Source organism: Miscanthus floridulus, chromosome 2, assembly GCF_019320115.1.
Source record: "Miscanthus floridulus cultivar M001 chromosome 2, ASM1932011v1, whole genome shotgun sequence".
Lineage (NCBI taxonomy): Eukaryota > Viridiplantae > Streptophyta > Magnoliopsida > Poales > Poaceae > Miscanthus > Miscanthus floridulus.
Window position 1 is genome coordinate 144,353,013 of NC_089581.1, and position 72,089 is coordinate 144,425,101.

At 44.2% G+C, this 72,089-nt stretch overlaps 2 protein-coding genes across 4 annotated transcripts; one reads left to right on the forward strand and one right to left on the reverse strand.

Moving 5' to 3' along the window:
• Positions 1-37,489: 37,489 nt before the first annotated feature.
• On the reverse strand, positions 37,490-38,909 carry LOC136531838 (CST complex subunit STN1-like). The gene is made up of 2 exons (XM_066524469.1): positions 38,540-38,909; positions 37,490-38,097 (listed from the first exon to the last, which is right to left on the reverse strand). Exon 2 carries the CDS (start codon positions 38,094-38,096, stop codon positions 37,602-37,604), a length of 495 nt encoding a protein of 164 aa, XP_066380566.1. The 5' UTR covers position 38,097; positions 38,540-38,909; the 3' UTR covers positions 37,490-37,601.
• A 137-nt stretch (positions 38,910-39,046) lies between these two features.
• Positions 39,047-51,919, forward strand: LOC136531814 (peptidyl-prolyl cis-trans isomerase PASTICCINO1-like). 3 transcript variants are annotated; one of them, XM_066524458.1, is made up of 20 exons: positions 39,047-39,348; positions 39,502-39,586; positions 40,114-40,183; positions 40,630-40,727; positions 40,866-40,988; positions 41,611-41,643; positions 42,050-42,108; positions 43,680-43,761; positions 44,549-44,602; positions 45,684-45,741; positions 47,109-47,257; positions 47,352-47,449; positions 47,522-47,591; positions 48,049-48,108; positions 48,540-48,596; positions 50,304-50,372; positions 50,510-50,587; positions 50,935-51,036; positions 51,119-51,190; positions 51,266-51,919. In XM_066524458.1, the coding sequence occupies exons 1-20, from the start codon at positions 39,263-39,265 to the stop codon at positions 51,548-51,550; spliced, it is 1,788 nt and encodes a 595-aa protein (XP_066380555.1). In that variant the 5' UTR covers positions 39,047-39,262; the 3' UTR covers positions 51,551-51,919. The 3 variants fall into 3 exon arrangements, with proteins under 3 accessions (XP_066380555.1, XP_066380548.1, XP_066380558.1); XM_066524451.1 differs by having other exon boundaries at positions 39,048-39,348; positions 44,444-44,602; positions 51,266-51,917; XM_066524461.1 differs by lacking the exons at positions 39,047-39,348; positions 39,502-39,586 and having other exon boundaries at positions 40,126-40,218; positions 44,444-44,602; positions 51,266-51,918.
• The last annotated feature ends 20,170 nt before the right edge of the window (positions 51,920-72,089 follow it).

The following is a 72,089-nucleotide window of genomic DNA, read 5'->3' on the forward strand; positions in this document are numbered from 1 at the left end:
ATGCAGTCTTGGCCGAATATTGCCCATCTGATGAAATTGCCAAATATGTCTATCTCCAACATCCAGTTGCAAAAAGAAATCAGATAGGACATCCCATAGGTGGAGATAATCAATAATTACACCTACTGTGGTGGCCCCTTTCATGTCAGAAATCCAAGACTAGTTGGTGAGGGCATCCTAGACAATTCGTTGTTTGATCCTCCTTTTAGGAATGATGGTGGAAAGATGGGGTGCAAGATCTACGATACATTGTCCATGGAGCCAACGGTGTGTCCAAAATAGGGTTTTTGTGCCATCTACTTCGGAATAAACAACCACTCCGAAGAAGGCTCTGACTTGCTCTGGGACATGGATTGGAAGATTAGCCCATGGGCGACGCGGCTCTGTTTTTTTAACCAGACCCATCTCATTCGTAGTGCCCAGCCTAGAGATTTAAGATCTAAAATTCCTAAACCTCCAAGTTCTTTAGGGAGACATACCTTTGTAAGAAAAATGGACCCTATGCCCATTTACTTTGGATTTTAGTGTTTGATGACCAACACAACCAAATTGGACTAATGAATTTGTAAGTAATTATTTTGTAGTGCAATAGGATGCAAGACGTGACTTAGACGAAGGCGACATGATGATTCGATGGTCAACACCTTAAGCAAGACCCTAGAAGCACAAGAGAGGATTCAAGATATCAAGCAAAGTCCAAGCACGAAGATAGGAACCAAGCCGAACGCAAGATCACGAAGAAATGAGCTCCACGGAGGTGACCGGACGCGACCCTTATAAGGACCGGATGCGTCCAGTCGCATTTACGCCGCTCTAGAACCTCTTTGGACATGATTGGACGCTGCACTTTGTGTGTCCTGTCATCCGGTGCTGCTGCGTCCGGTCATGCTGAAAACATTACCATGATGAAGAACAGTGTCATTTGTGCATCTGGTCACTGCTTCGCTCAGCGTCCGGTCACAACTACTAACGCCTGTTGTTGCCGAGCAACTGATCGGACGCGTCCGGTCTTTATAAGGGCCACGTTCGGTTACCTCTATGGAGCTCGTTTCTTCACGATCTTGCGTTCGGCTTGGTTCCTATCTTCGTGCTTGGACTTTGCTTGATATCTTGGATCCTCTCTTGTGCTTCTAGGGTCTTGCTTAAGGTGTTGATCATCGGATCATCATGTCGCCTTCGTCCAAGTCACATCTTACACCCTATTGAACTACAAAACAATTACTTGCAAATTCATTAGTCCAATTTGGTTGTGTTGGTCATCAAATACCAAAATTCAAAGTAAATGGGCCTAGGGTCCATTTTTCTTACAATCTCCCCTTTTTGGTGATTGATGACAACACGACCAAAGCAAGCAAATAATAAAATTTTTGGAATTAAAAAAGTATTTACTTGTTAGGATGCAATGCAAAGGACAAGGTTATATGATGCTAAAAGATACCACATGTAAACATCTTTGAAAACTTATCTTGCCCTTGCAAATGTCCCCATGTGGCATTATGGATTTAAGCCCTCCCCCTAACTCCATAATCCAGTATCCTCTTTTTCTCAGAACCATTACCACTTGTAAATTATTATGATCGGTTTTTCTTTTGGTCCTACAAATTCTCCCCCTTTGGAATCAAACACCAAAAAGGAAGACATTAGTAGCACAAGAGATGGTCAAACTTTGTGATCCTTTATATATGGAGTGAAATATGTCACAAAATTTGACTCTCATATTACATAGACTAAGCTCCCCCTAAATATGTGTATACATATGATGGAGAATGTAGTTTATGCATAATTAGCAAATTAATGCTCAAAGGAGTTTAATCTATATAATGCATGGAGAAATCATATAAATACCAAAGTAAAATCAACATGATGATATCGGTTTAGAAATACCACATGTGGAAACCAATTTGATTTATACCACTTGCAATAGGTGGTGGATATTTGAAGTATGATGCTTAACTCCGGGGACTCCATTTTCCTTGCAATGAGACTACTACACACATGATAAGCTTGAAAAGGTGTTAGTCTCAAAGCATCCAACTTGTAGAGTAACATCCCCCTAAATTTGTGCACACAAGTATGGAATACTTGTAGGAGACATGCACATTGATTTTAGAATAAAAAATACCACTTGAAAGATGACATCACATGAATGTGAGAATCATTTTTGAAAGTGATATTCGGGAGAAATTATCTACAATTTGGACTTTGACACATATTAGATGAACAATTGTAAAACAAGCTATGTACCGTGCTCCTAAATAATTTAAACCATGTAGGTTTGCTCTAAGGGTTAAGAGTGAAACTGAGCAAGCCTACCATAAGATATACCTAGTGTATGCAAGACAAAAGATTAAACATGCAAATGCAAACTTAGGCATGAAAAGGAACTAGATGCTAATTGAAAATGTAAGAAATTAAATCTAGTTACATAACATGGGAAGGTGAATTTAGGTCCATAGTATTCACTAACCCACTTGGCAATTATCTTGTCCATAATGATCCACCCCATGAAATGCATCCATACTTTGCTAAGTCTCCAAATTCCCCGAAGTCCATTGGACTTCTCACTTTCCTTTCGGGATCCAAACCTTCTTGGTGCTCTTCATATTTTAAATGATCTCCTTTGGCACCCAAATGCGTTTGGCCCCATTGTTGGCTTGGTTGTTCACCTTGATGGACACCACCTTGTCGTTTTTCTTCTTCTTCAAGAGATAAGGTGTGGAGGCCTTTTTGTCCACCTTGTTAGTGTAGGTGTTGGTGAGTTTGCTTGTTTCCTTTTTGTTTTCTCTTTCTTCTTAGCTCCTCCCCCATTCTTCACCTTGCACTCATATGACTTGTGACCTTCCTTGTGGCATACGTAGCAAACCATGATTTGTCCTTCATCAAGCTTCTTCACTCCCTTGACGGTGTTATCTTGATGAAGTTGGGCTTGCTCCGTCTTGCCTTTCACTTGAGTCAAGTACTTGGTGAGGCGAGCCACTTCTTGCTTGAGTTGCTTGTTCTCCATTGCGACCTCTTATGTGCATGTTCCTACAACAACTTTCTCAACACAAACTTGGTTGCACAAGGGTGAGTCTAAACATAAATCATTATAAGAAGTAGAGGCATCCTTTTTAGGCATGTCAAAAATTGAACCTTTCTTTTTAGGTGCTTCGGTGGTGGTTGTACCGACGGCTTTAAGATTTGCAACTTTATTAGTTAGCTCATCACAATGTTTGCACATGGTTTCCATTTTAGCGAGCAAACTTTTATAAGCATCTTGTGAGCTAGCTAACTTTTCCTTTAATTTTTCATTTTTCTTTACAAGTTGCTCATCATTGATTGTGCTGTGTTGAGTCGATGATGACCAGACTCGGCAGTGCGTCCGATCTCTACGCGCGCGCTAAACGGTTGGGATGACCGAACGCATCTGGTCAAGACGACAGTAGCGTCCGGTCAGTAGCAGAAAGCTAGGTTTCACCCCCAACGGCTACTCTCTCTAAGGGGCTTATAAATAGACCCCTCAACCGACCATTTGAGAAGTGGAGTGCTGAGGAAATATACCAAGGGTGTTGATACACCATTTTAGTGATCTCCACTTGCATAGTGCTTAGTGATACATTTGGTGATTAGCATAGGTGCTTTGCGAAGTGCTTAGGTTAGTTAGACCACCGCTTATGCGCTTGCTCTAGGTTTAGGCCTAGTGTTTAGTGAGGTTTGCATACATTTTACCACTCGGTACTTGCGTGCACCATTGTTGTATATCGGAGGGGCTTGTAGTCTTGCGAGATCACACCAACCGCGTTTGTGGTGTGACCACCACTGTATATCGAAGGGAACAAGGCCCACGGCGGTTCGGTCGAAAGCTTGATAGTGAAGATGGCGGAGAGCAGTCCGGGAGAGGTTTGCCGAAAGGCACACTGGAGACCCACTTGCACGTGGGGAAGGCCTAGGGCTATCCACAGAGTTACCCGACCAGGAGCTTGGCCCTTGTGAGGGATTCCTTGCAAGGGGCTCCAACGAGGACTAGGGGGAAGCTTGAGCGCTTCTCGATACCTCGGTAAAAATACTGGAGTCGTCGATGGGAGTTTGCATATCTCTACCTTACTCTTTAGCTTCTATATTTACATTTGCAATCTTGGTTTGTGCTTTACTTTTCTAGCTTAGTGATATGCTAGTTGATAGGTTTGGAACCTAGGTTGCATAACTCCTTTTTGCGGTAGAGATAGCAACACACTAGCTAAATCATAGTTGCACATTTAGATAGTTTATCTTTTGCATAGGTTTTTGCTAAGGATATAAAAAGAGGCCATAGTTTAGAGTTAGAGTTTTAAGTTACCTAATTCACCCCCCTCTTAGGCATCATGGTCCCTTACAACCTTAACCCAAGCAATGAGACAGTGCCCTCCTTTTGCAACTTTGCGGCCTCTCCAAAGGAACCCATGCCAAATTTTATCCACTTCTCTAATAGCCCAAGGTGGGAAATCAAAAGCCATAACTAGATAGATGAGCATAATAGTGAGCACAAACTGAACTTGAACCTTTCTTCTGACCTTGGTCATCAAATCTGCTTTCCAGCTAGGAAGCTAATCAGCAATGAGGTCAATAATGGGCTGAATTTGTTCCTTGGTGAGCTTCTTCAGACAGAGAGGCAATCCCAAATATTTGCATGGGAAGTCTGTGAGTGCACAAGGCAGCTGGTTTTGCACTGTTGCAAGCTCTGTATCACCACATCTGATGGGCAACACATTGCTCTTTTGTAAGTTTGTCTTGAGCCCCATTGCTTCTCCAAACAAATTGAGGATACCCAAAGTTACATCAATGTCCCCACCTTCTGGACAGAGGAACATAACCACATCATCCGCATAAATAGATATTCTATGTTGTAAGCTGCACCTAGACAGTGGCTGCAACCAGCCATCATTCTCGGCCTTCGAAATCATGTGGCCCAATACATCCATAACCAAGATAAACAGCATCGGGGAGCGGGCGTCACCTTGCCGTAGTCCTCGTCGATGAGCAGTATGATCACCCGGGATCCCATTGGGCAAGACTTGAGTTGACGAAGAGGATAGCAACCCACTGATTATATCTCGCCAAATCTGTCCAAAACTAAACTGCTGCAAGATCTCAAGTAGGAAGGGCCAGGACACAGAATCAAATGCCTTCGAAATGTCCAACTTGAGTAGAATTTGGGGCTACTTTTGTTGATGTAGGAACCTCACTATCTACTGAACCAACATGAAATTATCTTGTATAAAACGCCCTTTTATGAAGGTGCTTTGGTTAGGAGAGAATCTGTGGCAGCCTAGGTGCAAGGCGATTAGCAAGCAACTTTGTGATTAGTTTGGCGAAACTATGGACCAAGCTCCAAGCTTATGGGCCTGAAGTCCTTGGGCTGTTCCACACCTTCTTTTATGGGGAGGAGGGTGATATAGGCTGAATTGAGAGTACCAAAATTCACCATCTTCCTGCTCCATACCGCTGAAGTTGCCACCATAATGTCTTCTTTTATAATAGCCTAGCAGGGTTTATAGAAACGACCTGTGTACCCATCTGGCCTAGGGGCGTTATCTGAAGGTAGCTGCTGGATTGTCCTCCACACATCATCTTCAGTGAAGGGAAGTTCAAGCTCCGACATATCTTGTGTATTAATTCCCAAATCAGCCAAGTTGATCGTGTGTTCCCTTATTGTATAGGTTCCCAGCAGATTTTCATAAAACTCATCAATGACTACAGCCTTGTCCTCATGGCTAGTGCAAACCCATTCTCCTGCAATAAGCTTCCCAATAAAATTCTTCCTTTTTCGGTGTCGGGCGTGCATATGGAAGAGTCTTGTATTAGCATCACCATCTTTGAGCCAACTGATCCTTGAGCGTAAGCGAGCCATTGTATGTTTGAGGGATGCTAGGGCTAAGCTGTGCTTCTTCAAATTGTTCTTGAGCCATAATTCTCTAGGAGAAAGCTGTCAGTTGTCTTGAGTGATCTCGAACTGATGCAAAATTTCTCTTGCCAAGGCAAGCTGAAAGCTAACTTGGCCCACCGCCTTATCACTCCAACTCTGCAGGCCCCTGGTAACAGCTTTAAACTTCTTGTTTAGAGTTATAAAAGGGCACGGGCCAGCAGGGGTTAAAGCCCACGCTAAAGTGATAGCCTCCTAGAACCCATCGAATTTGGTCCAAAAGGACTCAAAGTGAAATCTGGGTCGTCCTGGTCTATTATCTTGGAGGTCTAGTAGAAGAGGGCAATGATCAGAATCATCTGAAGCCATACTCTGAAGCAAGCAGTTGGGAAATTTCTCCTCCCAAACGACTGAGCATAGCACTCGATAGAATTTCACCAAGGTTGGAGAGTTTTGCTGGTTTGACCACGTGTACTTGCGACCATGTAGGGGTATCTCTTTGAGAGCTAAATCATTGATGAACCTTCTGAAACTACCCATCGTTGCCCTATTATAATTAGTATTATTCTTGTCCTCATCTCTGTAGATTAGATTAAAATCCCCAGCCACCATCCATGGTCCTGGACATGCTGCACAAATATCCCTTAACTCCTGTAGAAACTGAATTTTGTTGTCATTGTCATGGGGGCCACACACACTGGTCAACCACCATGACGGCCCATTTTCTATAGAGAACTGAACTATTATGCTGTGGTTGTCAACCCACCGAGCTATAGAAACTCCAATATGCCATCTCCAAGCGATCAAGATTCCTCCACTGGCTCCAACAGAAGGAGCAGCAATGAAGTCAGAGAAATCCGAACCTAGACTAGAGAGAATAATTCTGCGAGACATATCTATGACTTTGGTTTCCTGAATACACACAATGTCCGACCGAGAGGAATCCACAATAGAACATATGGAGTATTGCCTGGAGGTAGAATTTAGACCCCTAACATTCCAAATCAAAATTTTTGCAGGATCCATAAAAACACATTTGAAGCCGACCATCCATAAACCAGAAACCTATCCCAACATTTCACTCTCAACCCCTTGGCCAAAGTCCTCAGGCAAGGACCACTTGAACAGAGCAAACAACGCTAGGAGGTGTGAATCAGACAGAGGATGTCTAAACAACTTGAAGTAATCATCCTAAACTTGTTGGTCAATACCTTCATTTTCACCAAAGATGTCCAGCGATCGTATTGCCTTCTTCTTTGTCCTTCTGCTCAGATCATCCAGCAGAAACTCTACTGCAGCCCCAGCAAGAATACGACTGTGACGCGATGTGGCTCCGGACAACTAGGACTTGTGCCTTCGCTTGTTGATGACTGGCATTGGTAACAGACCATTTGTACGCCAAGCGAGGCCATTGAGAAAGGTAGCTCGGGCCTCTGAAGGTGGGGTATTCCTAGACGGGGGCGGAGTCACCAAGGGGACTACAACACCTAGGCCCAGGGAGTGTTGTGCAAGTTCCACCAGAGCTGAGCCCTCCCTGGTATGGGAGCTGGAGGGGACCGAGCGTACTTCTGAAGGGAGCACAACTGCTAGAACCACATCGCTGAAGGAGACCAAGGATGGAGCTGCCATTGTCGCTACCACATCCCCGGCTGGCAAAGCATCCACCACTAAAGTAACCAGGCACGGGGTAAGTAGGCCCTGCGACGACAGGGAGAGCGCTGGTGTTGTCGTGGATGGCGCTTGGGGTAAATCTGGAGTGGCTTTGTTGTAGTCTTGGATTGGGGATTGATTTTAGGTATGGATGGTGGCGGGGGTGTTCATGGAGAGGCTAGTAAGACCGTTGCCTCATCCGGGAGGAACAGGGGTGAGCGTGGTGAAGCCCATCTCTCCGTTGCTTCACTAAGGCCCAGCGCATCTTACAATTCCCTTGCCCCCTCAAGGCCTAGCCCATCCAAGCTTTTGGGAGTCATCTACAAGTTTGACGCAGGTTCTGGCCCACTGCACAGCAAGGACCTAGCAGGATCCGACCCATTACACAGCAACAACCTAGCATGATCTAGGGACTCAGCCAAAGTGAAATTAACCGCAAGATCTATAATTGATTTTTGCCCAGCCGAAGGAGCCGGCACATCTGAACTGCAATTAAGGCCTTTCAAACTGTTGGCCACTGCCGTCTCCTCATTTCCAATGATAAGAGCAGTCATAGTCAGGGCTTCATTACTTTGGCGAGTGCCACTTAGGGACTCTCACACATCTTCAATGGGCACATGGGACACAGTGACCGATTCTGAGATGACAACCAGTGCAGTGACCACCTCGTGTGAAACACTCAATGCAGATGGGCCCGTGGGTTCCTGGGCAGGTGTGCATCATGAGCCACCATCACCGATCGCACTACCACCCACCGGACCAGAGCCAGAGGGTGGCGACAAAGGAGTAGACAAGCGGTGCCACTGTCGCGAAGTACCATCCTTCCCACTACCATCATCGCTGCTATCTCCATGGGGAGGTGGAGGGGGAGGGAAACCTTGTGTGGGGTCTTCAAGAAGATGAACGACCAAGGCCTGGACATCAATGGGATATGCCAGTAATCTCTTCACTAGAGGGTCTTCCACAACAATGGATGGAGGCTCAGCAATCCATAGTTCCTTAGAATGTGGAATTGTGCTCGAATTCGCACACCATACCGAGCATCGAAAGGTGGACAAATCAGTCAACTCCAGGGTATCAGAATGCATGTGATCAATCCAGGCATGAGGGCTCAAGAATTGTTCCACTATTGAAGTTTCCCATACATGAGCAGTGATGCCACGGAGCTCGACATCGAGCAGACACGGCAAAGTCCGCCCAATCGCACCAGCCAATCTTCTCCATTGTTTGCACAAAAGGCTGAACCTCGACCACTAATTCGGCATCCAAGAGAAATAGGAGGTAACTAGATGAGGAGGCGTGATGCAGGACCAACGAAGTCACCTTGACATCCATCCTGGTTGCAATCGCCGCCGTAACAGCATTTGCCAGCATGAACGGGGCAGAACCGATGACTGTCATGACCACCGCCCATGCAAGGTCTTCCTCTGCATGAGCCATCTGATCACTCCAACTAATGATGCAAGGAGGAGGCATCTTAGGGACTAGGGCTTGCATGATCGTCTAAGCTAGGGCAGTATCTAACATAGGGACAGCCGCTGGAGATGAGCCTAGGTGCCCAGGGTTCTCATGTCGATGGTAACGCGGATGTCGGCGACGATGCTACCGACCAGTTCTGCCATCCGCACCTCCTACAGGGCAAGGCACCACTGATGACAAACCTTCCACCATGTCACCCAGACCAGTCGCCGAAGCCGCTGCACCACACATCGAGCCCGCCGGGAAAGACCATTGCAGGGGGATAGTGACAGCAGGCTCCTAGCTCGTGGAGATGCACCGCCACATAGACTTGCGGTCTGACTGGGAGGTACGATCACCTCGCACCATCTCAGGACACACGTAGGACCAGTGCCACGGCAGCAAAAGCACCTCACCTACAGGCGGCACTAAGCAGCAGTGTGTGTGGCAGAGAAACAATTGAAGCACTTGCCAACAAGATCAGCATGTTAGAAGTTTAGGATCCATCTAGGTGCAGATCAGAGGGTGTGTTCATTTCTGATTAAATCAATTAGACCTAGAGCATGCTTTGGTAGAGAGAGACAGAGAGGGAAGGGTGAGAGGTGAGACGTCATCGGGCATCAAAGGGTTTGGCGGTGGAGCTAGAGCCGTCCATGGCGATGTCAGTGATGCTATGAGGGCGGTAAAGTTTGACGTAGCAGTGGCGATGTAGAGGCGACGGTGAAGTCGGTGGCGGCTTCCTATCACTGGCAGCACATTCTCTTTAGATTGGGTTAAGGTTTCTCTGCAGGTGGGTTACGGTGGCTCAGGTCAACCTCATAGATAGAGGCCTGGCCCCCATCTCCCTTTATGGTGCTATGCGATGGGGGCCCACCAGCCATGGAGTGGTTGGGCACCCCTAATCAGGGCATTGATCCAAGGGCCCAATTGGCCGTTGGGCCAATTGGTGGAGATCAAACTAACATTCTCCCCCTTGATCTCACCTTATTTCTTAAACTTAACTTACTTACTTTATCTTGTTTCCATTCCATCCCAGATCAGTGCATAGAGCGTGCCTCATCATCATGGTCTGTTGCCATTAGATTAAACAGCTACAACGCACCTCTCTATTTTAAAATAGATACTCAACTAGGCCCTTAGTATCCAGAAATCATAGGCTTTTCCATAAACCCATGTCGACTGTGTGTTCTCTGAATGCACTAGGTGGTTAGCCTTTGGTAAGCGGATCCACAAGTACTCACTCGGTACTTATGTGTTCAATGCTTTCAACATGATTCTGGATTTTCTCCTTTACAACATATACCTTAGTGTCAATGCGTTTGGCAGCACACTTGACTTGTTGTCTTAGGAGTTAACTTACTTTAAATGGTTATTGTTGTTGTCTACCATTATTAAATCTGGGTACAAATTCCCTTAACCTCCTTTTGCCCGTTCCTTAAGCCTCATGACAAGCTATACTATGGTATGCATCACTGATGATACCACAACTGTTTCTTTGGAGCTTTTCCACAATAATACTCTAACTATGAGTGTTAGAAACTGCTATGGATTTCACCACACATCTCACCAAGACTTAACTTTTTATACCCTCAACTATTTGTGAGTACTTATTCTTTCTAACTCAGCATGAGGCCTATTATACTTTGCAAAATTGCAAGACATTCTCAACTCAATTCCAGTGATCTATATCTGAACTGGACTTCTGCCAAAATATCCCGGATACATAAACTACGTCAAGGTAAGTTCTTACTTATACTTGTACACACATCAAGCTTTCAATAGCTGAAGCATATGGAACCAGATTCTTTTGATCGATCTCATATCGGTTCCTGGAACACTTAAAGTTCCTAAATTTATTACCCTTGACTATAGGAGCAAGCGTAGGTTTACTCACATGCATACTTTATTTCTCTAGAATCTTTTCTATGTATGCCTTTGCAATAGTCCTAATACCCCATTTGCTTCTATCTCGATGAATTTTGATTCCTAGAACCAAAGACACTTCACCAAGATCATTCACATTGAAACTTGGGGACAAAATTTCTTCTCCAATGACAGATTAACATCACTACTAGTGAGTAGAATGTTATCTATTAACAGGATGTGGAAAATAAATTTTCCATTCTTGAACTTCGTATGAATGCTATTGTCCTTCTCATTTTCTTTAAAACCCAAACGTTCTTATCATTGTTTCATCAACTTCAAATATTACTGTATAGAGACTTACTTTTGACCCATAAATGGATTTCTATAGGGGGCATCCCATATGTTCTTTTCTTCCATGACAAAAACCTTTTGGGTTATGCCATGTATACGTTTTCATATAAATTCCAGTTTAGGAATGTCGTTTTTACATCCATCTGATGTATTTCTAAATCGTAATGTGCCATGAACACCATTAAGATTCTAAAAGAGTCCTTGCATGAGACTAGAGAGAAAATTCTCATTGTAATCTTTTCATTCTCTTTGCGTAAAGCATATTGCTACAAGTCATGCTTTATATCTTTCTACATTCCCTTTGTAGTCACAATTTGTCTTGTAGACCCATTAGCAACCTACTATTTTGACTCCATTAGGAATTACTTCTAAGTCCCAAACATCATTGGTATTCATCGAATTCATTTCAGCTTCCATAGCTTCTTAGCTTCCATAGCTTCTTGCCATTTAAATGAGTAAACGCTTCTCATGACTTCTTCAAATGAGGTGGGATCACCCTCCATTTGAATTTCTTTACTAACATAAACTTCATAGTCATTAGAAAACGGGTTTACTAATTCTTTGAGATCTTCTGGGGCCTCAGCTACTGGCACTTTCATATGGGGCTGTTGTTGCTTTTCATTGCCAAGAGACAATTGATTCTACAGGCTCCTGTATAATAAGATCCTTATTTACATTATTTATCTTCTTTGAAGAGCTAACAACAGGTGTTGTATTGGTCATATAACATCAACAGGTATTGAGAAACTTGTTGCTCCTGAGTCACTGGAGTGGGCACACAGTCCCTCTTCTCTTCAAGTCTTAGGTCTCTATATACCTCTACATACCATGCTCCCCCAGATCTTCCCATCTTTTCTAAAGATAGTGTATCTTCAAATATCTTATTTTGGGTTTAATTTGTTAAAATCTCATATGGCGCTTTAAGCACCACCTTAACATCTTTGAGTCTAACTACGCAATTTTCCTATCGGAACTTTTAAAAGTCCAGAAATTTAGCTATTTCTCTGCTTAGGAGTATCATTGTTGTAACCATTGTACTCCTCCAATGGTCACATTTATCTTAATTAATCTTTATCTCACTCTTAATGAAGAGTATCTTTCTTAATTGATCTTTATATTTTTCTCTCCCTCGAAATATGGTATGAACTTTACTACCATAATTTCGATAACTATTCAGAAATCCTATAAACGAGAAGACACTTATAACTTACTTCATTCACATGTTTGTGTCATGTAAACAAAGTTATTTCTTGATCTGTTTAGGAATACACTTTCCTTAATTCACTTTAAGAACTCAATGAGGTCTTTCATTAGCGATACTTTTGCAAGTCACACTTGCATCTTTTCTTATCTTTTGGTTAGTATTGACCATGACTATGCATTTCTATTGTGCCAAGGTCAATACTAGGATAACATAAGAGCTACCCAAACTTCTCTCGCTATGCAGGATAGAAAACATGTGAATCATCACAAAACTTCTCCCGCCATGCTAGATGGACTAGCATAATGACTATGCCAAAACTTCTCCCCATGCAGGATACATCTATACGAAAACTTAGTCATGATGACTAAAATATTCACTTATACTTTATTTTTCAATTAGATCTTCCCATTGGTTCTAATTTAATCAGAAAGTTAGTAAACTAATAAAAATTATCCTGAACTGGCTTGACTTAAGCCTTTTCATTGATATACCCTAGCATTGCAGCCCGTTGGCATGCAGTCGAGTGATATCGTCGAATTAAAACATACAAGGTGCTTCTGCATCAATTCTACATCATCGTTGGATAGAAAATAAAAATTAATGCATAGAACTCATAAATCAACTTGAAATACATATAACTACTCTTCAAAATTAAATTCTTCTGCTGGTTCAAATTTAATTAGAAGATAATCAACTTTATTGCAGCGAAAACTAAATGAAATACATTCTTTTAGTTCAGGAGCATTTTTTGGTCTTTATCTACCCTCTAAAAAATTCATCACATTGGTGTAAAATTTACTAGAGATTTAAACTTCAAACTTAAATTCGTTATAATATTGTCATCATCAACGTTGGTCAGAAAATGACAATACCATAATCTTACATAAACAAAAACAAACTACTCCTCTAATTAAATTTTCCCATTGGTTCCAATTTAATTAGAGGATTAACATAATCATAATTTTCTAAATATAACTGCTCGTCAAATTAAATTCTCTCGTTGGTTCAAATTTAATTGGAAGATAATAAACATTAAACTTTGCAGCAGAAACATGAGAAATTCTTCATCTACTTTTCAGAAGCATTTTACTTTACTCATCTACTTTCTGAAAAAATTATCCCGTTGGTTCAAATTTTGTCAGAGATTTAAAACTTGACAAAATTCATCGAAATTAGCTTCTGAAAATTGTCAAAACTGCTTCTAAAAATAAATAAAAACTTAAAACATTAGCTACTGTTCATTTGGCCCGGCCTATGGAAAAATAGCACGCGACCCAGCTTGATAGCGCAGCAACGCGTGGCCCAGTCCAGCGAAATCGGCCCATGCCGAACGTGCGCGCCGCCCTCCCACGCGCCCAGGCCACAACCTGGGCCTGGACCGGGAATTCGGCCCACAGCGCACACCCCGCACCGGTCCGCCTGGGCTAGCTGCCGGCCCAGTGAGCGCTGGCGTTGATCTCGAATCCGAGACGGGGCGTTTATCTCGGTGGAACAAAACCTCACCACGCCATTCCCTGGAAAACCCTAACGCATTTCTCTACTCCCCTTTCTCCTCTTTGTCGCACGGCTTAGCCAGCGTAGCCGAGCTCAAGGCAGATGCGATGCAGGGGATGGCGGCTCCGCCGTGGCACCCCTCGCTGGCGCACGCGTGCGGCTGGAGCTGCGCGCGGCACCGTCGAGCGGCACCACGGTGGTACCCTTTGGCCCGAGCCCGAGGCGGAGACCATGCCGCGGCGCTTCTCTCGGCTGGGGTTGATTTCCTGTGCAGCGTCCATGCGACGGCCAGCGTGGAGACAGAGTGGGCGGACCCTAGGTTGGATCTCCCTCCCCTTGTCTGATTCGCTCTCTTCCTCTTCCTTGTCGCGAGTTAGGGTTAGGGTTTTGTTAGGGTTAGGATTAACCCGATTCGGTTTTTCTTTCGATTTTGATTCGAGATCGGCGAGGTAAGCCCCTTCCTAGCTCTTCCCCTTTCCCCTTCTTCTGCTCTTTTGGGTCTTCTTCTATTCTTCTCGGATCTTGTCCGATTTTGGAGTTAGGTTAGGGTTTCGGGTTACATCATTATTCTTCTTCCCCGACGGTTAGGGTTCGGTTGAACCCTCTGCATCTCTGTTTCTCCCCCCGATTAGGGTTGGGGTTTCAATCCAAACTGGATCGAACCCTCTGCTTCTCTTCGATTTCTTTTCAATTCTCTACCCCATACTAGATCTACACACTGGCAACCATGCTCTGATACCATTGTTAGAAGTTTAGGATCCATCTAGGAGCAGATCAGAGGGTGTGTTCTTTTCTGATTAAATCAATTAGACCTAGAGCATGCTTCGGTAGAGAGTGACAGAGAGGGAAGGGTGAGAGGTGAGATGTCACCGAGCATCGGAGGGTTTGGCGGTGGAGCTAGAGCCGTCCATGGCGATGTTGGTGATGTTGTGAGGGCGGTGAAGTCCGGCGTAGCAGTGGCGATGCAGAGGCGATAGTGAAGTCGGTGGCGGCTTCCCGTCGTTGGCAGCACGTTCTCTTTAGATCGGGTTAAGGTTTCTCTGCAGGTGGGTTACGGCGGCTCAGGTCAAGCTCGTAGATAGAGCCCCAGCCCCCACCTCCCTTTATGGTGTTGTGCGACGAGGATCCACCAACCATGGAACGGTTGGGCGCCCCCAATTAGGGCGCTGATCCAAGGGCCCAATTGGCCGTGGTAGAGATCAAACTAACACAGCAGGGACCCGGCGGCAAGGATGAGTAGAACGTCGGCGACCCAGATGCTCCCCGCTAGGCCTAAACCTTTGCCACCCTTCGGGGTCAGGACGAGAGGCCCTGCGCTGCTTGACGAAGCGCAAGCCGGCCAGTAGCGGGACGACGCGATGCACCACGGACTGCACGGCCCAGGAGGTGGCCGGCCCGCCGCAGCACTCGCTTTCGAGCCTGCCGCGGCACTTGCCACCGAGAACGCGGCCGAGCCTGCTACGCCGTCACCTGGGGAAGCCCGACTTGTGTTCGATAGGACGACCTCGATATAGGAGGGAGGCACCCCATCGTCATCCGAAGATGCCAGGCTGGAGTCGCCCCAGCGCTCCTGCTTGGAGCGCCCGTACGTGTTGGGGAAGGAAGGTTCCAGAGAGGACAAGGAGGGGGTGGAGACCGGCGTCCTGGGGGAAGAATAGGGGATGGTGCCCGACCGGCTCGGAGTGAGCTCCGGCGTGGGGTTGAGGGGAGGCGAGACGTCGGGAGGGGAATCAGTGAGAGAGAGAGAGCCATCATGCAGTTGGCAACCTCGTCTTGAACATATCTCTCATTTAGTTTTCAAGATTCCTGCTTATCCAAAGATCTAGGGATTTTTATTGATCCCCTGGGTAGAAATAATAATGACGTATAAAATGTGTACCCTTTAGAGCTTATTTCCAAACCTGAAATTACGTATAAAATGTAAACAAACACGGTATTGTTTAAGGTACACCAAACACATTATTTAGCTCAACCTCCTCATTCATGCACATTCCACCAAGGGACAGATGGGTCAGGCGTACATATACAGACACAAATATCAAACAAAAAAATATTCTAATATTCATTTTGAGACTATATAATGAGAGAATTCCATTTTGCATATGCGATTATAAGCATGCATGATAGCAACCTAACATATTTCTGAACATAAACGATCTGCCATCAATGTATCCAAAAGCATGTGAGCAGCGTACTGAAATGTTAGAAAGGACAGTGTAGAAGATTGGACAATTTACTAGCAGCACAATAACATGGGATGTCTCTAGGGCGTGCTAGAAAGGAAGCCTGTAGGGAAGTGCGTATGCAGGGAATCAACCAAGTGACTGAAGAATGTTGCCAGCAATGATTGTACTGGTGAGCTCCTCTTTTGATATGCCTCTCTTGAGGTGGTCTCAGCAGATTCTGATGCAAAGATTTAGATCTCCATGGATAAAGAAGCAGAGGAGGAGAAAAAGGCAAGTGGGAATCATCAGAAGGTGGCAACTTTCTGAACCCAATGGGTCCATTCTGGATCAAAAGTTGTCCATGACCTCTAAAGACAACGAGTTTTCTTAAAGTTATGACTATGCTGTAATTTCTATCCACCAAAAGAATGCTGTCCTTGAAGAAATAAAAGAGAATGCTATCCTAATAGGCGATGTTACTAAATATAAAATCTGTCTTTATAGAGAAGAACAATGCATTACAATGACAAAGGTAGCAAATACTTCGAACAATGCAGGATTCTTCTTGCAGTTGTGACAGAAATAAGAACTGAGTGCTTAAACTCAAAGTGAGTGACAGATACTTCAGGGACGACATCGCGATACCATGCTACTTTACATCTCTTGTTAAGTTGTGTGTGATGAAAAGCCAAGGATGTTTTAGAATTTAAACAGATTCCAACTCCAATGACATGGCATAAGTAAAGATAGAGCCATAATTTCCACATGTCCAAAGAGGATGTGTAGATTGCCTTAGTTTCTTCGTTTGGTCCAAGGGATTTCCAGACCTGCAGAAAAGGAAAAGACACTCTTAAAGTTGACTTGGAATGGATTGTCAGTTTGTCACCATCAAAAATCAGAAAATGTAAGGCCTTATGGTGAAAGATGGCACTTCTTTTGGCACACAATCAAAGAAAGGGAAAAGGGATCCAAAGGAGATTGTGATTGGAAATCTGCCAGCAACATTTAGCTGCTTTGCAAGATAATAAAAACTTGGTATTGTATAGTGCCAGAATATCCTCTTTTTCTTCCATAACAAACAACATTCAAATACAGTAAATACAGTAGCCTCTGAAAGGAAACATCGAAATATCATTCAGCAAATGTGAAGAGATCCAATATAGAACAGTAAGGGAGGATACAAAATTATACTCGACTTGGGTTCGTTTAAGTTGTTGTTCCATGAACACCACAACATGCAGACCCAGCAATCTATACATCTCTTTTTATCAAAGCAGGAGACTTTGGCCAGCATTCAGGCCATCCACGATAGCAAACTTAATTTGGTCCGTTTGATCTTCGTTTCCACGGCTGAGCCCCGTCCGACGCACTGTGCACCCGTGGCCGCTCCTGTTCGCCTGCCTTCTCGTTCCCCTTCCTACTTCCCGTCCCACTCGCCCGCCGCCTTGTTCGCTTTCCGCGTCTGGGTCGTCCTCGCCCGCTCCGTCCTCTCCACCGTCGCCGTCATTGACGCCTCCGTGGGTCCCGTCCCGTGCTCCTCCGGTTGACTGGGTTCGCTCCCTCTCCTTTTCTCCTCCTTGATTTTGGGTGTCGATTTGGTTTCTGTCGTCCCCGTTTGTTCCGCCTCCTCCTGCCCTTCTCTCTTCCGTGCCTGTGCGATTTTCTGGCCCGGTGTTCGTCATGCCTGGTGCTCCTATGCCCGCCCTACGCCCTCCGCGCTTCGTTGCCCTCCTTCTTGGACGCCGTCTTCATCTAGTGTCTACGGCTAGGGTTTCGACGCTACAGTGGTAACCCCGCCCTGTTCTTGTTGCCTCCGCCCAGGCCGTCTTGGCCGAATCGGCCGGCCCTGCTTCGTGACCGTGTTTCGTGCCTGTGGTGTCCGCCTATTCCTTGCGCCTATGGTTGACGCCCACCAGTTCGCCCCCATTTGCCCTGTTCCTGATGCCTGCGCCATGGCCCTGGTTGCTCCTGCTTCCTTTACCCTGCTTCCCACAGCGTTTGTTTTCTTCTCCTCTTGTGCTCTTTTGGTATGGTTGGGGACCTGCAATTCGTGCCCATGTGCTCTCCGCAAAGCTTTTCCCCTTCTCTGTGGTCCATTTCGTGGTTCCTGTTTCGCTTGCTTTTGTTCTCGGACCTGATTTCCCCTTGTTGTGTGTACTAATACCTGACTTTGTTTCCAGGCTTCTTGCCTGCCATTGCCTCGCCGCTCCGGATCTACTACGTAGGTGCTTGTTGCAGATGCGCTATGGACGGACCTTAGCTTCCTCTTAATACCGATAATTTTGTCTGCTTTGTTTCCGGGTTCAAATGCCATGTTTGCTGTGTCCTTACATTTGTGTGCTTATTACGAACAATGTCCTCACGTTTGTGTGGTTCTTACAAAAAAATTTAGAGCTTCAGCATCCTTCGTTCCAGTGTACGAAGGCCGTCGGAATGCTTAGATTTTGCTTACATGCTTTCCTGATCCTGTTCGTAGTGTTACCTGCTTGGCCGGTTATTTTCTATGAGCTTAGGGTATGTGTCAACTAGTTGTGGCCCTTATTTTGCTTGTATGTTGTCCGCACAGGTCTCCACGTACATGTGTGCTGTTTTTTCTGTGGTATCCTTTGATTTCCAGGTTTCTTCATATTGGTTCATGTGTTACAGGTGCATTGTGCGGCTTCCATCCTACTCCTTCATCCTTGTGCTTGCTCTACCCTTACCAGATATCCAAGCTGTGATGATGTGGTGAGGTGCATCTGGTAAATCCGAGCATGTTTGTATGCCATTCCTGTTTTGCCTATTATGTTGACCATATTTCAATGCCGATGATGCTGAAAATAATTTTCCCCTCTGAATAATAGCAAGCATGTAAGAATAGATAGTTATAGTTATCACTTTTTTATGGTCTTCTGATTCTCATTTCAAGTCAGCCATAGCCATATGTTGTGATGAAGACTTGGTCTTTTATGATATTTGTATTCCACCTTTATTCACCTGAGGCATTTGGCGTATGGGGTGACGCTGACCATTACATATATATATGGTCCTTTTTGGTTGTCTTAGTGAACTGAGGCACTTTGGCATATGCAATGATGACCTTTTTTTCCGCCCAACAATCCAATCTTGTTTCGTGCGCTTCACTGCTGCACAAAATAAAGTTGTCGAACCTTTGTGCTCTTGTGCAATTGTAATGTACTATGGTTTGCCCCGTCAGCCCTTTTTTGTGGTTTCTTGTGATTTAACCTATGTTTACTGTTACTTATTCCCTGTAGTGCATCCAGACTATTTCTTCTTGTTGTGTTGTGCTTCTATATGTGTTTGTGTTGTGTCTAATGGAGCTCGTTGCCTATGCCTTATCGTTGTTGCGCTCTACTTGGACACCATTGTTTGTTATTTTTGTCTCTCGAATGCTCACAGCTGATGCGTATCGTTGTATTAGGTACATGATTGTTGGTTATTGTCTTTACAGCCTTTGTACATTATTTCCTTTGTGTCAGGTTGTCCTAGTGCTCCTGATCTGGTCACCTCTTGTTGTTATTAGGTGCAGTACCAGAATTCCATAGGATTTACAGATTGTTTTTCCTTCTGTTCACGTATTGCCTGCATGTACATGTGGTTTTCTTCGGTACCTGATCTTGTTTTCCTCACCTTGTGCTAGCGATTCTGCCCTCTTGCATCTGTTAACGTGTTTGCTACATTCGGCTTCTGCGTGTCTGCTCTACCTGGTATGTCCACACCGGTTCCAACTATGTTATTTTGGTTTCGTACCCATCCTGCATGGTCCCTTTTTTTCTCCATTGCACTGTTTGGCGACTGCTCTCCTATATATGTACGCTTTTCCTCTGTGCCTCTGGATTTCTACATCATTACAGATATATATAGTTGTGTGCATACATACATGTATATGGTTACGTATAGTTACATATATATATACACACACACATGTTTTATGTGCCATTGTGGCTGACAGCTTACTCTTTCCTTTCTTTTTTTCATCCTCCTTGTTTTTACATATACATAGCATGCTGGAGGTAGTGTTCCAACAAGGTTTTTCTTCTGGCCCCAGCTCAGCAGCTGGATCCAGCTGCTACCTATGATCATCCCGCTTGGTAGGCCGTGTACTGTCTACGGTCCATAGATGGATTTATTATTCTAGATTACAGTTTCGATCGATTGGTTTCCTAGGCTACAGTAGCTCAGCATGCTATGTGTCTTAGAGGTGAAGCTGTTAGGTCGCCTAATATGCTTGTGTCACATAGACATGGATCTAGCGTTGTCAGTTCTCATGTATTTTCAGATGTTCAGCGTCTGTTGCACAGTCCTGCATCTGTGAGTTGTTATACGTGCAATTGGTTCCTGTGGACAGTTTGTTCCATAACTGTACCTTCTCTTTCAGTCATAATAAGATATATGTATCATTTGTTGTTCCATTCTTTTCACCTGTCTTCGGACACTGCTTCAGCCTTCAGCATATTATTTTCCTTACCTTTGTTTGTACCTGTTGTCGTTGCCTTCTTTTTTAGGCGTCCTGACTTTTTAGCCGCTTGTATACAAGTTTTTCCCGTGGCTTCGTATGACGTTCCCTTTATTTATGGATTATTTGCGTTCTTTACCATTTTGATTCTCTTACGTACTCTGTCTCTTACGTACTCTGTCAGCACATGCCTTTTTCTCCTTCCTAGTTGGTATCCTCTGAGCTCCTATACATCCATGTCCACTGGCCCGCAGCTCTCTCTTGACAACGAACAATCATGTGTGTAAATTTTCTCCTTCGAGCTTTTGTATCAAAATATTAGCTTCCTCTGATAGTGTATGGGTTGCTCGTTTACTGAAATTTTCCTTTGATTATGTCATCATGCTTGGGGTGCTTGACTTATTAATGAACTTGATCCTTCTGTGCGCCGATTCTGTTTAGCTTCCTCAGCGTCCTCACGCCCCGCCCGTTCTGTGATCGGCCGCACAAGAAATTGTATACTGTTTCTCTATGTCTTTCTTGCAGTGCTCGTTTCTTATTCTCGATCCTCTTATCTGATCATAGTGCTATCTGTGTTCTGGTTCTCTTCTCTTAGGTGCCCGTGTGTTCCATGCTTTGCCGGGCTTAGATCCTTCCGAGTCCCGTCATAGGCGAAAAAGGCTATTAGATCAACATCGGCTTGCCTGGACAGGTATATTGCCGGTTCCATATGGAGCAAATAGACCACACAGCTTCCGCGTTTTCTTTTTCTCTTTTTTTTATTTCCATAAACTACACTCTTGTTAACACTCCGTGTATCTCTCCTTTAATCGAGCCGCCTCATAGGTCGTTCAAAGAGTTATATACCATCTCTTCAGTGTGGCCATTTCGATGACGAATACGTTAATGCGCTCAAAGGTACATTTTAGACGTTCCTGAACCAACATGATTTGTGCTTTCCTATCCTTGTTTCGTTCCCTCCATGGCTCGTTGATCCTATTCATTGGCTCTAAACGCCTGTTTTTTAAAAACCTTGGTTTATAGCCTCTTATCGAGATAGATCCTATTATGGCCCCCTGAATTATCAGTGCCATCATTATGATGTTGTATTTTGGTACGGCGAGAGGGCCAAATCTGAGTCTTCACGCCATGATGACAGTATTGTTTATAACAACTGTTGCCGGAGTGGCAAAGTTGTCATCCCGCCTTTCCAGCCTCACCCTGATCCTTTGGCTGCGCTAGCGACGTTTGGTGGAGGTCCTCGTTCCAACAAATTCATGAAGAATATTAGGCAATACAATTGCCTTTTTGCCTTCATGTCTATGGGGGCGAACATTGATCGTTCGCTTAATGATGGCCGTGGCCCTCCGATTTTCAAGATTAGTGGACAGGTGCACCATCGGATTGGGTCTCTCTTGCCACCAGATGGAAGTCCTCCTAAATTTTTGCAGCTCTATATTTATGACACCGCTAATGAGGTCACTAACAGAATGCGGGCTTTAACACCTGCTGACATATCTGATGACACTTTGGATCCTGACATTACTCGGAGCCTCATAGATATGCTTGACCAGCATAATCCTTTTGCTAAGAAATTTAGGATGGCACGGGATAGACTTCAGGATGGACAGGCCGAAGATTTCACTGTGAGGATTATAGGAGCCAAGGAAGGAGATCCCGCTCAGTATAGTCTTCCAACTACTGATTAGCTTGCTATGCTTGTTGTCGGGGACTTTTCTCTTGACACTTTCCAGCGTGATATAGTCATTCAAACACGCTTTGGAGAACTGCAGTAGATATCTTCTTTGCATCCTGCCTATATGGTGTTACAATATCCTTTGTTATTCCCGTATGGTGAGCATGGATACCAGATTGGTGTTCTGTATAATGGTGCCATGCCAACTAGGACAAACGCTCGCAATAAGGTTACTATGCGGGATTACTTCTGTTACAATTTCCATTATAGACGGAATCAGCCAAATCCATATCTTTGTTAAGGTCTTCTATCTAGTCAGGCCAAGGTTGATGCTAGAACAGCTATAGATGAAAGCAGATTATGGTACATTCTGGATAATTAGAGTGATCTTCGAGTTGAGAACATTTAGGGTATATCCGATGTTGTAGACCGTGGCTGCGTGGACGGTACCCAGATGGGGAAAATGACTATTTTGCCATCCTCATTCACGGGAGGCCAGAGGTACATGATTCAGAACTATAATGATGCCATTGCAATATGCAGGGTTCATGGTTCGCCTGACTTCTTTGTGACATTCACATGCAACGTCAAGTGGCCTAAGATAGCTGAGGGTATCATTGAACTAGGACAGAAGCCTAGTGATAGAGCCGACATAATTGTTAGAGTTTTTAATATGAAGCTTGAAAACCTATTGCATGATATTAACAGTGGAAAAGCCTTTGGTCCATGTAGTGCAAGTATTAATATCAGGCCTATTCTTTCCTCTTGTGTCCTTCCTCATCTTTTAGATTGTTTCTACAACAATCACAAATTTACCTGTCCTCTTCCAGATTATCGTTGACATATGTTTGCTCATTTCTAAATCCATCCTATCAGTCCTTTGCGCTGGCTGTTATAGCCTATTCTTTCTTATTGATGTCATGTCTTCACATGCGCATTGTCTTCTGTGTGATCTATGTCGCTATCTCACATTCGCACTTTTTAATGTATGCTGCAGTTCTCCATATAGTTGAGTTCTAGAAACATGGTCTGCCACATGCCCACATCATTCTTTGGGTGTCTGCCGACACTTCATAGCCAATTTTACCGTATGTAGATTCTTTTGTTAGCGTTGAGATACCCGATCCAAAGGAAGATCCACTAGGATATGCTCTTGTAGTAGAACACATGGTACACAGTCCTTGTGGAAGGTACAATATGAGTTGTCCTTGCATGAAAAACAGCAGGTGTTCAAAAAGATTTCCAAAGCCTTACCAAGATGAAACTTTGGTCAATGAAAATGGATTTGCAGTGTACAGAAGATGCACGAATAATCTATTTGTTAGCAAAGGAGGCAAGAGACTGGATAATTCATGGGTTGTGCCATATAATTTGTCCTTGCTCAAGAGGTACTCGGCTCACATTAATGTAGAATGGTGTAACAAGAGCATCTTTGTTAAGTACCTCTTCAAATATGTGACTAAGGGACCGGATTGTAGCAGGGTCTACCTCCAAAGAGTTAGAGACGGTGTAGATGCCCCCTATGATCAAGAGAGTCGAACTATTAATGAGGTTAAGGAATATTTAGATTGCCGGTATATATGTGAGCAAGATGCATGTTGGAGAGTCTTTGGCTATGATATCCATAGACACTATCCATCTGTAGAAAGGTTGCCGGTTCATCTACCCAATGAAAATTTGATTACATATCATGTGAAAGCCAATATGTCACGCATCCTCTCACAGGAATTCCTACGCAGGACAATGCTCACTCAGTGGTTTGTTGCTAATCAAACCCATTCTCAGAGCAGGGAGTTAACTTATTGTGACTTTCCTTCTAAATGGAGATGGGAAGAGACCTCTAGGACATGGGAACGGCGGTGTCACAACATCGGTAAAATAGGTCATATCCACTATGTTCATCCTTCGGCTGGTGACCGGTACTTCCTAAGAATGTTATTGTTGGTGGTCAGAGGAGCCACAAGTTATGAAGAGCTTCGATCCTTCTAGGGTATCTGCCATCCTACTTTTAGGAGTGCATGCAGGGCCCGTGGCCTTCTTGGTGATGACCAGGAGTGGTACAGTGCTTTTGATGAAGCTGTTGCTTGGGCAACCTCTAGACAGTTAAGAAACCTTTTTGTTACCATGCTCCTCTTTTGTGAGGTTGGAGATGAGTATGCCTTTTTGAGAAGGTTTGGAGGCTCCTAGCTGATGACATTCAATACCAGTTCAGAGACATGATTGGTAACCAAAACTACCAGATGCCAGACAATGACATTAGGAATCGCTTGCTTGATGATCTAACTGCTTTATTTGCTAAAAGTGGTAGCAATATACACAATTTCAATTTTCCACATAGAACAAGTGCTTCTGGCTCTTCTTCCACAAACCGTTTGGTTGAAGAAGAATTATCATATGACGTTCTTTGCTCATCTAATCAGTCAAACTTACTATCATCACTCAATGATGAGCAAATTGTTGCCTTCAATTCTATAGTCCATAGGGTTACAAATGAAGAACCTAGATTCTTCTTCGTCTTTGGCTATGGTGGTACTAGCAAAACGTTCCTTTGGAATTGTATTGTCACACATCTAAGATCACAGAAGAAGATTGTTCTTACCGTTGCATCTTCGGGGGTCGTAGCACTATTACTGCCTGGTGGTCGCACAGCCCACTCCCGGTTCAAGATACCTTGTGATCTAGATGAAACCTCTGTCTGTGACATAAAGAGAGGTACTATGTTAGCTGAGTTGATTCAGATAACATCATTAGTAATTTGGGATGAGGCCCTTATTACTCATAGAGCAGCTTTTGAGGCTCTAGATAGAACATTTTGGGATATCTAGTCTCAAAACTGTTCTGAAGCAGCCCACCTGCCATTTGGAGGCAAGGTTGTTGTTCTTGGTGGTGATTTAAGGCAGATACTACCTGTCATTGAGGGTGGGACTCCAGCATAGGTTATCAACGCCGCTATTGTCAATTCTCCATTGTGGTCGTCCGTTACTGTTCTTACCCTTACTAAGAATATGAGGTTGTCTTCTTTGGGCTTGGATTCATAGGCTCGTCAAGAGTTGTCTGATTTTAGTCATTGGATTTTAGATGTTGGGGATGGTAGAGTAAATTCTTTTACAAAAGAAGGGGAGAGTGAGCCTACATGGATCAAAATACCTCATGATTTGCTTTTGATGCCTAAAGAGGATAACATCAGGTGCATAGTTCATGCAATCTATCCAGATTTGTAGAACAACTACTCTGATTCCTCCTACCTTAGGGACCGAGCCATCTTAACACCTACCAATGATTTGGCCGAAACACTTAACGCACATGTTGTTTCTCTCCTCCCCTATGACGAAAAGGAATATTTGAGCTGTGACAAAACAGGAAAGCCTCCAGGCACTCATGATGCATATGATCTATTGTATCCCGTTGAATTCCTAAACTCTCTCAATGGAAATAATTTCCATCGGCACCGACTCATTCTTAAAGTGGGTGTCCCTATAATGCTGCTACGGAATTTAAGCCAATCTGATGGCCTTTGCAATGGTACATGGCTGATTATCACTACTCTTGGAGACATGGTTATTGAGGCACGCATTATGACGGGTACCCACGCTGGTCAGACTATCCTCGTCCCTCGGATTTCTCTAACACTAAAAAATACAAGATGGCCATTTGTTCTCCATAGACGCCAGTTCCCAATTAAAGTATGCTATGCTATGACCATTAACAAGAGCCAAGGCCAGATGCTTTCTTACGTTGGCATCTATCTTAGAAAGCCAATTTTCACACATGGGCAGCTCTATGTGGCTCTTTCATGTGTAAGTTCGAAAAAGGGGCTCAAAATTCTGATAGAGGATGAAAATGGAAATTGTACAGATGAAACCAAGAATATTGTGTACAAAGAAATACTTGCTTGTGTCCCATATGTTGGGCCAAGTACATGACAGATCATTTTGAGTATTTACTGATTGTATTATATGTTGATATACCGGTTCATTGTGTGTGTGTGTATTAGCATGTCTTCCTCTCCATTTGTCTGGTCTGCTACCTATGCATGGTAGGCTTCATTGTTGTACATACATAATTATTGTCCTTCCTTACACATTTAGTTGCACCTTATTAACTTAATGTGTTCACCACAGTTCCCCAGTTTTGTCATGTCAGAGATTCATCTTCTTCCTATTTTTACAGGTGCATGATATGGCTCATACACCTATCCCCACACTCTTAGCAAATCTAAAGCCAAGAGACATCCAGGCTTCTGTCTGTGTTTGAGTTATCAGAAAGTGGAATTTCACTGGTAGGAATGAGAATGGCCCTATCCTGCATGTTGACCTCATTCTCACTAATAAAGAGGTGTGGGTTTATAACATTTCCTATCTATGTCTACATTTTCAATATAGTGTACCTGCTTATGGCCTTACTTCAGAGCTTTATGTACCTACATTTCTTTTTGCTCCATGTAATACGCCTTTTCTTGTACAAAATTATTGCAAGGAGGTGTTATGTATGCTGAAATTCCAAGAGATGAAGTGCAAGACAAAAGCCCTCTCATAGAGGCTGGCAAGGTGTACACCATTAGCAGGTTTAGGGTTAAAAACACTAAGTATTCCTACAAGCCTGTTCGTGGAAATAGCATGATTGAATTCACTTGCTACACTAGAGTGGTACTTGAAGATATCCCCTCAGACATGTTCCCACAGTTTGTTTATATAGTTGTCCCTTTCAATGAAATGCATCAGCATATAAGAGAGCACCCGAATTTTATTGGTAAGCTCCTTCGTAGATCATACACTCTAGCCTAAATGTGGCAGTTCCTAATATTCTATATGGTATGCACATATGTTATTGGTGTTATCATCAAAGTGCATCGAGCAGTCCCAACGCGTTTAACAGGACAGGCAACATCGACTCTGACCCAGGACATAATTATTCAAGACTTAAAGTAAGTGCTCTGTGATTGTATTGCACGTTCGCCTTTAACTTTCACACCCTTGACTGCATGTTCTTTGTTTTGTGTTCATCGATTTCCAGAGACAACGAGCTTAGGGTCACGTTATGGGGATTGCGAAGCACGACATTCAACCTTGATTCTATCTACAATGACAGTAATCCAAGGGCAATTGTCTATTTATTTGTAGGTTGCGTCCCCAAAGAGTTCTAGAGTAAATTTTCTTACCATCCCTAATTTATTTAGCATCGAATTTAGCGTGCGTGCACCCATAGCTGAGACATAAAAAAATTATAGGAGTATCACATGTGACTGGAAACAACGCCTGCCACTGGTATCTAAATCCTCCCATACCAGAGGCTCAACCATATTATAATAGGTGAGTGTCGTGCTTGTACACGGTAATTTGCATCCTTCATTATATATTGTATGGGAATTTTACTATTGACGGTTTCCTGAAATTTAGGTTTCAGGATTAGCACTTCCCAATAGATTTGCCTCCTTCATCACCAACGCAGCTGCAAGAGGACGAACAAATCATCATAGAGCACAGGTCACTTGATGAGTTAAATGCAGTTGATCCCTATGAGTTCCCTATATGTCCTATAAACTGTTAAGCATTGGGTTACTAATCCAAATCGATGCATGTTACAGTATATATATACTTTTGGCATGTTTCCTTCCACAACAATCAGGCTTTCACAGCACAGTCACAATTACGGCTGTGCCAGATGACGATTCATGGTGGTATCTAGGCTGCCGAGGATGCAAAAAATCTAGTTCTGATCAGGTCGGCGGTGCGCCTTGGTGCGGTGGTTGTAAATCCTTAGATTTTATGCCAAGGTAACCCTACTTTCTTACCTCTTCATACACACTACACCGTTGTTTATTCCTAAGATTGAGCAGCACTCTTAACCAGTCATTTTCATTCCCCATTTCGCAGGTACAAATTGGCCTTCGCTGCTACAGACAACACTGCAGACGGTTGGTTCTTCTGCTTTGACGATATTGCTTAGCAGCTCGATAAGAAAAGCTACGAGTCTCTCTTTCACCTTCCTAATAGAATGAGTGGCACACCTCTTGGACTAACAGCTATTATTGGAAATAAGTATACATTTGCTGTAGGCCTAACGAGCGAATCTTACTATTCAAAGACTACAAGAGAATACCAGGTCAAGTATATTATGGAAGATTTCTAGAAACGTCTGTCGACTCCAAGGTCACTAACAATTGAAGGAACCAGCAAGATTCCTCCTCCACCAAAAACCTTGATGGTCATGCCAGCTACAACCGCTATGCCTAGTACACCCAAGCCATCTTCCTTAATGATAGATGCGCCACCTACCGAGTCTCCTACTCCAACAAAACCAGTTAGTGACATTGATGGACCTGATTACTTTTGCTCCATCAACTTACTGTTTAAATCTAGAATTACCATTCACAGACACTGATATTTGCTGATTTCCTTACCTATGCAGCTCTCAGTAGAACTTCAACCTGTTCATACCCCTGCTTCATGTGGTGTTGCTGAGTATTATAATACAATCGTATATGCGTGCTATGTTTCTCAGCCCCGCAAAGTCATCGACACATGTTGAAAACAAAGGTGCAAAGAGGAAACTATTTGACAACCAGTCTACTCATAAGGAGGTTTGTCCTCTTTGTATCCACAAATCATTTCTTTTTCCCCCCTCAAGTTTACACCGCAAATGCTAATGCTAGAGTTACATTCTCACACATGACAAATGTGAATACAAACTTCCTGTTGACTATGATCACCAACCTCTGTCGATGATGTCCTTTTCCTATAGGATCAAATGACCTTCGCTCAATCTACTCATCAGAGTTCTCAACAACTCAACGTCGACATCCAGATGACCGGACATAATAAGGATACAGAGGAGCAACATTCTGAGGACCCCCTAGATAGGCGAGCAAAAAGGTATTCAGCACTAAGTATGGATCAGAAATTCACATAGTTTGGCAGACTATTTAGACTGATGAGTTAGAACATGAGGATATAGTCCTTCTGTGCAGCTTCTCAGCAATGATAATTATGCTCTTCTTCTAGGCCAAGACCTCAGGATACTAAGCCTCATGGCAAGTCTGCTGGACGCAAATCCTCTTTGGGGAATCAAAAAAAGTGAAACAGGTTTTTAAATACATGTTGCCATAGTTTTAGAAAGACACCTTCACCGCTCTTGTCATCAGCTCAACCTATTTGCTTTTTTGTGCAGTTTGGGACATCCCTTGGTGCATCGCCTTTTGTGTGGCCGCCACAGCGCCTACAGTCCAGCTCGTCTTCAGCACTATGTACATTGGTGTTTACAAGGGTAGTTCGAACCTTTGATGCCTAGGTTGCTATACCGCCACACAAGACTATCTTTTGTATGCATAATATGTCCGCTTTTGTAGTTCATCGTCAGCTTTCTTGTATAGTCTAGGATCCAACTATCTAATCTTATGGAACTACGCCTCCTACCTGCTGCTACCTGCACTCTAGCCAACTATATGGCAAACTATAAACTCTGTCTCTAGACATATGCCATGCACTGCTGTAGTGTCTCTAGAACACTACCCTATGCTTCCACCTCAAAACAAGGCCGTCTCAATGGCATCCATCCATGTAATATAAGTAGACTTGCTATCTCTACGCTACATTTACCGTTAATTGCTATGCTTGTACTGCAGTCTAGATAAGCCCCATTACCTGCACAGTTTGATATCCGTTTAATCACCGGCGCGCGCGAAGGCGCGCGTGATGCACTAGTGATATATAAAACCAAGAATTGGAACACTTCTGACATTGGAAACCTTAGTAGAAAACAGTGAAAATAGTTTTTTTCTTACACGGATCAATCATAGTGTACATCACCTATTTCCACTTTCTTCATTGTTGATAGGAAGCTTGTTTCTTCTCTACAAATACGCAAAGAAAAAGTGTGATTTTGCTGTTGCACATTGTTAGATAATATACTGCTCCCTTGTGTGAACACATGGCAGGGGAAGGCAGCGCCGAAAAGGTACCCTGCTGTGGTACTGTAGCTGCTACAGTGGTAGGCGCCAAATGGCTTACCTGCCGCACTGTAGCCACAGCAGGAGCAGGCGCCAGAGTCAGCCTTGTTATCTCATCTAGTCACTGTAGCAGCATGGCAGCTGTACTAGGACTAGATGGATAGAGTTGTATATATAGTTTGCCACTGCAACTCAATAAAGAGAGAGTTCAGATTTACCATCTCCTATACAGAGCTCTGCCCAACGCTGGTGTCTCTGCTGGGTGTGTATGCTCTATTCTTCCCCTCACTTCTTCTACCTCTAGCCATAGTGTGTGGTCAGACAATGTTTGTCGTGGTCAACAAGACTAGTGAGAGGTCGACTCACCCGAGTCGGTGATCCTATGGGCCAACAAGTGGTATCAGAGCCGTACAAGTGCCGTTGCCGGACTAACCGCTGGCGATGATAGATGATTTGGAGATGGGCGACAACAGTGGCACTGTTGTGGCTACCCAGCCATGACAGGAGGTCGTTGTTCGCATGGTGCGGGAGGTCAGCGGCACCAGTTGGTCGACGCTGACTTGCACCAACTATGGAGAGTGGTCGGTGACCATGAAGGTCAAGCTCAAAGCCCGACGCCTCTGGAATGCTGTTGACAAGGGCACCGACAATAAAGAAGATGACATATCAGCGTTGGAGGCTATCCTCACTGCTGTACCGATGGAGTATAGGGAACCATTGGGGGCAAAAAGCTCTACTAAGGAGGCGTCGGAGGCTATTTGCAGCGATGCGCGTCGGTTCTGACTGTGCAAAGAAGGCGATAGTCTAGCTTCTGAAGCAGGAGTATGCCAACCTCAAGTTCAAGGATGGTGAATCGGTGGAGGATTTCTCCCTCCACCTGTAGATGCTCATCAGCAAACTAAAGAGCCATGATGTCACCATCAATGAAGAGGAGGCGGTCTCCAAGTACCTCCACTCTATGCTGGCAAAGTACATCCAGATCGTTCTCTCCATAGAGATGATGCTGGACTTGTCCACCCTCACCATTAAGGATGTGATAGGCCATCTACGAGCGGTGGATGAGCGCCTGGAGCAAGCGACAACAATAAAGAACAGTAGCAAACTGCTGCTGATAGAGGAGTGGGCTTCTCGGAGGAACTCTAGGGTAGCCTCCTCTAGCCGCGGTGGTGATGGCAAGCGCCGCGGCAAGGCTTCTTTGGAGAAGAGGAAGCAGGTCGACCCCAACGCCTGCTGGCGCTATGGGAAGATAGGCCATTGGGCAAGGGAGTGCCCAAATCGCAAGCAGGAGAAGAAGGCTGAGGCTCATCTAGCACAAGCTAACGATGATGATGAGGCCACTATCCTGATGGCGATGTTCTGTGCACTACATGACGTCGAGGCTGAGGAGAAGGGAGAGGTGATGATGGTGAAAGGGCCTGGGAAGACTCTGAAGGCTGTCAACCTCGATGAACCATGCGCCCAAGTCCACCTTGGACGTGTGGGCGGCGAGTAGGAGCAGCGGTGGTACCTGGACTCTGGCGCTAGCAACCACATGATGGGCTCCAAGGCAGTCTTCTCCGAGCTCAACGACGATGTGACTGGCATAGTGAAGTTCGATGATGGCTCAAGGGTGGCAATCCAAGGGCATGGCACCATCATCTTTAGGTGCCAGAACAACGAGCACCGTGCGCTAATAGATGTATATTACATCCCGCAGCTGCGTTCAAGCGTTATCAGCATTGGCTAGCTGGATGAGCGTGGTAGTGAGGTACTGATCAAGGACAGAGTCCTTAGGATTAGATATCAAGAGCAGCGACTTCTTGCCAAGGTAAAGAGGTCCCAGAACAGGTTGTACCTGTTCAACTTGAAGGTGGAGCAGTCGGTGTGCCTGGCAGCAAGGAACACTAAGGAACCATGGTTGTGGCATGCTCGGTTCGGACATCTCAGCTTCGACGCACTTGGTCGGCTGGAGAAGATGGTCCGAGGGCTACCCCACATCGAGCACGAAGGCAAGCTGTGTGATAGCTGCCTGGTCAGGAAGCAGAGGAGGCTGCCGTTCCCAAAGGCGGCCAAGTATCGCACGACGAACGCTCTCGAGCTCGTCCACGATGATCTCTGTGGACCAATCATGCTAGCCACAAACAATGGTCGGCGGTACTTCCTCCTACTCATGGATGATTACAGCCGCTACATTTGGCTACAACTCCTGATGAACAAGAACAAAGTGGCGGCGGCGATCAAGAAGTTCAATATGCCCACGAAGGCCGAGAGCGGCAAGAAGCTCCACGTGCTGAGAACTGATCGCGGCGGCGAATTCACTTCGGTGGAGTTCGCTACGTACTGCGCGGATCAAGGTGTGGTACGACACCACACCGTGCCGTACTCACCATAGTAGAATGGTGTGGTGGAGCGATAGAACCAGACGGTGGTCGGCATGGCTTGATACATGATGAAGGCCAAGGGCATGCCGACAAGGTTCTAGGGTGAGGCGGTGACCATGGCAGTGTTCATCCTAAACCGCGCTCCCACCAAGGCCCTGAAGGGCAAGACGTCGTTCGAGGCTTGGCATGGATACAAGGCTAGCGTGTCCTTCCTCTAGACATTCGGCTGCATCGGCCATGTCAAGAAGACGAAGATGGTCCTGACCAAGCTAGAGGATAGGAGCACACCGATGGTGTTCCTAGGCTACGCGGAGGGTACCAAGGTGTACCGGCTCTATGACCCACGCAAAGACAAGGTGCTTGTCTCGTGTGACGTCGTGTTCAACGAGAACACGGTCTAGGACTAGAATAGTTTGAGCATAGGGGAAGCTGGCGGCTTTACCAGCACCTTCATCGTCGAGCACTTGGTCATCCACGGTGGTGGAGACACTAGGGAAGAGGTGCCGAGCACTCTGGGAGGGGTGCCGAGCACTCCAGTGATAGAGCCGAGTACTCCTAGGGAGGTGCTGAGCACTCCGGGAGGGGTGCCAAGCACTTCAGTAGTGGAGCCGAGAGGTCCTGTAGTGGTAGCGACCACTTCAGGACTAGTGCCAAACACTCCCGTAGTGGAGCCGAGGGGTCTTGCATTGGTGCCAACCACTGTAAGATGGGTGCCGAGCATGCCGGGAGGGGTGCAGACCACTCCAGGAGTGGTGATGAGCGGTCTAGAAGTAGTGCCGAGCACTGCATCTAGGGTGCTAAGCACTCTAGGTGCTGTGCCGATCACTCCGGCGGAACAGGGATCTCCATCAACACGGATCGAGTTTGCCTCACCTCCAAGTGACATCACTGAGTTTGTGGATGCCTTCCACGATGGTGAGGAGGTGTGGTTCCACAGGCTAGATGACATCGTCGGTGGCACAGGGCCCTCAGGCCTGGTGGGTCGGCTGCTCAATGAACCAGAGCTGTTGCTTGTCAGTACAGAGGAACCTCCCACATTCGCGCTGGCTGAGCGCGATGGAGATTGGCAACAGGCGATGCTGGAGGAGATGAAGGCAATCGAGAAAAACAAGACTTGGGAGCTCGTCGATCCACCTCTAGGATGCCGACCGATCAGCCTGAAGTGGGTATACAAGGTCAAGCGAGACGAGCATGATGCCATTGTCAAGCACAAGGCACGACTCATCGCCCGAGGCTTTGTCCAGCGTGAGGGCATCGACTTCGAGGAAGTCTTTACACCAGTGGTGCGCATGGAGTCTGTCTGTTTGCTACTAGCCTTGGCAGCAGCGAAGGACTGGCGCGTCCATCATCTGAACATAAAATTGGCCTTCCTCAATGGTAAGCTAGCGGAGACTGTCTTCGTCAGACAACCTTTGGGTTTCACCATCAAGGGAGCGGAGCACAGGGTGCTCCGACTATGTAAGGCCCCACGAGCATGGAATGCCAAGCTTGACGCCACGCTGGGCGAGCTTGGGTTCACGAGGTGCACAACCGAGCACGCGCTCTACACGCAGCGATGGGGAAAAAGGAGCTCATCGTCGATGTGTATGTGGAGGACTTGATCGTCACCGGTGCATGTGCGGAGGACATCGACAACTTCAAGCGCGAGATGATGGCTTGTTTTCGAATGAGCGATCTCAGGGTGCTCTCCTACTACCTCGGCATCGAGGTGAGATAGGGGAAGGAGGCACTCATGCTCGGTCAGAGTGCGTATGCCTCGAAGCTGTTAGAGCGGAGCGGCATGGCGGAGTGCAAGCCATGCATGACTCCGATGGAGGAGCAGCTGAAGTTGACGAAGGCCAATACCATGGTAAAGGTAGATGCAACACTCTACCGAAGCATTGTCGACGGTCTACGCTACCTAGTCCACACGAGGCCAAACATTACGTTTGCCGTGGGCTATGTTAGTCGCTTCATGGAGGATCCTAGAGAGGATCACTATGCTACAGTGAAGCGGCTACTGCACTACATCAAGGGGACAGTAGATCAGGGGATCGTCTTCCCCAAGACCGGTGGAAGTAGGCTATAACTCACTGTGTTCAGCGATGCAGACATGGTGGGGGACATCGATGGACAGGGGAGCACCTCTGGCGTGCTCGTCTTCCTCGGGTCGACTCCAATTTCATGGCTATCGCTAAAATAGAAGGTGGTGGCGCTATCTACGTGTGAGGCAGAGTATGTAGCGATGGCCACAGCGGCGTGCCAAGTTGTGTGGCTGCATCGGCTGCTGGGCGAGCTGACCTGAGTGGAAGCTCACCCACTAGCACTGATGGTGGACAACCAGCCCGCCATCGCCCTCACGAAGAATCCGGTTCTTCATGACCGGAGCAAGCACATCGACATGAAGTTCTACTTCCTCGGGGACTGTGTCGATGGAGGGTAGATCATCATCGAGTTCATCGAAACTAGTCGGCAACTCGCGGATGTCCTCACCAAGCCGCTCGGCCGTCTTCGACTCACGGAGCCGAAGGAGATAATAGGCATGGAGGGGGTTCAAGGGTTAGCAGTAGGATTAGGGGAAGAATTGTTAGATAATCTACTGCTCTCTTGTGTGAACACATGGTAGGGGAAGGCGATGCCGAAAAGGTACCCTGCTATGGTATTGTAGCCGCTGCAGGGATAGGCGCCGAACGGCTCACCTGCCGCACTATAGCCACAGCAGGGGCAGGCGCTAGAGTCAGCCCTGTTATCTCATCTAGTCACTATAGCAGCATGACAGCTGTACTAGGACTAGATGGATAGAGTTGTATATATAGTTTGCCACTGCAACTTAGTAAAGAGAGAGTTCAGATTTGCCATCTCCTATACAGAGCTCTGGCCAACGCTGGTATCTCTGCTATGTGTGTATGCTCTGTTCTCCCTCACTTCTTCTTCCTCTAGCCATAGTGTGTGGTCGAACAACGTTTATCGTGGTCGACAAGACTGGTGAGAGGTCGACTCACCTAAGCCGGTGATCCTGTGGGCCAACACACACTTGGCTTAAGCCTTGCTAAACTCCTCAGAAGCCATAATGCTATCAATTATTATATCCCTTTAGGTGCAGGTTGAATGGTACTACCATTGCCAGAAAATATTGGATGGGAGGAAGGAGTAAAGAATCCTAAGAACTTCCTGCAAGGCACCCATACCGAGTACCTATGTTACACGGATACATCCAGGAAGGAGCGTATCATGTATCCGATACGTATCGGATACGGATACGTGTCCGATACGCCAAGGATACGTATCGTCGGAGTATCCGAATTTTAATAATTTTCATGAATATTGGATACGTGGGCTGATACGTATCGGCCTTATGGGATACGGCCCGGCCCAATAACAGAGTCACATATCCTCTGTCCCCGATGCCCGAGCCAGCGATGCCCACACTCCTGCATGACCGTGAGGCTGCGACTCGCGCTGCAACACCGCACGGTGACGGCGCATCCCCCGCTCGCCGCCTGCCGGCCACCGGCGACGAGCCTCCGCCTCCACCTCCGCTCGCCGGCCGCCAGCGATGAGCCTCCGCCTCGTGCTCACCTCCCCTCCCCGTCCCGTCCCCACCCCATGTCGCCCGTGCCGCTTCCGCCAGCCCCTCTCCGCCACCCGCCGCCGGAGCGAAGGTCGCCGCGCTGACCGCCAAATCCTCTTCCCTCTCGTCCCCATCCGCCGCCGCCGGCGGCTGGGCTGGTGCGGAGCGGACGGACAGACGGAGATCCGCGCGCCTCCGGCTCTGCTGCGTCGTCGCTACGCCGGGTCAAGGTCAGTTCCCTCTCCTCCCCCACCGCGGCCCGGGTCTCCCGCGGCCCACGGCCCAACGACCCACCGCCGCCGCCGCCGCCGCCGCATGGTCCGTTGCGTACTCGCTAGCTGCATCTTGCTTCCCGGGGTTAGTTTTTTTTTTAGATGGATTTGATGTGCTGCTAAATGTATGCAGTTCGTATTGATGAAGTTAGTCTTATTGACGAAGTGTAGTTCGTATTGATGAAGTGCAGTTCTTGTTGCTTTGCTTGTATGCAGTATTAGTCTGTACTCTGTTACTCCTGTTAGTGAAATTGCTAGTGTATGCAGTTCGTATTGATGAAGTTAGTCTTATTGATGAAGTGCAGTTCGTATTGATGAAGTGCAGTTCTTGTTGCTTTGCTTGTATGCAGTAGAGAGTAGATGGCGTCTCCAAATATGAGCAGTGCTAGTACTTGGAGTCTTGGAGAACTCGAGAATGGACAATTGAAGATTTGAAGAATGGAGATGCTTTCGGAGTTCTGGTATTTGCTTTGGCTGGTACTTGTTATTGCAAGGTAATTTACTACTTTCACTCTTTCACAATTTTAATATGCGCTATTATCTATATTTATTAAAAAAATAGTAAAACGTATCCGCGTATCGGGTTTCTTAGGAAATTGCCGTATCCGCGTATCCGTATCCTTCCGATACCGATATGCGTATCCGTATCCGTGCAACTTAGCTGAGTACTGAAGCACATACTTTAATGAACAAAATCTGAAATGATATAGTAGTCATAGTGCCATTCAGAAAAATAAACACTTAAACTGATAAGTAAGAACCAAAAATAAAAGTTTGTCTTCGAACTGAAACATAAACACAACCATCTCTGGGCAAATGGATATTGTCTGGTCCCAAGTGTGGAATCTTACCACTAGATGCCTCTACACTAGACTTTTTAACACAATTGCAATTTGTAAATAGCCTAGCTAGTACTAAATCAAAGTAAATCCTGTGGAACTAATATTTTTTTTTTCTTCTCCATGAGAGCTGGAATCTTTGTATTAATTGTTATGAAAATCCACTTGCCATAACATTAATAAAGGGGGAAAAAGGGAGGATAATCAATATCAAAACAACCTCCTTACCCTGCCTAGAGGGTATAAGGAGGTTACGAGCTAACACCAGAAAAAATCACCTGATATACATTGAGAAACGACCTGACCACCGGCAACCAATATAAATATTTATGTATTTCATTAACAAGGCTTATAATGCACAACTTGATCACATTAGAAGAGATTGTCTCCAGCAAGTGCAGTGATAAACTTGTACATATTACATATGATAAACCCCATTCAAGTGCCACCTTGAGCAGAAGGTGGTGGCAGATCATAGCACTCCTTGGCCAAGCGAACACATTGTAACCAATGCAACACCTCCGAATTCGGGTCCTTCTCCACAACCACATCTCTAACAGTAATCTGGATCGCACCACGATATGTGGCAATCTTTCCTCGGACCCTCAAAAGAGTGCCTAGACGCACCTCCTCTGACATTTTCAACGCCAGCTCCGCAGTAGGATCAAATTCTGATGACCCAGAGGATGTGCTAGCATTCAAGTATTGGTGGTTTAACCACAGGATGCACGGTACACACCCAGTGCCATCATCGATCACGAAGCTGAGGAACTTCTCCCTGCGGTCACGCGAGACAACAATTCCAACAAGCTCCGCACGAGCAACCGTACGGCCACAGCGGAGAAACGCCGGTGGTGAAGTGTGCTGTCTGGTTAAAGAGAGAAGGTCCGCAGCAAGAATCTTGACGTGCACAAGATGAAGAAGATGGTCCATGCTGCGAATTTCAGGAAAGTGACGTTACATGAGCTTCAAAGCTGTTCTAAAACAGAATGAACATAAAAGAAAAATTCCACGTCCCCTCAAGAACTGATATTGACTTGCTATCCTAGTCCCCATATTGACTGCTATCCTAATCCCGATATTGACTTCTATCCTAATCCCCGGGAACAATCTGCATTGCTGATTCCCATTTTCTGTCGAATGCCAAAGTAGGTAGCTATCACCGGCCTGTATCAATCCACGCGGTGGTTTCTGTTCAGTTGGCGGATCCAGGATTCTCTCAAGACTAGGGCCTCTATATATCGATGAAAACTACCGATCATGTAAATCCATCGTCCATATTTCTGACTTCACTTTTAATTTTTTCAATCCAATTGAAATATTCAATGGAAATTGAATAGAGAAAGTGAAAAAGAAAAAAAAAGAAATCTGCTCACCGCTCAGCGCTCACGTAGGGCAGGGGCGGACGACTCACGAGTCACGCGGCCACGCGGCTACGCGACGCCGGGGCAGACGGCCGGACAGGGCCAGGGGTGGTCTGCGCGCGCGCGGTGCGCCTGCTCGGAACTGCGGAGGGCGGCCGGCGGCCGGCGTGGTGCTGCCGTTCTGGCCTGCTCGAAGGGAGGCGGAGGGAGGCCGCGGAGGTGCGGAGGGCCTGCTCAAGCCTCCCCGGCGCGGTGGCGGGCTGGCGGCCGGACGGCAGGACGGGGCCAGGGGTGGCCGGCGCGGTGTCTTTGTGACGGGAGGAGGCGAGGAGGCATTCTCTCGTTCGGGGCGCAAGGAGCGGGAAAGGCCTGAGCGAGACGTGCTACGGCCCATTTGAGATAACGGCCTGGGTATAGGCAGCCTGCAGCCCAATGGAGGCAGGGCCCATTGAAGCACGAGACCCAAGTCAAAGGAAGGTAGCAGCGACAGCGAGCGATGCTTCGTTGGACTCTCCGCCGGCGACCATCCTACTCCCATCCACCCGCTTCTTCCAACTCCAAGGTGCTGGCTGCTGCTACCGCAACTGCTCCGCATCCCGGCCATTAATGCGCAGCTACGCTCACGCACGGACAGCGGCGGCCTTGATTAGCGAAGTATTCCCTTGCCCTACCTCTCCCCCTCCCCCGTTCCGACGCGGCGGCCGGTGAGAACCTGCCCGGAAGCTAGCTTCGGCCATGGCTCACGATGCCGGCGACAGCGGCGGCGAACTCCCGCCGCCCGCGAAGAAGAAGTCGCCCGCCGAGGAGGAGACCGAGAAGAGGTCAGTCCCAGTTCGCCCCCCCTCGGGATTCTGAAGCATACAGGGTCGAAATCCGGTTGTAGAATTTTGCAATTCAGGCATTCCTTTCGTTCGTTGAACTGCTGCTGCTTGCTTGTGATCAACACATCACGCCATGTTTCTGTTGCATTGCAGGAGGAAGAAGCTTACACCTGGGAGCTTGATGAAGGGCATCATACGGTCTGGGAGTGGTGATGCCACCCCTGCAGAGGGCGATCAGGTTGCAACCACTGCCTGCCCTTTCCCCCTTCGTATATAGTGCAATGAAATTGTGGAAGTACATACAAAGAAATTGTGGAAGTACATACAAACAGGAACGTGTGTTTGTCTGTGCAGCCGAGCACTGTGTAATGTGTTTGGAACTTTAGTTATACTTGATTGAGTAAATCACCCAACAATTGGTGCAATTAGCTATTGATTGTTACATACAATGACCCTATTTCTGGGGCAGGGGCAAGTTTTTGATGTAATGCCAAGATCCTCCATAAACTGTCATTTTCTACTATGTCCTGTAAATGCGCGTTAACAGAACTTGTCCTAATGGTTAAATGAAACTCTTCTGTTGGATTGTTCATACAGCCTACACAGCATAGATTTTTTTTTTCAGGACTAGGCATTTTACATTGTTGATGACTGCACTTTTTGCTGACCCTCATAATGACCTCGCACAGTCCTGGTTTTATTTCTGTGGGCACAAGGAATTTTAGGTGGTCAAATTAAATTATTCTCATTGTAATAATTGTGCAGGTTATACTTCATTGCACTACTCGGACGATGGATGGTATTATTGTCAATTCTACAAGAAGGGAGCACGGAGGTGTTGCAATATCTCTGAGCACATTTCACCACTATGTATACTGCAGTATCTTCAAATATTGTTGCTTCCATATCCTGTTTTCATATTAATTATAATATGGTTTCCCCCTCTGTTCTGAGATGTGGTTTCCTGCTTGCATTTCACAACTCACAATTTGAATTTTATGTTGCAAGCATCCTGTTTTGGTGTTTTTGTTGGCACATATGTGTGTGTTTTGGAAAACACCTGTCCTGTGCTGTGCTTCCTTACATCCTCTGGAACAATATATTAGATTACTATGTCTTTTCTGTAATACTTTTTTATCTGAATCTTTTCTGTAATATTTGTATCTTAGAACAAACTGTCGCATGAATTTTGCACCTCAAATGTTTGTCCCATCTATATGCCTACTCAATTCAATTACTGATTCTTCGAATCATCTTCGTTACTATTGTTATAATTTACAGGTAAAGGAATCCCACTCAGATTTGTCTTAGGGAAGAGCAAGATGATCCTAGGATTTGCTGAAGGCTTCCCAACAATGCTGAAGGGTGAAATTGCTATGGTATTTCTAATACAAAGACACTACCCAGTTTCATGGAGAATGCAGCAATTCGAAAATGCACATGTCAACAATAATACGTGCGCATATTATTTAGTCATTTTCGTCTCTTTTTCTTTCTCTCTTACATTTTTTTTTCAGTTCAAAATGCAGCCTAAAATTCACTACGCTGAGGATGATTGTCCGGTTGCAGCTCCAGATGGCTTTCCGAAAGATGATGAACTTCAATTTGAGATTGAAATGTTGGATTTCTTTAAAGCGAAGGTTAATCTCTTTAAATGATGACTTGAGTATGACTTCAACTGATGTATATTTCATTAATGTCAGAGAACTTCTGGCAAATAGTTTTCTTGTCTATTTTAAAAAATTTTATCTACAGCATGGTATGATTTCAAAAACATTATGCAATATATACAAAAAGTAATACCATCAATACAAGTAAGACTCAGTGCGCAAGATAGCAGGGTATCTAATTTGGTTGTTTGCGTGCCGTATCATTTTTTGTTTTTACTTCTTATTAATTTAGTATATAGTTTTTTTGTCAGTGTCTCATTAAGTAGTAAAACACAACTATATTCATCACATAAGAAACTGTAACTATTTATCAATAGTAAGGATTTGGTTTTCTATTTTATCTGGATAATATCACAGCTAATATGAAAGCTGTTGAGGCTAACTATTCCATGAAAACAAGCATTTTTAGTGCAATTCTGGTTTTGATTCCCTTAAGCTCTGTTTGCCAAGGTTGTTGTCATAACTAAGAAACACATTTTCTCTCCTGCTGCCGTCTTGATGATTTCTTGATTCCATGGCTGATGAACAACATGGCGTTAAAAGAATATATTTGCTACTTTTGATTAATTACTCTGCTTATTTTCTTTGTCAGGTTGTGGCAGAGGATTTAGGGGTTGTAAAGAAGGTGAACATCTTTCCTATCTCATTGCTGCAAAAATGTTTTTTTTTCTTGGTTTCTTGGAGCACCTGTTAGATATTTCTTTTACTTCATAAAATTAGTACTCTGTTCCAAATTGTAAGTCATTTTGGATTTTCTAGATACATTACTATGTATCTAGACGTAGCATATATCTAGGAGCATAGCAAAAGCTATGTACCTAGAAAAGCCAAAACGACTTGCAATTTGGAACGGAGAGAGTACTGTTAAAGGAATCATGCATAGTCTTTGTTTTCTTTAAACGTTATTGGTGCTGTTTTTAACTGCCATTGTAGATTCCTTTTTTGTGTGTTTGTTCCATAAGTGGTCTACTATGTGAGGCTGGATGCTTCAGCTATGTGACAAACTATTTTTTTTCCTTTGAATGCGGCAGATAGTTGAAGAAGGCAAGGGATGGGAAACACCTAGAGAGCCATATGAAATAACAGCACGGTAAATATTTACGTTTCAAAATTGCAGAAAAGTACTCATCTAATCACCTATGTGTTGGCTGTATTGAGGTATTTGGGAATGTGTTTTCTTTTGTTGTGTTAGCCATTTAATCTCTGTGCTTAGAAACAGTCAGCATGATTGCCCATATTGTGTATTTCTGGCAGATTGACATAGATAGGTTAGTACATTTGATGATACAAACATCTAATGATTAATTTGAATGGAAAGTTAACTGGGGCGATAATGCTGAGTTGCATTTGTTGTTGCATTAGCCTGCACAAAATGCTTTTAAAATCATGTAACCATAGTTATTAGGACCATACCGGAAATCGAACCGGTGAGACCGTCGGTTCACTGGTTCACTGGTCGAACCGTTAAGAACCGGTTGAGCCGCCGGTTCGATAGTTTTGGACCGGATGAATTGAACCGCCTACAAATACTTCAAACCGGTGTAATATAATGAAATATAACTGATAATTAGCAACATATAGTTGATCATATATACAAATAATCTAATAAAGAACACAATTATTTAACCATTTTCCAGCTAATCTAGCTACAATTATATATAAAAAAATATGCATGAAAAGATAATATATAGAGAACTTACGAATTGGTTCCAAAAAGACTTAAATAGTAATTTAAATACTCACGGTTATCAAAATAATCTCAAATGTTGAAATAGAGTGTACTATTGGAAAGAGCTCATCAAAATAATCAAGATGGACATATTATTTATTTAATTAAGAGAGCTCAATTTTTTTGGAAATTAAAAATGTGGCGTCCAAAGTCAAGAAGTGCATGCAGCGTGGCAGGCAATGTACACACGCACACGTCACTCTCCAAACGTTCACAGCCCACACACGTCCTCCAAACGTTCACAGGCGCAGGCGGCAGTAGCAGCCAGGTTGGGCCCAGCGGCAGATATGCACACGGGCAGCAGGAGACAACAGCGCGCGCGCTACGAGACCAGAGCTCCAGACCGGGACGGTCCAGACAGAACCGGCCGGTTCACCGGTTCCTTAAAAAACCGGCCGGTTCAACCGGTTTTTAGCGGTCTGATTGCATGAACGGTCTTTTAAGTGAACTGAGCCGGTGTAGTCTCTGTTTCGGTCTTTTACCGGTCCGACCGCCGGTCCGGTCCGGTCCAAATAACTAGGCATGTAACTAGGGATTCAAGTTTTTCTTTCTTTGGATGAATTGGGTCGATCCAAAACTCATCCAATTGAACTAATACGGATCCTCAGAGCAAGAAGAAGAGGATGCAAATGAACTAAACTAATGAAGACCTAGAACGATCGCTAGGTATACATATGCATGATGCATCCCTACCTGTGACTAATATAGTAATATATTCTTGGACTTTAACAATTTTCTAGTACGAGCACTATTGGAAATTAAAGTATTTGAACAAACCAGTATAGATGTCAGTCTTCCTTCTTATCCTCATTGCCTGCTGCAATTGCCATTTCTGTTTAAATATTTATGTAAGACTAATGACTTCATACATATAATCTATGATCATAATATTTTTTTAGCTGCCTGAATATTTTCGGAACTAACATGTCCAGGATAACTGCAAGAACAGCAGATGGAAAAGAAATTATTCCGAGTAAAGAAGAGGCGTATTTCTTTACTATTGGTAAATCTGAGGTCAGTGATATTCTTGTTGTATGAATAGGGACATAGGATATCTGCTTTGTAGTAGTATAAAGATACATAGTGTTTTCATTCAGACTCTTTTATTGTAAAAATACTGTACACATTGAGAACACATTGTGCTCATCATACGAGTTACTTCCTCCGTTTCAATGTATAGGTCGTTTTTGTTTTGTCCTATCTTGAACTGTTTTAATTTTGACCAAGTTTATAAAAACTATATATTGACATCTAAATACTAAGCAAACATACTATCAAGATATATTTCTTAGAGGATTATGGAAGCCAATTTGATGTTGGTGTGTTTTTCTATAACTTGGTCAAAGTTAGAAAAGTTTGACTTAGAGAAAAACTAAAACAACCTACATTTTGGAACGGAGGGAGTATAATGTTATATTATACAATAATATGGAAATTTACTAGTTTGCTTGTAGCACATTGATGTCTGTTTGGCTCGCAGGTTTTCCTTTCATATACATGAACTGTGTGCCATCTAGCATTAAATTCAGTGGAACAATCTGTAGTGCTATCGTCTTGGTTGTAATATAATTCTATACTTGACCTGAATTGGTTTAGATGACAGTAAAAGCATATATGGTTCATTTTGATTTAAGTTCCTCCCCCCCCCCCCCCAACTACTATTTGCTGCAATATCCTTGTTACTGTTCTAGTTTAGGTACCTAAAGGGCTTGAGATGGGCATTGGAACAATGGCACGCAAGGAAAAGGCTATTATTTTTGTCAGCAGTGCATATTTGACAAAGTCCTCACTAATGCCACAGCTTGAAGGCCTTGAAGAAGTTCATTTTTACGTTGAACTGGTTCAGTTTATCCAGGTACAATCATAGCTAACTATTCCTTTCATTTTGCTAGCCATCTTCATATTCATTCATCTCTATTAATTTTGAATTAGAATTAGGGACTGCTGTATTTTGAGGACATCCCATGATTGTCTTTGGCTATTTCTTCAAAGAACAACAGACTATATTGGATAATAATGAAGTCAATGGTTGTACTTTATTTTATTTCACCAGATGGTTATCCTTTGTCTACCAGAACACTGCATTGAAAATAATTCTGTGGTGTGTTATGACTGGCAAGGCACCATGCATTTATTCTTTAAACGGTGTTTTAGAACAAGGTCCCTGAAGCCACACATTCACCTTCTAAATCATTCATTTAGCAGACAGTTCCATATCAAAGCCACTAACCAGCATGTCAGTATTCCTATTTAGGCCACCAAATTAGGCAAACAGGGCCCAGTCACAGTGATCATTGACCCATCCTAGTTATCCCTTTACTAACTTGACAACCAATTGACTGTTATATGTTGTGGATCCACCTGCTTGCTTCCATTCACCAATCTGCATAAGTGTTTGAAGATAGGGTCTTGGGTCACCACCTGTCAACCACATCCACTAAGAAACTGTCATGCAGTCTTCCATGGTCATGAATGGTGTTATTTGTAGGTCTCCTTCTCCTCAATTTTTTGGCTTCTTCCATGGTTTTGTAGATTCATTCAACAAAATGCATTTACCAAGGAATTTAGAAACATATTGCTTGAGACTTAGAATTAGAGTGTATTTCAACTTTTGACTAGATAGATTAAAATCAGCAGCAGAGAACTGGGTTATGACCTCTAAATTTCCAGATATGCTTCATCAATACCAGAGTTACCAAAATCACTTGCTGTGCTCACTGGTCAGGTGGTTCATGACATATGAGATTACACTTGTTCTCCTAGCTAAATATGTAGATGAAAGAGATTTGGGGATTCTAAGTATTTTGATTCATTTGAATTATCCACTTAAGACCACAATCTTTCTTTTAGATGTACCTTCTATTCTGTTCTTAAGAAAGGTGTGACCTTTCCGTGCTAAACTACATAAAAAGGTTGTGTGATGAATGCATTAACAGGTGAGAGACATGCTTGGTGATGGTCGCCTAATAAAACGACGTGTAGTTGATGGAAAAGGTAGATAATCTTATACTTTGTTTCACATTCATAATTCATAATTTTATGTTTTTTGTGGGGATGCAAGTTTTTTCCGTGTCTCCTATGACCTTCCATGTGTACACTTCCCTAGTACAATTTATCACTCACAAAACAATGCTATCAATGGTCACTTCTTTCCAAAATTCACCAACTGCCCAACTCGAACATTTTTATTTCCCAAAGTTCACACTTCTGTCATTTGTGTGGTGGTGCGAGATAACTTCTTTTAGTTTTATTGGCAGAAAGATTAACTCTTGTAGATAATTTAAAGACTAGGGAAGTAAATGAATTCTAAAGGATCCATCCTCAACAGCTTTTCTACTTCAACTAGAACAAAGTTATTTATATATAGCTGTCAGGTTTGTATCCAGGGGTTGTGGTATTCCCATTTGCAAATGCAGCATATTGCATTGTTTCAAAAAAAATCGTCAAAATATCATGTGTGTACTCTGTACTACACATACAGTAAGCCAGCAATGAAATTCAGTCAAGAAACAATATAGAAGCAACCCATCCAGCATTATCCATCATGTGCTAATTTTGAGTCTATATCAAAGATGAATTTGATATTGAACTTTTTGCAGGTTTGGTTATCTTGTACTCACTGTTCGCCTAAACGGTCGTTTAGCCCGTTTAAACACCGTGTAAACGCTACATGGTGGTGCGCCGTTTTCGTTTAATCACCCGTTTACCCCGTTTAATTGGCCGTTTAGCCCGTTTAATGGGACGTTTTGCCCGAATAATGGCTAAACGGTAGGTGACCGACTGTTTACCGTTTAGCGTTTAGGAAAACACTGCTTGTACTACATACAAGATTTTGTGGGTTTTTTTTGAAACACTGCAACTTGTTGTATTAATCACTTTTTCGCTAATATGGACGACAGAACTTCTGATCACCAACCAGTTTCACAATAATGGACAGTTTCTTTGTGTGTTATAGTGTGTGTGTTTTTGTTTATTTGGGGACTCTTCTCCCCTTGTACTCTATGTAATCTTTTCTTCTTAATGAAATGATCTGCAGTTCTCCTGCGTGTTCGATAAAAAAGTTGATCTATCTATTGACTGTGCTGTCAATCCGAGTAATAGCGCTAAAAACAACCAAAATTCAGATGTGTTCCGTCAGTGATGACTTGAGATCATATTCAGGGAAGCTTTAAGAATGTAATATTAGGCAAACTAGTCCATTATTTATTATTTTCTTTTACTAGAAATCTCCAAATTCTTCACTAAATAAAACTTGCAAATGTAATGTAAATCATTTAATATTGATTGTATGTTCTTTGTTTTGATTATGTCATTTGATAGTTATACTTATTATTCTTCTTTGCCTTCCTTACAAATATCAGGTGAATTTCCAATGGACTGTCCTCTTCATGATAGCTTATTAAGAGTGCATTATAAGGGCATGCTCCTTGATGAACCAAAGTCAGTGTTTTATGATACACGTGTCGATAATGATGGTGAACCATTGGAATTCTGTTCCGGAGAAGGCTTGGTAAATATTAGCACATTAATCTGTCACATTATACAACGATTTTACTGAATGAAATTTTGCTGTTAAATTTACAAATCAGCAAAGCATTTTGTAGGTTCCAGAGGGATTTGAAATGTGTGTTCGGCTAATGCTTCCTGGTGAAAAATCCATTGTCACCTGCCCACCAGATTTTGCATATGATAAGTTCCCAAGGTTGTACCAACCATTATATTAGAGTCCTTTTTGTAATGGGGCTTTCAGAATAATATTTTTTGGTTGCAACAGGCCAGCAAATGTTCCTGAAGGAGCTCATGTTCAGTGGGAAATTGAACTACTTGGATTCGAAATGCCCAAGGTAACAGACCTTATTTCACTTTGAGATGATAGCAATCGTTACTCCGCATCTGCTCCTGTGCAATGTTTGCCATTGATCAATAGTTTTTCTGACTTCGGTGAGTTTTGCAGTTCTTGGCACACATCCCATTTTGATTAGTGATGGTTTTGCCCATTGTGTTACATGCATCCGTTTATTGTGCTAAATAGCAAAAGAATGTATAGCTAGTGGCCTAGTGCTACTTGGAATAGACCACAAAGACACAGAGTAGATGCCTTTCCCTTTTCCCCTACTTTTAATGTTTCTTTTTTGTTGGAAGCATTTCATAGCCTGGTACACTGAACTATACTTTTTTTAGGAAACATCTGCATTTACACCTAATGTTTATATTTTGTATTTTCCCACTCTGTTTTCCTTCTCCTATAGTTTTAGCTATTGATTCTTTTTTCTTCTAACGACTGGTCCAATTGTACTGTAGGATTGGACTGGCTTAACTTTCGAAGAAATCATGGATGAGGCGGACAAAATAAAGAACACGGTATACTGACTAAAATTCATTTTTGCTCAACTTGTGCAAACTTTTATCCCAGTGAGTTTGTCATAAGTGCATTTTTGCCGAAATGTTTATACTTCAAAATGTCTGTATGAATTATATAACTACTTTTTTGTTTTCATATGAGCAAACTGTTAACTGCGTTTTGAATTGCTTGATAAAAATACAATGATGTTTCTGAAGATGGCCAATTTTGTTTAAGATGTCAGTAGTGAATATGTGAAAGCCTTGAAGCATAGTCTATCAGCTGAGTCTGAATTTGCTGGTGGTTTCGTCCTATGTTTCAACCAGTACTTAGTTACATGACACATGTTGATTATGTATCTGCTGTCAAATACATGTCCTTGATATGCATGGACTGGTTTGTTATTTTGAGTTGATTAACAACTAGTTCTAAACTGGAGGCCTTTTCTCAGGGTAACAGACTGTTTAAAGAAGGAAAGTTCGAACTTGCAAAGGCGAAATATGATAAGGTATGGCTTCCACTGGATCTACAATTTGTAGTCCATAAATTGTCGCTTATCATAATTGAATTATTGTTGTGTGATCATATTATATATTGAGTGAAGCCCTTTTTTATTACAGTTCAGTTTTGCTCTGGTTTGATAATTGAATTGAATTGGTGTCCCAGTTTGCCCTCCACTAGGCTCCGCCCCCCTGTGTACTTTGTATCTTTGCATTAAGGAGAGAAAATATTTACAAGACACAACTTACACCACATATTACTTGTGCAAGTAACATACACACCTAAAACTCAAAAAAAAAAAATTACTCGACCAAAACAACTAAAACAACCTTTAAGTGGCAACAGCCAAAAGCTGCACCAAACCTTTTGCACTAGCCATTCCCTTAAAAAAATTCTTCTAAAAACAACGTGGACACTTGGTGCAGCACCATTTAAAACACTCGTGTCTGTGTCTCCAAATTATGCGGACGTTAGCCATCAAAGCAGGGTGGATCAAGTGGCGACAAGCTTCTGGCATTCTCTGTGACAAGAGGGTACCGCAAAAGCTAAAAGGCAAGTTCTGTAGAGCGGCGATTAGACCGGCTATGTTGTATGGAGCAGAATGTTGGCCTACAAAGATTCGACATGTTCAACAACTGAGTGTTGCAGAAATGCGTATGTTGCGATGGATTTGCGGTCACACAAGAATGGACCGAGTTCGGAACGATAATATACGTGATCGCCTAGAGGTAGCACCAATTGAAGAAAAGCTTGTCCAATATCGATTGAGGTGGTTTGGCCATGTCCAAAGGAGACCTCCAGAGGCATCGGTGTATTGTGGAGTCCTAAGCCAAGCTAATAATATGAGGAGAGGTAGATGAAGACCGAAATTGACATTGGGGGAGGCAATAAAAAGAGCTTTGAAAGCTTGGGATATACCTAGAGATCTATGTTTGAATAGGAGTGCTTGGAAAGCAGCTATTGAAGTGCCTGAACCGTGACTTGGGGCTCTTGGTGGGTTTCAACTTTAGCCTACCCCAACTTGCTTGGGACTAAAAGGCTATGTTGTTGTTGTTGTTGTGTTTGTGTCTCCAAATCATCCATGCTAACAAGGTGATCAATGATTTTACTCTACTTTTTGAATGTCCTGGAATCAAAGTATTAATCGGAAGCCACCAATCACAGATTACCTCATCCTCGACTTGTGGTGAGAGGTCCACCCCATGCACAAGTGCACTCATTACAGATGTCATATAGTAGTTGATCAAAGCAAAACTGTTAAAGAATAGGGAAATGACAAACATGGGATCTATTTTATATTAAACTAGTATACATCTTAAAAGATGACAAACAAAAAATTGATATGACAAACACATCCCATCTCTCTCCCTCTCCCTCTTCTCTCCTCTGAGCTCTCTTTATCTCTGTCATGATTGAGCTGTGAACCATAGTGAATTAAAACCTAAATAGCGCCACTACATCTTGAAGGTTTTCCTTTACCGTCTTATTAATAGCATATTTCCTAATTCGGTAATTCCTCTCATCCTCTGTTTACTGGACAGCACAAACTAGCATGCAATTCCTTGCAGTTGTTAACTTGTTATGAGAAACCCACAAAACTCCATTTTGCCTAATACAAGAAGTTGCTGAGATGTGAAATAGTTTCACATTTAAATGTAAACTGTATTTTTAAATATTTTGCTAACATGGGCTCTTCTAACCTCTGTGCATGCAGGTGCTTAGGGAATATAACCACGTGCATCCTCATGATGATGAAGAAGGAAAAATCTTTGCTAATTCAAGAGTATGATGATAATACTTGGTTCCAATTTTTCTCTTACCATAGGCATTTTGATGCACGGGTCACCTGACCATTTTCTTGCACTCTCCAGTAAGCAGTACTGAACGATTTATTCACTTTCTCTTCTGTTACATATGTAGAGTTCCCTACATCTAAATGTAGCTTTTTGCTACCAGAAGATGGGTGAATACAGAAAATCCATTGAAACATGCAATAAGGTAAGGTTTCTCTTGGAATATTGATTTGTTCAAGAGATATATTTTCAACTAGTTTAGGTTTTGTGGTAAGAAATTTCTTGATACTTGTATCAAAAGTAGGATTGTGGTGTCACCTGGTGTCCATATGGATGTTTAGTTGTACTTAATCCTCTCTTGGAGTGAAATCACATGCCTGGAATTTAGCAGCAGTTGCATATGTGCCTTTGCAATTCAGTAACACATAGGTTTGTGAACTTGTTATCTGATTCTTTTTGTTTGCTTGGTGAAGCTTTTTTTGGTGTTTGAAAGCAAAGTTATGTGATGCTAAAGCTGAATTAGCAACATATGTTCATGTACTCTCTGAGCAGGTGCTGGACGCAAATCCTGTGCATGTGAAAGCTCTTTACCGCCGAGGAACGTCCTTCATGTTACTTGGAGAATTCGATGATGCAAGGAATGATTTTGAGAAGGTTAGTGACACCATACTTGAGTGCCATGTTTAAATTTGTGTCACTGCCCTAATCTACATGTGATCGCATTCTCTTATTATAGATGATTACCGTTGACGAGTCATCAGAACCGGATGCCACAGCTGCCCTCCTTAAACTTAAGCAGAAGGAACAGGTATGCAACAGAACAACATTAAACCAAACCGTTAAAGCTTTGGAACTAACAACAAATGAACAATATGTAAATCAGGAAGCTGAAAAGAGGGCGAGGAAGCAGTTCAAAGGACTCTTTGACAAGAAGCCGGGGGAGATATGCGAAGTTGGTGTAGAATCAGAGGGCAGAAAGGACGCAGGTGGTGCAAGAGGCTCTGATGATGCAACAAGTGCTGATAGAGGTGCAAATACAATGGATAGTCCGACCAGAGAACCAGAGTACGCCTTCGAGGAAGAGAGGCCTGGGCTTCTTGGCCGCTTGTGGCCCTCTGCGAGGAGGATCTTCTCGTCTCTTGGCATGAACAGGTGCACAATACTCTGAGGTGTTTAGTTTCTACTGCGGCGACTTCCAAAATCATGGCAGTGAAGAGGAGCTGCCCCGAGGTTTCTGTCGTTTATTAGAGTACCTGACGACGAAAAATTGATGAGGAAAGTTTGGATGTATGGTAAATGAACCGTGTGCAAGATACAACCACCGATGTAAATGAGAAATAAAGTGCAGGGAATTTTATTCTCAGTTCCGAAGATGCCTGCTGTGTGCAGAGTGGGAACGTACAGAACACTTGCACTATTGAGCCAAATAACCGATCAGCTGCAGACCGATGGCGACGGCGACGTTCGCAGTGAGCTGCTGCTCGCTGCACGTCGGATGGTAACGGGACAGCGAACCATCCTGTCAGTGAATCTTGACGTCCTTTTTCGCCCCCTGTATTTATGGGTAGGGTGTGCTTGTCAGGAGTCACAGTGGGCGGCATGAGCACGCATTTAGCTACCTAGGATTCATTATCTTCCACGGCATGAAATAATTTCCCATGCTTCTAGAATCTTTTGGTCGACGTGTCGCAGCTCGTAAAAGCTGCCCGATGCTTTTCGCCTAGAAAGAGTTCCTAGCAGTGAAGTAGAGAACAGTAGCGTTTGCTAGTCTCCGGCAGGCACGTAATAATCAATAAAAATAAAAATAAAAGTATGTTTGTTTGCTTCATGGACTGAAAATTTGTTACCTGGCCCAGTTTATTTTAACATGGGCTCGTCTCCCGGTGCTGGATGTACAAGTGGGAGTATATGTATAAAATAAAATGTAGCTGTGGCATTATTCATTCCACATTCCACGGCCGTCCGGCTTGGTGGTTAATAATAAGCCACACCGAAGTACCAAACCGGGACGTGCTTCCTCACCTCGGGATACTAGCTCCACACCTCCCCGGACCATAGATATCACATTCATCACTTCGTGCTTGACCAAACTGACAATGATCCACCGACTTTTGTTCGTGCTTGACCCGGCCGTCCCTCTCTTTCAAGTACTACTTGACCTACCCTGGCGGAAGCGTCATTCCCTCGTCACTACTGCGTGTGCAAGGCTTCAGAGCTCAGAGTGCTGTCCTAAAACTATCTCGAACAATCGATACCTAAATCAGCGACCTATATCCAGATTTAAATTCTGTACAGTAAATAGGTCACCTATCTAAATCATTCCTTCTCCAACAACCCGCCTCCCTTTTCTCTCAGAAGAAGGTGGCAGCGGCTCTCATCTCCCTCCACTCTCACTCTTCCTCCACTCTCTCTCTCTCTCTCCCTCCGTCCACCTCTCCCAGTGGAGATGCGCCCGCCGGCGGAGGTCCCGGTGGCGGCGAGGGCTCGGCAGAGATGCGTCCGCGCGGCCCCTGCTGGAGATGTGCCCGCCCGGCTGTTGGCCACGTGCCCGGCGTCGGCCAACTCCCACGCGGCTCCAGGCATTGGTGGCGCACACCCCCGCGGTGGATCTAGCGCGGGGCCGGCGCGGCTGGGCGGGCATTGTGGATCTCCTGCGCTGCGCGGGGCTCCCACAGCGGTGGCGTGGTCTCCACCACCACGGCGGCGGCGCGGGCTCCACCACTGTCTGTGACGAAGGCGGTGGCGGCCCCCACGCCGGCTTCGGAGTTGAGCTTGGCGAGGGCGAGGAGCTGCGGGGAGAGGACGAAGGCGGTGACGAAGGCGGTGGCTGCCGCGGAAGACTTTGTGTCTTGGAGAAGGACGACGCAAATATGCCTTCCGGTTGAACTCGTCCCCAAAATGCATGCTCCGATTAAGTCTTCTGTTGGAGCCGGCTAAAACACTGTGCATAACGGATTTTAGGTATACGTCGCTCTTTGCATGAGCTGTTGGAGACAGTCTAATAGTAATTTGTTTTGAGTGTGATGTCTCGACACCTCTCGGTCCTGAGTTTTGATTTCTCGTGGGGACGAATTTCAGCTTTGAGGGTAAAAAAATCCCCTCGTCTGTCCCACGCTAAAGTAGCCATTCTGTCCCACGCCAAAGGTTGGGGTTCGAGGATTTTCTCGAACTACGAGAAAAAATCATCTTCTTAATGAAACACCGTGGGGACTCTCTCCCCCCTTGGCTTGAGTTAGTATTAAACTGGAGGCAAGAGCTTGGCAATACGGGTAGTTTGATAGGAATTACATTTAAGACATTAAGATTGAACATGATGTACTATTTTGTTGTCGAAAACGCCACATACAAGTGACAGATACAGCCATACAGGTCCATAAGGCCACAAACCAGAGTCCCCGTCCTAGATTAGCCGTGGTATAGTCACCACATTTTTTGGCCTCATAACATTTTGTTTACGATAATGCTTGGCCACGGGCATTCGCCCCATCCGAACGTCGCGTACCTGACTCCAGACGCTCTCTCTCTCTCTCTCAAAAATAAAATATCTCTCGACCGCCTCACTCCGCCACCCCCATCCTGCGCCCCGCCGCCCTACTCCGCCATCCCCGTGCGCCCCCCATCCTGCGCCGTGCAGCACCGCCCCACCCCACTCTGCCTTGCTGTCGCAGCCATCCACCGCCGCGCCCCAATCTGCGCTCGCTCGTCGTGGCCACGGCGTGCACCACGCCACCACCACCTCGGTGCCACCTAGAGAAGGTCGTCGCCGACAGGGACATCGTCTCCCGTGGTTGGCCAAAGTATGTTGCCAATATATGTTTCAAGTGTTTCAGATGTTTAAGAGGTATGTTGCGAGTGTTTTATATGGATGTTGTAAAAGTAGATCGGGATGTTGCACATCTGTTGCAAGTGTTTCAGAGGTATGTTGCAAGTGTTTCAGAGATATGCTGCAGGCGTCTATTCAAAATATTTCATCTGATGTTGCAAGTATTTTATCTGGACGTTGCATATGTTTCAGTAGCTATACACATATGTTGCAAGCGTCTAATCAAAATGTTTCATCTGTTTTAGACGTATGTTGCGTGTGTTTTATCTTGACGTTGCATATGTTGCAGCGCCTATACACATGTTTGCAAGCGTATATTTCCAAAAGTTTCACCTGTTTCAGACATATGTTGCAGAAGTGCTTCATGTTGCAATATTAGCAGGTGCAGGAAGCGAGCGCATGCATAGGTAATCCTCACGTGCACGCAGGAAGCGAAGCGGGCATGGGTAGTCCCCACCTGCATGCACAGTAGCAGGCATGGGCGTGCAACTGCATACGGGGGGCAGGGCGGGCAAACGCAGCAGTTGCAGCTGCATGCAGGGTAGGCATGGCAGGCGCAGCATGCGTGGCGAGTGCAGCAGGCAGGACAGGTGGGGGCGTTCGGACGGGGGCGGGCGCTAGCCACGCCATTTTGGTTACTTGCACTCTATTAGCCTACACAACTGTTTTATATTGCCGTCTGCATGGACTTTACCTCGGCCACGAAGCTAGTACCATGTGTCGTCCACTCGAACATCGTAGTACTAACTTCAGGGTCGTAGAAGGCCCCTAGAGTCGCCATACACGAACTCCATTGAAGCAGCTAAACCGCATGATCAAGTTGTAGGGTTACACACTACGAAATAACCATAGAAAATTATGCCACTCGGATATCATACATCATATTATATCAAAAGACAATTACACTTATGAAGATGAACTAATGAGCAAGATAGCCCAATCTTTCATGGTACGAAATATCAAGAAAATATAATCAAAATTTTCTCTAAATAAGATACTTCTCTGAATTTCAGTGAATCTATAAGCATGGCCTTTTCAGTTCTCATCATATACATGAAGTACATAGTAGATATAGTGTCTACAGAGATGGTGCTTGCGAAACCAGAAGTCATGCTCGGTACATTCAATGTCAATTCCACTCCTGCCACTATTCTTTTTTATTCTGGAGCTTCGCATTCATTCATATCACAAGTGTTTGTTAGAAATCATAGCATACCCTTATGTGCCATGCAAAATCCCATATTAGTAAACTCACCAGGAGGTAGTATGCAAGCTTCTTACCGTTGTCGTCCGACTAGTCTATCTTTAAGGGGGGTAGAGTTCAAAGTGAGCCCCATTGTGTTGAGAACATCTGTTATTGATGTGATTCTGGGTATGGACTGGATGAAGCAAAACCAAGCAGTCATTCAGTGTCAAGAGAAGGTAGTTGTTATGACCGCACCGAATGGGGATAGAATCAGTGTTGATGTTGTGGTACAAGCACAGCCGACAGCCACAGTGAACCAGCTTGATGATCACGTCAACAAGGAAGACCTAGTGGTGGATGAGTTTACAGATGTGTTCCCTGATGACTTTCCAGGTATTCCACCTGACCGTGACATTGAGTTTATTATTGAATTATTACCTAGAACTGCACCTATAGCTAAGCGTCCATATAGAATGTGGGTTAATGAACTAGAAGAACTTAAGAAACAAATAAAGGAGTTACAGGAGAAAGGTTTCATTCGTCCTAGTTCGTCACCTTGGGGAGCACCAGTTATATTTGTGGACAAGAAGGATGGTACTCAGAGAATGTGTGTTGATTATCGGTCCCTAAATGAGGTTACTATCAAGAACAAGTACCCGCTACTTAGAATTGATGACTTGTTTGATCAGTTGAGAGGTGCTTGTGTTTTCTCTAAGATTGATCTTCATTCTAGTTATCATCAATTGAAGATTCGTGCAACTGACATACCCAAGACAACTTTTACTATGAGGTATGGTTTGTTCGAGTACACCGTTATGTCTTTTGGTTTGACCAATGCACCTACATACTTTATGTACTTGATGAATAAGGTGTTCATGGAGTTTCTAGATAAGTTTGTGGTGGTATTTATTGATGATATATTGGTATTCTCCAAAATATAAGAAGAGCATGTTGAACATCTAAGGTTGGTCTTGCAAAAGCTCAGGAAACACAAGTTGTATGCTAAGCGAAGCAAGTGTGAGTTTTAGTTGAAGGAAGTTCCTTTCCTAGGTCATGTTGTCTCTAATGGTGGAATAGCAGTAGATCCAAGCAAGGTGAAAGATGTATTGAATTGGAAACCACCAACTGATGTGGGAGAGATTCATAGTTTCTTGAGATTGGCTGGATACTACAGAAGGTTCATAGAAGGTTTTTCTAAACTTGCCAAGCCTATGACAATTTTGTTGGAGAAAAATGCTAAGTTTGTGTGGTCCAAAGAGTGCTAGGCTAACTTTGAAGAATTGAAGAAGAGGTTGACTATCGCCCCAGTATTGGTTTTGCTAGATTTGAACAAGAGCTTTTCTATCTATTGTGATGCATCTCGTCAAGGTCTCGGATATGTTCTTATGCAAGAAGGAAGAGTAGTGGCTTATGCATCCTGACAGTTGAGAAAGCATGAGCTAAACTATCATACTCATGATTTGGAGTTAGTAGCAATGGTTCATGCTCTAAAGATATGGAGGCACTATCTTATCGAACATAAGAGTGATGTTTATACCGATCATGAGAGTCTGAAGTACATTTTCACTCAGACAGATCTGAATATGAGACAGCGTCGATTGTTAGAGTTGATTAAAGATTATGATCTAGAGGTACACTATCATCCTGGAAAGGCAAATGTTGTTGCCAATGCTCTTAGCCAGAAGAGTTATGCCAATGAAGTGCAAGTGGCACCTATGTCAAGTGAATTGTGTGTTGAATTTGAGCGAGTAAACTTGGGCTTTGTCACTAATACAGTGGAGTTGGTGTTGAAGACTAAATTAGAGCAAGAAATACGTAAGGGCCAGTTACAGGATGCAAAGTTGAAAGAGATAGCGGAAAACATAGTGATTGGTAAGGCACCAGAGTTCCGTATGAATGATAATGGAACTCTGTGGTTTGGAAAAAAGCTATGTGTGTCTGAGAATAAGGCTATACGAGAGACAATTCTTCATGAGGCACATGAGTCTGCTTACTCTATTCATCCTGGGAGTACCAAGATATATTTGGATTTGAAAGAGAAGTATTGGTGGTACGGATTGAAGAGAGATGTTGCTGAATATGTTGCTTTATGTGATACGTGTCAGAGAGTCAAGGCTGAACATCAAAGACCTACAGGATTATTACAACCAATGAAGATACCTGAGTGGAAGTGGGAAGAAGTTGGTATAGATTTTATTATTGGGTTACCACGCACTCAGAGAGGCTATAATTTAATTTGGGTGATAGTGGATCGGTTAACTAAAGTTGCTCACTTTTTACCGGTCAAGACTACCTATACTGGTCCCCAATTGGTTGCATTATATATGGAGAGGATAGTGTGTCTACATGGAGTTCCCAAGAAAATTGTGTTTGATCGGGGTACTCAATTTACATCTCATTTTTGGCAGCAAGTACATAGTTCGTTGGGAACAATGTTGAATTTTAGTATAGCATATCATCCTTAGACAGATGGGCAAACTAAGAGGATTAATCAGATATTAGAAGACATGTTGAGAGCTTGTGCATTGCAGTACGGTACAAGTTGAAACAAGAGTTTACCTTATGCAGAGTTCTCATATAACAACAGTTGTCAGAAGAGTCTCAATATGGCACCTTTTGAAGCTTTGTATGGACGAAAGTGTAGAACCCTGTTGTTTTAGAATCAAACAGGAGAAACTCAAGTGTTCGGACCAGATGTTTTAAGAGACGCAGAAGAGCAAGTAAGGATGATCAGAGATAACTTGAGAGTGGCGCAGTCTCGACAGAAGAGTTATGCCGACACTAGAAGAAGAGAATTGATTTTCGAAGTAGGGGATTATGTTTACTTGAAGGTGTCACCTATGAGAAGTGTGAGAAGGTTTAACATAAAAGGAAAGTTAGCACCAAGGTATATTGGACCTTTCAAGATTTTAGAGAGACGTGGTGAAGTAGCTTATCAGTTGTAATTGCCTAAGAGTTTGTCAGGTGTGCACGATGTGTTCCATGTGTCTTAACTAAAGAAGTGTTTGTATGTACCCGAGGAGCAGATACCGTTAGAAAAGCTCATAGTTAAGGAAGATCTCACTTATGAGGAGTTTTCGGTAAGGATTTTAGAGACGGCAGAAAGAGTTACAAGGAGCCGAGTTATAAAGATGTGTATGGTTCAGTGGAATCGGTATACAGAAGATGATGCTACTTGGGAAAGAGAAGAGGATCTGAGAAAAACAGACCCGCAGCTTTTTAAGTAAGCATCGTTCGAATCTCGAGGACGAGATTTATTTTAAGGGGGTAGAATTGTAACACCCTAAAATTTACATTATTTGTAAATAGGTGAATTGATTTAATTATGCTTATGTGTGTGCATGCAATGTAGTAAATAATAAAGTTTTATCAAATTAAAATCAAATATAAGGTTTACCTACATGTTTATGCATTCATGCTGCTGCATATTATATTTTTTGTATTGTGTGGTTTGAAATCAGATTTCAAATTGAATTGAATTTGCATTCAAAATTGGTTTGGAAATTGGTTTGGAAAATGAATAAGGAATTTCTTCTTCTCCTCTCCTGTGCTTTCGGCCTGCTGGCCTGCTTCTCCATGCTGGCCCAGTCCCTTCCCCGTGTGGCCTGCTTACCTCCCGCGCCCGTGGCCCATTCTAGCTCCTCCGCTGCAGCCGGTCCAGCAGCGCGCGCAGTTGGCCCAGTTGCGCCGCGTCCACGTCCCTCTTCTCCTTTCTTTTGCTGACAGGTGGGGCCGCCCTGTCAGGGTCACCGTCTTCCACCTCGCGCTCGTGTCCAAGCCGGTTACAACCGCCGTAGTTGTCGCTTCGTGTCCGCCTCCGCTACGCCGTGTCTGGAGTAAACCCTAAGCCAAGTCCACCCTTAAATAGCAGCCGAGCCTGCGCCGCTCCCCTACCAAACCCTAGAGCAAGTTTTCTGCCTCGCCTAAAGCTCGTAGCCACCGAAGCCCTAGCACCGCCACCACCATCAGGTTCAAGCAGCTGCCGCGCGCCGTCGTCGTCTCTCCGCCCTTGTTTCCGGTCTCGATGAGTCCGCCTTGAGCACCTCTCTCTCCCCGTGCTCTTTCTTCTCTCAGTAGTGGACCATAGGCCACTATTCGCTAAGCGCCGCCCGCTCCGGCCATGGCGTCGCCGTGGAGGTCACCGCCGACTTCGCTGGCGTTCCCCATGTCATTCAGATTTGCTTTGAGTCGTCCGATTTGAAATCAAGGGTCAGGATTAGAACATACCCTTTCGATGGTAGTTTTGCAAAGAGGCCATTAAAATTAATTGAATCTTAACTCGCTGTCCTTGTATATTTTCTAAAAGAGCCCCTCGGGTTTTTCTTTATAGAACCTACGGTCCAATGTGCAGATCCAGATTACGTTTTCTTCTTTGGGAAGCGTAGTTTCTTCGATTTAGATCCAAAATACGTTTTCATCTATTTACAGTTTTGCCACTAATCTTGTTTTAGCTACAAAATCTCTGTTTTAACTCCAATTTAATCCGTTCAACTTGCGTTGGGTTCGTAATTCCATAATCTACATATTCATACTACTGTTAAGTAAGTTTTCAACTTTTAAAATTTGTGGTTAGATTTAATCTATTATTTTACTAAAGGAAAACTTGTTGAATTCATAACTTTTTTGTTTTAGCTTTGATTTTTGTGATCTTTGTGTGTTCGTAGTGAGACGTAGATTTGTTTTACAAACTTTTCATCTTAATTTTATGTTGATTGGTGTACTGTTCTAATCTATAGTTTTTGTTTATTATGCATGATTGCTTCTGGATGCTTGTATGTTGCTGTGATTATCGAGTATAGAAGGTGAGCAATTCATGGGAGACCAAAAGTATTACTTTGACGTGCTGGATCAGCAGGAGTACTGTGTTCAAGGCAAGTATAGCATGGGATCATCCTTGTTTCCTATTTAGTTTAATACATTAAATTCATGTTGCATGTGTCATCTTGATAGGGATTCCCTAGAATTGAACTTATACCTTGTCACCTACGGGATATGCATTGGGTAGCTTTGCTAGTGCTCAATTAAACCATGATCTTGTAACTTGACTAATAGTATATGTAATAAACATTAAAATATAACTTTTTAGCAACTTAGAAACAGAGGGTTGAAGTATTTAGCTACTTTCTAAATGCTTCAGATTACTCTCCCTAAGGACTTATTTGTAAGTGATCATCTGAGACTTACAGTATAACTGTGAGGGCTACATGGCTCTGGCTTTAGCTTAGTATGAGGAACTTTTCTAGCTTGTTAGTGGTTACCTTTATTGGCGTAAGAATGACTTGCCGAATCGGGTATAGGACAGCCTCTACTCTTATGTGTATAGCCGTGATGAAATTGTGCTATTCGACAGGGGATTCATATATCTGTTTGTCGAGTGAATCTAATGGTCCTAACTTGTTAGACAAACTTTTGAAAGACTTTATAGTAACTCCTGCATGCTCACCTTGGAAGTGTTTTGGGAGTAATTAATCCGGGCATATAGGTATCACAACTCACAGTAAAAGTGTACAACCTTTGCAGAGTGTAAAACTGGTATATCAGTCGTGCTCACGGTCACGAGCGGTCTTGAAACATTTATGGAATAGATAAACACTAAGAATTATCTGTTTATGTTATTCATTATTCTTGTTTACATTGATCATGTGTTTTACTTTGGAATTGAAACCATTTGTTGCTACGCTTATGTTAAAATTGTGACAACTAAAAGCTGAATGTTGTTAAACCTGTATCAAGCCTTTTGAGTCTAATGAACCCCATATTACACTTGTTGAGTATGACATGTACTTACGCTTGTTTATTTTTATTATTTGGATAAAAATCCCGGATGAGTAACAGATGGCTATGATAATGACGATTTTTCCGATGATTACTAGACTTGTGGTCAACCAGTTGACGTCCCTGTGCTATGTAGCTTTCGCAAGAGATCTTTTCTTTATACTTCTGCTATATTTGTGTGAAGACTATGTTCTATTAATCGTGATGTAATAAACACTTGTGATGATACTATTTATAATTTGTTGGCTTATATGTGTGATTGATCTCTAGGGCCACATAAAATTTTATATTTCATTTTATTCTTAAAATCGGACGTGACATAGCCGATATCTTCCGCTCAGATCGCTTGATCTAACACAACCGTTAGGGAACTAGTTACTAAGAAAGTGGTCGGCTGGCATTAAAGTGTACTGTAGCAACTTGAAAATACTATTTAGGCTAGAATTTAGTGAGAGAAAACACTGTTTCGATAAAAAAAAATCAGCCAGCCAGCCGAAGCTGACCAGCCAAACACGCTGTAAGTATGTTGTAGCTCACGACGATGGATGAGCGTCGCAATCCTGCCATTGAAGTGGAGACAGAGCAGCCTGCCGGCCACCATTTACTGCTCTCGCGCTGCCATTTGTCGTAGCTGTGGCGATCGATCGATCCATCGATCGGATGATTCATTATTATTCCACGGCCGGGTGCAGGCCTCCCCCATCCCGAGTCGTCGCTTCGTCGGTAAGCCTCACCAAACCCTGCGACGGGGACGTGCACGTTCATGTCCGGGACCGTCCGTCGCTCTCCTTGCACCCACTCACGCGACCCGTGGAAGCTACCGTCACTCCGTTGTCACTAGTATGGTCGCGGCAATTTGTTCTATTGCTATTTTTTTTATTAAATCAGTGATAAATAGAACAAAATGAGTGATTTGGATGTGATTATTATTATTGAGCGCGAGGAAAAATAGGGCACCTGAAATTGGTTTCAATTGAAAAGGTGCATTAAGATAAAATCAGGGTTGCAAACAAGGTTCTGGCACGACTGTTGGTTAGGAGACTGTGCATTGAAAGTAACTTTCCCTAATCTGCTCCATATTGCTGTTCGCCAAGATTTAGAGGTGGTAGAGGCATGTGCAGAAGGACAGTGTTTTTTAGAGTTTAGAAGATAGTTGAATGGAATCCTATGGGAGGAATGGAGAAATCTTATGATGTTGTTAGATGAAGTTTCTTTGTCCGATGGTAGAGATGGGGTGTTTTGGGCTTTAGAGAGATCTCATAAATATTCAGCAAATTCATTTTATAATTTGATGACCTCTGGAGGGGTTTAAGATGTACAGACGATGCTCATCTACAAATGTAATATTCCTTTGAAGATTAAATTTTTTTTATGGATGGCCACACATGATAGAATCTAGTGTGGTGTCCAATTAAAAAAGAAGAAGTGGTCTGGACCGGAAGCATGTTTCAGCTGCGATAAACTTGAAATGTTGGACCATATACTGTTCCAATTCCCCATTACTGTATTCTTATGGCCCTTCTTTCGTGAATGTCTCAGTTGGCCGTTGTCGCCAACAAGTTGTTCATCGCTATTTTTAGAGATCTTGACCAAGTTTAGAGGAAAAAGACAGCAGGTAATGTTGTTCCTCTGTGCAGGTGCGTTATGGACTATCTAGAAGGCGCGCAGTGATGTGGTGTTTAACAAGAAGACGATGACTCCCCCGATGGCAATCTTCTACAAGACATTGATGTTGGTGAAATCCTGGCGTCCGCTCTTGAAGCCTAAACTGAAGCCTGTGGCGAACGAAATGATAAATCTAGTTGCTTCTAATGCCACTGTGGCAGTGTAACTTTGTGCGTGTTTGTCTAGTTGCCTTCTACTGTTCGTCCGAATGCTTTTTGGTTTAAACTTGATACTTTGGTTTAGAGGTCTGGTTTTAGAACCTTTGTTATGCAGTTAGTAGAGTTCTATGAACGGTTTAGTGCTCAAACTGTAAGCTGGTATCCCCAGCAGGATCTTGGGCTTTCGTTAAGCTTTCAATAAAGCCGGGTGAAATGCCTTTGATCTAAAAAAAAAATAGGGCATCCAAAAAACTCATAACAAAGCTTAACTCTCAAACCATTAGTGATTACTCCTTGCTTAGCCAATTAGTTAGCCTTTTCTGTTCCAACTTTCTCTTTCAAAGCATAATATTAACTTAATTAGTTTATGTTTCACTAAGTGGTTCACAAAATGCAATTTTCACTTGCTGGCTTGCTTGTTAGAGTAAGACACTTTTGCATTCGATAAGACACTTTTGCATCTAAGCGTCTAATATCTCATACTTGCTTTATATTATCCAAAAAGGTCATAAAAGGATCACATTTGATATGTATACTTCATCGGTCCCAAAATAAATCAATCCTAGAATCATCTAAAGTCAAACTATCTTCAATTTAACCAATTTTATAGAAAAATAATAACACCTAAGTTCATTATGAATATATATATATATATATATATATATATATATATATATATATATATATATATATATATATATATATATATATATATATTATGATATATCTAGTGACGCTAATTTGGTGATTATTCAAAGTTTCGTGGGAGTGCACACTGCAACCTTCATTACACTAGGCGTCTAGGTGTAGGTCCCAAAAATATAATAGGTTTCCCGATATAGTATAGTATATATATTAACACACAATTAGCTTCTGATCATCGATGTTTTCTTTAAACCTATTACCTATGTATTAGTAGGACTATGACTAATACGTAGGAAACAATGAAAGTATAGTCTGATGAAAAGAAAATATAGGTGATTAGTCAGAGTACGTGAGTGTACTGCAACCTTCACTACACTAGGCGTCTAGGCGTAGGTCCAGAAATAGAATAGTTGTTGGTCCAAATATACAGCATGTTCGCTTGATCGTAAATGATCGTAAATTTCCAGCCAGAATAGTATTTCTCTTTCACACTAAACTAGCCAGCAGTAATAATCCACGATCGTATACGATCGTATCAGCACCAGCCGAACAAGCTGAACAGTATATATTACTGCATAATTAACTTCTGATCATCATTGTTTTCTTGATGTATTAGTAGGGACTATATGGCTAATATGTAGGAAATAAATCAAAGTAGTTTGATGAAAAGAAAATGTGCCGGTATCATGTATACTTTTTAAGTGATGATACACGCAAAAAAAAATCTTGGGATGAAAATATTATTTATATTATCCATCTGTCCTAAATTTTCAAAAAAATTGTCCAAACTGCAAGGGACTCTAGGTGAACTAATTCTCTAACTCAGTTCTAAAAAAACAAGATTCATATGCATACTCATAATTAATTTCCATTAATAACCCAACTATGGTAAAAAAAAGTTGCATGCACCATTTGATTTATTACATATAATATGTCCTAGAATTTCTGGAATACCTTGTATTCTATGACAGAGGGAGTATACTATGTGCCCTAAAGTTTTTTAAGTTTAGTTGTTTGACGTGATTAAACAATTTCCGCTTTAGAAACAAGAGGTCCATCATAACTATACCTTAATAATAGAGCAAAATACACTGAGTCTAAACTTTTCTGTATCCTTATCTAGAGATCCATAAACTTTCAAAACCCCCATCTAGGTTCTTCAACTTTTTACGTGGTTTAACGTGTGAATTCAGATCCATGATTGGACGTAGAGTTAACTTGTATGAATCACTTAAAAAGTTGAAAAAAAACAGATAATCACTTTGAGAACTATTTATGTTGCTATAATTTTCCTGTCGATTAACACTGCACTCACAGGTTAATTCTGAAATTTTCCTATCGGTTATTTGGTTTCCCTTTGTGTTTTTGGAAAACTGATAGATTAATTTTAATTATCCTGTAAGTTTAAGAGACCACGGTCCATTATAAAAAAAGCTCGCTACCTTGAGCTAAATAAGAATGTAGGTTAAGAGACCACGGTCCATTTTACTCCTAATATTTGACTTCAGCAGTATCATACCCACAACAACTACGATGTACGGAGTATGTAGTACGTCTGTACGTGCTAGCATAGAAGTATACACTACTGAATTTAGGTTCTTTGCCGAGTGTCTGAGGCACTCAGCAAAGGCCAAATTGTACTTGACAAAGCCTTTGCCGAGTGCGGCACTCGGCAAAGAACACACGGCAAAAAAAATTGATCGACAAAGCTCTCTTTGTCGAGTGTTTTTTATTGGGCACTCGGCAAAGAAAAGCGACCGTCACGACGCCGGCCCCGTTGACGGTCGCTTTGCCGAGTGCCAACCCTGCAGGCACTCGGCAAAGATTTTTTTTAAAATAAAAATTCTTTGCCGAGTGCCCTCTATCCGGCCCTCGGCAAAGATGTTTTATTTTTTTTTCTAAAAATTCTTTGCCGAGTGCCCCTTGCCGGCGCTCGGCAAAGTTTGATTTTTTTTAAAAAAATCTTTGCCGAGTGCCCTCTGGCCGGCACTCGGCAAAGTTTGAATTTTTTTTTAAAAAAAAAAATTCTTTGCCGAGTGCCCTCTTGCCGGCACTCGGCAAAGTTTGATTTTTTTTTTAAAAAAATCTTTGCCGAGTGCCATGGTCATGACACTCGGCAAAGCTGAAAAAATGGTTTTCCGAGCGCCCATTTTTCCAGCTTTGCCGAGTGCTATGACCATGGCACTCGGCAACGGGGTCCTTTGCCGAGTGCAACGCTCGGCAAAGTGACCCAAAACGGTAATTTTTATTTTTTTTACATTCCATCATGACAAATAATTTCATACAAACATATATCACATATATATATCTCATTCATCACATATATATCTCATCCATCACATATATATCTCATCCATCCACACATCCATCCGCACATATCACATTCATTACAACATATATCACATATATAATAATAAGTGCTCAAGTCCATCTAAATAAATCCGCAAGTGCATCACAAGTATATCACAAGTCCATCACCAAGTGAACAACAAAAGAAAAAAAATACAACGTGCACTCATCTCGGCCACTGCGACTGTGGTGAAGGCCCAGCTCCATCATTCGGAGGTGCATGAGGTGGATTATTCGAACCACCATTAGATGGAGACTGCACAAAGGAGAAAAGATTGCATGTGAGACAAGAATATTTGGATAGCTAATCTAGAAAGGTAGAGGCCATACAAGCAAAGCACAAGCGAAAGTAAAAAACTTTCATACTCACAGGAGTAGCTGGAGCTGCAGGACACAGAGACGGAGGTGGAACCAACAGCCCAGGTGGCAGAAAGAAGCCCACACGTTGCCCAAGCCCTTGTAGGAACTCCGTAATGTCCGTCAGCCTCTGCGCCTGGGCTTGCCGCTCGGCCTGCTCGGCCTCCCGCTCGGCCTCCAGCTGGGCCGCCATCCTCTGGTGCCCGGCCTTCAGCTCCTGACGTTACCTCATTTCTTGTTCCAGCCAGACCTACAATATTTCACTCCAATGTTTCAGTAATGCAAAGCTAATTAGGGTGTGTAAAGATCAATGTATGACGAGTAAAACAGAAATAACCTCGAGTGCGTCGACCCGGTGCTGTGCAGCGGTCGGCCGTGTGTGAATGGCCGGGCTCTCGCTCGTGCTCCGTGCTCGGATCTAGGAGAGAGAGGGAGTAGAGGCTATGCCGATGACGCCGTCGCCAAGCCAGAACCGCCCATGCTTCTTGCCTTGCCCCGCCCTCATGACGGCCTCTCCATCGAAGTCCTGGGTGCTCGATCGTGGTCTGGCCCATGGAGCGACCTCGCCACCTCAGTGTACTCACTGATGCGGGAGTGGATGCTTGGGTTCGTGTATGCCTCGGGCAGATCCTCCAGGTTGAAGGAGACATCGAACGTCGCCTTGCCCTTGTGGGCCATACACCATGCCTGAAAGTCTGAGCAAGCCTAGCCACTATGTGACACCGACTACGAGAAAGACAGCACGATGATTACAAATCAGGCAGAACTGAGAGTCATAATAGATAAATGAATTCGCGTACCCATGCTTGTTTGTATCCGGCGAGGCTATGGCTGCCTTGATGGTGTGCTGGACCTTGCATCTGCAAACAACGGTCCTAGGCATCCCTGTGCATCTTGAGGTACTCCTCCGTGAAACACCTCTCCACCATCATCGTCCAGCACTTGGGATACGCTTGGCACCACCAGGGAATCATCTACACGTCATCAAGTATTGGACATATAAGAATATCAAATTAAACCAACTTAATCTCAAAATGAATCAATATTGATGTTCTTCATTTACCTTAAGGTACTGCTCCCAGGTCAGCTGCATCTCTCTTGCGTCTTTCTTGGTTTTCCTCTCTCCAAGCTTCGACCCGTAGTAGGTTATGATGGCCTAGATGCGTGCCTCGTGATGCATGTTAGTGACGAGTTTTTTACAGGCTTTGGTAGTCACCTGCTTCGCCCTGGCCTCAAATCCCTCCTCGCATCTGTAATAAGTCTACATACAAAAGCGATGTATCCATTCATTATTTCAAGAAAAGTCCAATGAATACGACGTATTGAGCAATGTTGTGCGAGTGAGACTTACCCAAAACTCTGCCTTCACCCACGCCGCCTTATTGGGGTACTCCGCATCGAGGGCGATGGCGTAGTGGTTAAACGAGTAGGCCGGCTCCGTCTTCGATGCGTACGTGACAATGCCGGGGAAGTGTTGCCTGCACAGAAGGCCCAAGATGCCGTTGACTAGCCATGCGCTACCACCCGACACAACCACCCAGTTCCTGCACAAGTGATTAAGAAAAATTATTAGTTTTTTCATCATATTATATGAAGTAGTGGTGATAAAATATAAAGTTACTTACTTTTGCCCTTCGGGGCGAATCACTGGGCATTGGTGAGGAAGCGGAACCTGTGGGAGGCTCGCGGGACCTCGGAAGTAGACACTCGAAGAGGAGTCAGAGGAAGCGGAACCCGTGCCTGCCGCCTCGCACTCGTCTTCCTTGTGCGGCCCCTCCTCCTCGTCCGACTGCCGAACTAGCTCCTCGTCCAACTCATCCACGGGCGCCACCTCCTCCTCGTGCAGCGTGGGAGGAGACGGCCCCCTCCTGCGGCTGGTGGTCCTCCTCCTCCTCCTGTCCGATCCCTCCGCCGCCTCTTACAGCCGACGTGGTCTTTGGTAAATCGAGTTCACGGACCCATGACGGTCGCCCGCCATCTTTGTTCAATCACCTACAATAAAAAAGAAAAATAAGACATAATTAGAAATAGGTGCAAAAATGAACAAAACATAATTACAAAAAATATAGTAATACATGTATTAGAAATATATGCAAAAATGAACAAAACATAGTTACAAAAACATAGTATTACATGTATTAGAAATCATCTTCATGATTGAGATTAGCTAGATCATAGGTCTCGTCATCACTATCAACATTGTCCAACTCATCAACACTATCCGAAGGAGGAATGTTATCTTTATTGTCATTGCCTAAACGTAATCGCTCAAGTATTTGTATGTCCTTCAGATTTCGCACCTCGTCTCCAGCGTCCTCGTCATCATCCCTTTCATTGTCTACTTCCATTCCTATCTCTTCGGTTGAGTCTATGTCAAACCTCCCTTGTAGCCCCTCTTCTTGATAGAACTCTTCATCATATGTGTTTAGGTTGAAGTTGTAATCTTCATTGTTTGGGACAGGTAGTTTACCGTGTGGCGATACCTTGTGCATAATAGACCAACCCTTAAGATGCTCGGCGTCTTTGCACACGTATGACGTATAATAAACTTGGACGGCCTGTTGAGCCACAATGTAGACATCTTTTCCTGGATCGACGGAATCCTGTCGAATCTCGACTAGCTCAAGCTTAGGGGTTCGTCTCGTTACTCCAGGATGAAACTAGTGGCATTTGAATATGACAGGAGTAAGAGGTTTGGAACCATAGAATGTATCTGCTCATACGGCATCTTAAATGCATGAAGGAGTTTCTATGACTCGTACATGCTCTTTGGTAGAATGTGGCCCTTCGGAAGCAGGGTGCCAATCACGGCCAACATCTTATCAAAGCCTTCTCGACTCAAGTTTAATTCAGACTTCAACCCCATTAAGTGTCCAATGGCATCCAGTTGAGACACCGTTGACCGATCATGAAGGGGTTTCTGTACCGAGTCCATCATGTCGTAGAACGCCTGTGCGGCTGCCTCCATCTCCTCCTTCTCACGTCCCTCATTGAACTGTCCTTGGTGAAAGTCATCTAACATGTCTGCTACCCCAGCATCAGCATCAAAAGCCTCCACCTATGGTCTCACCACCTCCTCTCTCATACGATGGGCTTCACCATGGTGGACCCACCGGGTGTAGTCCGGCGTAAATCCATTCTTCATAAGATGTTTACCCATTTCCACCTTATTTACCCTTCTCCTGTTTCCACATTTGCTGCAGGGACACAAAACTAGGCAATGTCCTTTAGCAGCCTTGCCAAATGCACTGTTCAAGAAAGCATCGGTCTTGTTCATCCATTCCGTGGTGTAATCACTCTAACTTCTTCGGCCCGTGTACATCCACTGACGGTCATCCATCCTCTAACATATGTATCAGCGAGTAATGTAACCATCAATTGCATCTATATGGTGTTCCTACTGTCTAATAGGTGAGGATAGGTCCTAATCCCACCCGCGGATGCATAGATGAGGTTAGTTTCCATGCTCTACTCCTATCCGAGATAGAATTTCGACAGCACCTCCCCGCTGTTCTCCAGATACACGTCCTACCAAAGAAGAGTGCATATCCGGAGAACAACAGGGAGGTGATACCGAAACTCTGTCTCGAACCGGAGCAGACTATGGAAACTAACCCATCTACGCATCCGCGGGCTGTCCAAAAAATATGAACAATCCAAAACAGATACGGTCATAGATATGCAAAGATCTGCATACTTCCAACCGTATCTCTTTTGAATAGGAGACGCCTAACTGGGTTATGCGATCTACGACCATGATATGGAAAGAGAGGTTATACCTAGGGTGGCGGTGGAGTCAGGCTAGCAGGGCCATGGCGGGTCGGTGCAGTGGCGAGGCGACGCGGTGTAGGCAGACCGGCACGGCTACGGGAACTCCGACTCGGCTCCGACGGGCTCTTCTCTGCAAAAATGGAACAAAATACTGTCATTTAAAAAAATTCGGCAGAACCTCCCCTGCACGATGAGGTTTCCAAAACCTGCAAAAAATAGCTGCACGATGGCCGACAAGCACTAATGTCTCAAGAGAAGCGATGTAGTTTAGATATCAATCCATGCAGAAGAATATATCCAAGTAGTACCACTACTTCTACTATTGCTACTACTACTACTACCACTATTGCTACTACTACTACCACTAGTTCTACTACTACTACTACCACTACTTCTACTACTACTACCACTAGTTCTACTACTACTACTACCACTAGTTCTACTACTAATACTACCACTAGCACTACTACTACAACTAATACTACTACAACTATCACTACCATGACAACAACAAGAGAGAGGGCATACCTGACGGGCGCCGGGGGTAGGGGCGGGCGGCGTCGGGGTCGGGGTCGGGGTCGGGGTCACCGGAGTTGGGAACAGGATCGGGCACAGGCGGGGTCGGGGCGGGCGGTCCACGGGGCGTGGTCGGGGGCAGGGCCGGCTTCTCGGCGTTGGCGGGCCGGCGTGGGCGAGCTGGCCACGCTCGGCCACATGCGGGCGCGGGGGCGAGGGCAGGCGGGCGCGCGGCTCGGGGGCGGAGGCGGGCTGGCGTGGCCATGGAGGGCGTCGCGGGGGCGGGGCGGGCCGGCGTGGGTGCGGATGGCGACGCACGGCGCAGGAGCGGGGGCGGGCCTACGTGGGCGCGGATGGCGGCGCGCGGCGCGAGGGCGGGGGTGGGCCGGCGTGGGCGCGGATGGCGGCGCGCGACGCGGGGGAAGGGCGGGCCGGCGTGGGCGCGGAGGGCGGCGCGGGGGCGGGCCGTCGTGGGCGTGGATGGCAGCGCGGGGGCGGGCCGGCGTGGGCGCGGGGGGCTGGCTGGCTGTCTGAGGCTTGGACTGCCCGGCCGGCCGAAATCGCCTAAGTGCCCCACCCGCCCCTTTGCCGAGCGCCGGATCAGGGAGGCACTCAGCAAAGGAGGCAACTTTGCCGAGTGCCCCGATCCGGCCGTCGGCAAATTTTTTTTTGAAATGCCTTTGCCGAGTGCCCCTGTGAAGGCACTCGGCAAAAAGGAAATTTCTAAAAAAAATTCAAATACCTCTTTGCCGAGCGCCTTATTCTTGGCACTCGGCAAAGACCCCCTTTGCCGAGTGACATGTAGAGATGTCCTGGTTTGTAAGCATCGTACGTGATAATGTGCACGAAATCTTCTGGAATTTTTATCATAGCCTCCACATATGATATCACGACATCTCAACAAGTTTCATGATTTTCGGACTTCGTTTGCTTTTTATAGAATTTAAAAATACTTCACACGCAAGTTCGCGGTCATGTTTTGTGAACAAGATGTCCGAAATTTTGGGTCCGTTCATGGATACGGCCTCACACTACACTCACTAACATGACTATCAATTTTTAAATCATTAAATTCCATTATTCGTACAACGTGCAGTTCAAATTTATATTTTTCGAAAAAATTCAAGTAAACAAAATAAAGTAACTAAATATATCAAAAAGCCATAAAAAATCTCCAAATTCTAATTAGGAGTTCATGGTACTTTAGAAGGGCTGCATAAAAAATTTAGAAGCCAAAAATAAAAAAACATTGACGAGTGCCGGGGCATGGCACTCAGCAAATGGGTCTTTACCGAGTGCCTTCACAGGGGCAGTCGACAAATGTAATTAAAAAAATATAATTTTTTTAATTCCTCCCTTTGCCGAGTGTCGAAGCTGTTAGGCACTCGGTAAAGACATTTCGAAAAAAAATATTGAATCTTTGCCAAGCGCCGTGTCAGAGGTACTCGGCAAAGTATTTTTT

Excerpts from the sequence above, each read along its gene's own strand:
- LOC136531838 (XM_066524469.1), bottom strand. The coding sequence starts at position 38,096 with ATGGACCATCTTCTTCATCTTGTGCACGTCAAGATTCTTGCTGCGGAC.
- LOC136531814 (XM_066524451.1), top strand. The coding sequence starts at position 39,263 with ATGGCTCACGATGCCGGCGACAGCGGCGGCGAACTCCCGCCGCCCGCG. Across the intron at positions 39,587-40,113 it reads CCCCTGCAGAGGGCGATCAG|GTTATACTTCATTGCACTAC; the intron begins GTTGCAACCACT and ends ATAATTGTGCAG. Across the intron at positions 42,109-43,679 it reads CCATATGAAATAACAGCACG|GATAACTGCAAGAACAGCAG; the intron begins GTAAATATTTAC and ends TAACATGTCCAG.